At 45.9% G+C, this 70247-nt stretch overlaps 7 protein-coding genes across 7 annotated transcripts in view; 3 read left to right on the top strand and 4 right to left on the bottom strand.

Annotated features, from left to right (window-relative positions):
• The window catches only part of LOC124668317 (60S ribosomal protein L18a-like protein), a 3577-nt gene extending 3085 nt beyond the window's left edge, over window positions 1-492 (bottom strand). The window contains exon 1 of the mRNA XM_047205483.1: window positions 363-492. Coding sequence (XP_047061439.1) covers window positions 363-477 — 115 coding nt within the window. The 5' untranslated portion in view covers window positions 478-492. The remainder of the gene's footprint in view (window positions 1-362) is intronic.
• Window positions 493-14750: 14258 nt separating this feature from the next.
• Window positions 14751-20507, top strand: LOC124659083 (C2 domain-containing protein At1g53590-like). Its single transcript, XM_047197034.1, has 12 exons — window positions 14751-14912; window positions 16125-16199; window positions 16326-16466; window positions 16634-16729; window positions 16825-16956; window positions 17577-17729; window positions 17829-17870; window positions 17974-18022; window positions 18387-18482; window positions 18596-18779; window positions 19070-19190; window positions 19424-20507. The coding sequence occupies exons 1-12, from the start codon at window positions 14787-14789 to the stop codon at window positions 20204-20206; spliced, it is 1998 nt and encodes a 665-aa protein (XP_047052990.1). The 5' UTR covers window positions 14751-14786; the 3' UTR covers window positions 20207-20507.
• Window positions 20508-20757: 250 nt separating this feature from the next.
• Window positions 20758-22858, top strand: LOC124665806 (D-aminoacyl-tRNA deacylase). Its single transcript, XM_047203180.1, has 8 exons — window positions 20758-20883; window positions 20979-21070; window positions 21412-21478; window positions 21594-21624; window positions 21735-21875; window positions 22276-22301; window positions 22377-22450; window positions 22542-22858. Exons 1-8 carry the CDS (start codon window positions 20842-20844, stop codon window positions 22564-22566), a joined length of 498 nt encoding a protein of 165 aa, XP_047059136.1. The 5' UTR covers window positions 20758-20841; the 3' UTR covers window positions 22567-22858.
• Window positions 22859-23521: 663 nt separating this feature from the next.
• Window positions 23522-24320, bottom strand: LOC124663840 (LOB domain-containing protein 7-like). Its single transcript, XM_047201493.1, has 2 exons — window positions 23617-24320; window positions 23522-23525 (listed from the first exon to the last, which is right to left on the bottom strand). The coding sequence occupies exons 1-2, from the start codon at window positions 24318-24320 to the stop codon at window positions 23522-23524; spliced, it is 708 nt and encodes a 235-aa protein (XP_047057449.1).
• A 595-nt stretch (window positions 24321-24915) lies between these two features.
• On the bottom strand, window positions 24916-28878 carry LOC124665807 (OPA3-like protein). The gene is made up of 4 exons (XM_047203181.1): window positions 28575-28878; window positions 27594-27728; window positions 27404-27490; window positions 24916-25475 (listed from the first exon to the last, which is right to left on the bottom strand). Exons 1-4 carry the CDS (start codon window positions 28701-28703, stop codon window positions 25314-25316), a joined length of 513 nt encoding a protein of 170 aa, XP_047059137.1. The 5' UTR covers window positions 28704-28878; the 3' UTR covers window positions 24916-25313.
• A 10025-nt stretch (window positions 28879-38903) lies between these two features.
• Window positions 38904-47428, top strand: LOC124663841. Its single transcript, XM_047201494.1, has 3 exons — window positions 38904-39069; window positions 45011-45234; window positions 46760-47428. Exons 1-3 carry the CDS (start codon window positions 38904-38906, stop codon window positions 47426-47428), a joined length of 1059 nt encoding a protein of 352 aa, XP_047057450.1.
• A 3635-nt stretch (window positions 47429-51063) lies between these two features.
• On the bottom strand, window positions 51064-52649 carry LOC124663842 (zinc finger protein NUTCRACKER-like). The gene is made up of 2 exons (XM_047201495.1): window positions 52514-52649; window positions 51064-52400 (listed from the first exon to the last, which is right to left on the bottom strand). The coding sequence occupies exons 1-2, from the start codon at window positions 52647-52649 to the stop codon at window positions 51064-51066; spliced, it is 1473 nt and encodes a 490-aa protein (XP_047057451.1).
• Window positions 52650-70247: the final 17598 nt, after the last annotated feature.

The following is a 70247-nucleotide window of genomic DNA, read 5'->3' on the forward strand; positions in this document are numbered from 1 at the left end:
TTTTTTTCACAGATAACTACGTGCCTTTTCTCGGAGATTTTTTACACAATTGATTGTAAAATAAAATTAGATTGAGAAATTAGAGCTTTCCTTGACAAACTTGTAAAAGATTGAAACATACATTCAGAAAATTCTTACATGAAAGAAACATGACAACTTTCAGAGACTACACGAGAGAAGGGCTTTTAGAAAAAATTCCGATGAAATATATAGCTTTCAAAATTTACGAGTTAAACTTTTCAATGTTACAACATCATTACCTTTACCTAATAATAGACTTTCGGAAGTTCCATAGTAGTATGAATTTTGCAATTATTAACAAGAACAGTAGTATCATAAAATCAAATTGGCCCTTCCCGTACCTTGTCCTGGATACGGATACGGATACGCCTTGGCAGGCTCGAACGGGGGGGCGCTACCTTGCCCTGGCACCGGCTTGCCCATCTCCATCTGGGGCGCGGTCGGTGGGGCGGCCATGAAACCGTGGAGCAGAGACCCTACGACGGCGGCCGCAACCTCAGGCGGCGGAAGAGAGCTCGACGGCGAACCGCGGCAGAGGGTCCCTCTCTCTCTCTCTCTCCTCAGTCTCTTGGTGGAGCTCTGGAGCTTGATGGAAGCGTGTTCTCGCGGGAAGAGATAATGCTTGAGCTGGATGCGTGAAGGCTTGGCTAGAAGATATAGCAAGGCAGGTGCGCGCGGTCGACATGAATTTGCTGTCACGCGCACAGCCGCGCGCGCGCGCACCGCGCCAGACGCCACCGCGTCCTGCTTTTGGGACTAGGCACATCATGCTACGTCTCACTGACTCATTCGCCATCGCCATCCGACAAAACAATGTCACTCGTCACATCAGGGTCCTTCTTCTTCGGGGTAGTGGCATCCGTCTCGAAGATGACCTCGACACGTATCGGCCATCAGCCGCGAATCGCGCGAATTAGGACGCTGAATGCACGCCATGGCTCTAACCTTTGTGTGACATCAGCTAGCCTAGATTTGGGACTCTCCGCGTGGCTGCCGCGTGCACGATGCCTTGATCATCTCCCACCCGGAAGCCTCCAGTCTCTGCCCACGCGCGCGGTCACGAGCATCTCCACTCGTCCCCCCGAACAGGCCCCCGGCGAGCGTTTTTTCCATCCGGACAGCGTAATTCGACCCAGTTGCGCCCTCGGTTCCTCGTTTTCGTCCGGATTTGGGCCTAAATTCATCCGGCGATTCCACGCCATCCCCGGCCCCCCGGGGAGCGCTCGGGGACTCCGGACGAAACGAAAGCGCGCGAAACGGCGAGGAAACTTCCCGCGTGTCTGGTGGTCCCAACTTGTCGGCGAGAGAAACCGATCGTCGTCCTCATCGCATCGTCTTCCGCGCGCTGTAAAAGCCTGCCGCCGGTCTGCATTCGCCGGCCACGCGGCGAGTTAATGTTGTCGTCTTCCGCGCACGCATCGTCTTCCGCGCGCACTAAAGGCTGCCGCCGATCAGCTCGCCGCGGACGCGTCGCAATCCACGCGGCATTTAATCCCCGCGCTAGCCACGCCTATATACGCCGGTCCGCTCGCCGCGAGGCGTACCCTGTGCTCCACTCTCCCTCCACTCTCCCTCTACTCTCAAGATGGCGTTCTACGACGACGACGGCGCAGCCCAACAACGGCTTCCCCGCCGGTCGCTCCACGCGTGGGAGGGCACCTCCTCCACCGAGCGGGGTACCCCCGCCCGCCGGACACGAGGCCTCCCGGAGGCGGCCGGCGGCTAAGTGCTGGCGGCGTTCCAATCCCGCCGCCGCCGCGGGGCCATGCCCTCGACGTCGCCATCGAGGAGGCGAGGATGACGATGATCGACGAGGAGCGCGCCGACCCGCGCCACCACCCCGAGAACTACACGCGGTGGAACTCCTACTTCCTCCGGCGGCGGGAGCGGGAGCCGGCGGCCTACGACGGCCCGCCGCCTCCGCTCGCGCGCAACAACGCCGCGGGCCGCCGACGGTGGTGGAGCGCGCCGAAAGGACGTTGGCGAACGTCCTCGCGCACATCGAGGGCGGCAACTTCCCGGTGCTCACGATGCCCCTCCATCGGCATCGAGGGCATCGGCGAGCCGCCGTCGGGGAAGCGTCCGGCAGCCCACGGCGCATGGCTGCCAGCTCGTCGTCTTCCGGATCGGCGTCAAGGTCATCCTTGGCGCCGGTGAAGAGGAGGAGGCGACGCCGCCTTCGACGCCGGTGCGCGTCAAGAAGGAGCCGGCGTCTCCGCCGGCGACCGTAGGGCGCAGCAGCCGGCGCCCTCGTCATCCGAGAACAGCCTTCCGCGCCGCAGCAGCGGCCGGAAGAAGACGAAGAAAGAGGCCGCCGCAAGCCGGCTCGCCGAGGAGGAGGCGAAGCGCGCGGAGGACGCCGCGATGGCGGAGGCGATCGCCGTGTCGCCGCACGACATGGAGGAGGAGAAGCGCGCGGACGACGCCGCACCGGATCGGGCCAGGCGCGACCGGGAGCGCGAGGAGGCGGAGCGGCAGCGGCGGCCGCCGGACCTGGCCGCCGCACGCCAACTCGCCGCCCGCGCCGCTCCAACCGCCAACGACGATGTCGCGCGGTACCGCCGTCCTGCGACACCTCCATCCGGCGTCGCTGTCCCCGTCGTCGACCTCGAGTCCTCCGACGACGACTGGTACAAGCCATCCCCGGGGTGGGGAGACGCCGGCCAGGGCAGCAGCAGACAGGCCGCGCAGCCGAAGGCCAACGTCAAAAGGGACTATGTTGTGCTCTACAGAGTTGGCACTTTCTTCGTGTATGTAGAGCCACCTTTTGCGCCATCCTTGGAAAGAATCAGGAAATTTGACGTCGAAGTAATCAACGTCAGTTCGGACACAGATAACAACACGACCTATGTTATAGGTGGCGTTGTGAGCGCCATTGCGGCGAAGGCAGAAAATGCGTTTCCAAAGAACCCAATTAGGAGGGATTCCAAGGAAGCATTCGCACAGTGTGATGAAAATAGAAATATGAAGGATGGAATTGGGGGTCAGCTGGTGCAGCTAAATCCCATAGAAAAAGAGAAGGCCGCGGAGTAAATCGTGAATTGGGGTAGAAAGGCCGCGGATGAGATGATCAACGAAACTAACCCGGTACTCCATTGGAGGGTTGGGGTAGCTTTCTTCGCTGGGAAAGCGGACGGCGTCTTCTTTCTTCATCAAGCCAAGCCTCTTCAGCATGTTGACGTCTTGGTTGGAGATTTTAGATCTCTCCCACTCAAGATCTTCAGTGGCCATCTTGGATTCTGGAGTACTGTGGCGAGTGAGTCGCGTGCGCGGTGGCATCAACGGCACTGCAAAAAGCAATGCTTGTGCGTGCGGAAGATCAAACAGAGTTGGGCGCAAGGGAAGTTTTTGCAGAGGGGAACAGATGTGCGGCGCAAGCGAAGGAGTGGACCGAGGTTGAAGAAAGGTTTATATAGGATTCGGGCGAAGCAATGCACCGTTGGATGAAGAAATCGTGTGGTGAAAAAAGGATCTTGTAGATACAAGGGTAAAAAGGTATTTTTACTGAGATGGAATGGAACAGGCGTTACCGTACGTGCGCCAGGAAAAGCGGAGGACGTGTGTCCCCCACTTGCACGACGTGTCAACGAGGTGGAAATAATGGACCCACAAGGCAGCAAAATCCTGACTATTAATAGAGATGAAGTGAATTTGACAAAGGAAAGTATGTCGACAAGAAAAAATAAAAGAAGAATGGCGACATGAGAAGTTATTTGAATACTTGGGAGCCTTTGGTCAAATACAAGTTTTTGCCCAAATGCTCGGGGGCTACTTCGATAAAAGTAAAATTTCGACTATGGCAATATAGAAATTGCGGGAGCCTACAACCAAGCACAAGTTTGTGGCTGTATCCTCGGGGGCTACTCCCATCGGGAGCGCTGTTCGCGCACCCGAGAGATAAAAAAAAGAGAGAGAGAATATCGGGAAATAATGACAATATAGCGACAAGGTGGATTAAAATGTTGAGCCTACAACCAAGCACAAGTTCTTGGCTGTAGCCTCGGGGGCTACTCCCATCGGAACGCTGTTCGCGTGCCCGATGAAATTAAAAAAGAAAAAGGAAGAAAGATAGAAAAGCAAGAGAGTATATTTCGAGTTATAATTAACTCTAAATATACTCCCATCGGGAGATTAATATAAGTCATATTTGACTCGATAAAATGTGCCATTCCAACAGCCGGAAAAGCACTCGACAATATATTCTCGTAACGCCAAAGTTGCGATCAATTTCTCGAATGCCGCAAATTTGCGAAGGTAAGACCCCAGATCCGTTCCGCTGGGCGTGGCATCGCCTAAGACTGCGCTCTGCTACTTTTATCCGTATCAACAGATACGAAGAAAAATCCTAACGGACGCGTTAGGTACTCGATAAATTTGACTGGGACTCGACAGAATGGTAAGACCTTAAGCGGCACCTATCGGAGTTTGCACCAGTATCCCGAGATCATGTCCAGGGACGTGATCTTGAAGTAGATTTTTGCGGATTGCCACTAGAGCAGTTAACTAGTACCTGATCCGTCAGAAGAACTAGCCCCAACTACCAGTATCCCTGTACAATATAGAAATTTATATGAAGAAATATAGAAAAGTTTAAATTGTCAAATAAAAATAAACAGTGGAGATTTTCCCTGACTCTACGATTCAAGCAAAATCTCGGGGGCTACTGACATAGGCATCCCAAATGGGCTTGCCAAAGATAGTACCCGGGGTTTGATGAAGGCCCACTACCCGGAGAATAAGAAGATTCGGGAGCCCAAGATATATTAAAGGAAAGTAGAGTTGTAATAGGAAGTGTTGTTTGTAATCTGGTGGGATGAGTTAGAAACCGTCCCGGACTTTGTAACTTGTACAAAACGTAACCCTCGGCTCCACCTCTTATATAAAGGGGGAGTCGAGGGACGAAGAGATCATCGAATCATTGTTCACAAACCCTAGTTTTCATAATCGTCGAGTACTTTTCGGCTGAAACCTTCGAGATCTACTTGCCCTCTACTTCTAACTAAACCCTAGCCTATAACCCGTAGGCATTGACAAGTTGATACCTTGTCAACGACAGCTCCGACGATGACGGCGGCGACTACACGGTGTTCTACCGCCATTTCGGCATGTAGAGCGCCGTGTTTTAAAATTAGCGTTTGAATTCCCGTAGCCGAATTCGAAATATAGTCGAATTCGGCCTCTATGTATGAACTCCTCCCGTAATGTAATAAATATCATTAAATTTAGTCTATATTCACCCGTTTTTAGCCGTAGTTTGTCAAGTTTCCGTTTTTTAAATTCGCATCGTCGACTTCGCCTGGGCACGCGGCTGGGAAACTACTACTCCCCACGCCAAATCTTCCTCCAATCCGGACGAAAATTTCCCCGGATTTGAGCGTGGGGAGCGCCAACGAGTGGGGATGCTCTAACACACGGAACCGTCAGGATTTATTTGGAGAGTGCGGCTTGTTAAGTTATTGGAGCATCTCCACGTCCCCATCCCAAAGGAATTGGATCTGGGGCACATTAGATTAAAAAAAAGTTCCTAGTCTTGTGCTCCAAAACTTTTTTTTTTGTCCGACGCGACTCAATACGGTGTCCGACGCCTCGAGCCTGTCCCTGGTATACAGGGGACGCTCGGGCATGCCAAACACACCGAAAAGCGAGACGAGGTGTGGCGGGACCGACGCGTCAGCGGCGCGAAGCCTAAAACCACGTCGCCTACCTCTGGTCAAGCGACGTTAATGGCGCCCCAGCTTTTTCCAGGCGACGCAGGGATGCGTCTCGTCGTGCATGGCCGCGTGGCCATTCATGGCGGTGTTTATTGCGTCCAATGCCCCGCTGCCGCTACGCCTGCCGCCGCTAAGAGCGCCCATGCTTCCTTCCCTATCCCAATCTCTCGCCGCTCCCAAATCTCCTCTCCCTAGCCAATGTCGTCGTCCTCCCGCAAGATCGCCGCGGTGAACGGCTTCGGCCGCGGCAGCCTCACCGTGGCGCAGTCGTGGGCGCTGTACCGCGCGGGATATCCCGTCCCGCCGGACATGCGCCTGCCAAGCAGCGGCGGGTGGAGGATGGCCGTCAACAGCATAGGCATCCCGCCACCGCCGTCGCCGGGCATGGAGCGCTGGAGGGACGCGATCAGGACCCGACGGTCTCGCCTCACCGCCAAGGAGCGGGCGGATCCAACGTGGGCGGCCACCGGCAACGACGGCTGGTGGATCGCCTACTTCCAGGCGCAGTACGACATGGAGATGAACAGCACCACCGGGTTAGTCGGCCGGCGGAACAGCTGGAACAAGGATAGGCGCGCCCTCTTTCGGGCCGAACCCTAGACAACGTCATCGACGGCATCCTCAACGGCGCTCCAAGGTTGGACACGCCGTCGTCGCCGCCACCTTCTCCCGCAACGCGCTAGCAGCCAAGGCGGACGTACTCGTCCTCCTCGAACTCTTCCTCGTCAGGGCCGGCGCGATCGATGCCGTCCTCGTCGCACCGGGCCGCGCTCTACACCATCCCCAAGCGTGAGGTGCAGGAGGAGCAAGAGTTCGCGACGCCGCCTGTACATCCGAGGTACGGCGGCAGAGGCAGCCGGCATCAGCATAGGCGCGGTGGCGGCGCCCTCCTCATTCCGAAGCCGGAGGTGAAGGAGGAGCAGGACGACGAGGCAGTCTGGAAGGCGACGCAGCTGGCGGAGTAGGAGTGGAAGCAGCGACTCATCGCGAGCAGCGACGACCCCGAGGACTGCCCAGGGCTACAGAACGTTCGCGGCGTCGCTGAATGACAAGGACGCCCGAAGGGGCGACCTTGCGGCGGCGATCGTCATGTCCATCCGCGGCACCGGCAAGCCATTCGTGGACCTCACCGACAACGGCGAGGCTGGGCCAAGCAGCCTGGTGAAGGACGAGCCCGTCGACGAGCCCGACGAGCACGTCAAGCAGCAGGTCGTCACCGACGACATGTACAACTTCCACCAGTACTACGATGCCTCTGGCCGCCGCAAGTACTTCTAGATTAGGGTTCAGTTTAAATTTCATCGAATTTCGTTCGAATCTATGTAATATATAGCAAGTTTGAATGAATTCGCTCAAGTTTTATATATCTGAAATTTTGTTTGGGGGACGCGGCTGGGAGCGACGTCTCCCAAACGCGGCAAGAACAAAACACGTCGCCCAAACGCTCGATCCGGCGCTGTTTGGGGACGCCTTCGGGACGCGGCTGGAGATACTCTTAAATTTTAGTTATAACTCATGTTATAGTTGATGAAAGCATTAATTATAATGCAAATCTAATGATTCGAAGCATTTTTTTACTAGTTACATTCTCACTTGCAATTAAAAATAAACTCGGTTGCAACTTTATTGGTAACTAAAAAAATAAGCGCATTGCAATCCAACTTGTAGCTCATTTATGCACGGGTTCTAAGTTGTCCTGTGGAAACCTCGATTTCACCTCCATTGATATGTGGTCAGTCCAATGGAAACTTGGACGCTTGCGAGCGATGACGAGGAAATTTTCACGATTAAATGAGGTTCCTATAATGCAGTGAATAAAGCAAAAAAAAAAAGGAAACATGGTATTTCCAGTTCACTATAGGAATGGGCCGATATGCCGAGGGCCGGGTACCCTCGGCGTAGCCTGATTTGGCCGTCGGCGTAGGCTACGCCAAGGGCAGCCCTCGGCATAGCTCCTCGGCAACCACCTCCCTCGGCATAGTCACTATTGCCGTCGGCATAGCCCGGCCCTCGGCGTTGCACGCCGGCATACAAATTTAAAAAATTCAAATTTCTTTTTTCCAAAAAAAATTCAAAAAAAAAATTTCGAAAAAAAATCTTTTTTTTGATATGCCGATGGAGTTTCAAAAAATTTCAAATTTTAATTTATTTTACACCATTTTTTCTTTTTTTTCTTGTTTATCTTTCACCCAATGCACTTAATCTTAGGTCAAATTACAACCATGGTTAAACTTCCCGATCGGTCACCCATCTTCATACTACTCCAACCTCAGCACGCTTAACTTCTTAGTTCCATTCGGATGAGCCTCCATTAAAGAGTTGACACCTTACTAATAATAATAGCATATCAATCCTATTAACCCTTGGACCGTAATGTCACACCACTTTATTTTTGAGTTCCAAACAATTACTTAAGTAAACAACAATAAATATATAAGTAATAATAATATTGAATTCAAATAATAATAAAATGATTTTTTGTCTTTTTTCTATTTAATATGGAATAATTAATATCTTTAAATCAGAAAATCGAAATTCCACAAATAATATGTCTAAATCGATCAGAAAAATGAGAGGAATCTAAATATAAAATTCATATCATCATTTGAACCCAAAATTAGAGGAATCCAAATATGACGTCCAGTTTGCCATCTGGCCAAAACGGCCCCCTTTGGACATGCGAAATGGTCGTACCGGGCGCGCTGGTGCACCATTCGCCAACAAGCTAAACGAAAAATTAGCACATAAAGTGATGTGTTATAGACCTAAAAACATTTTTCGCGTAATTTATTAAGCGATGGAAAGTGTACCTCTAGTTCAAATCCGGTCAGTTTCCAGCGGATTCGGTAGGACACCGGAGGAAGCTACATGGATTTCCAGATATCTAGCACACATATCCTAATTCCGACTTTTGGAGTGGTTACTAGGACACATAAAATAACGCCATGCGGCTCCGCGGGATTTTTTAACCTCGTTTAAGTTACCATCTGGCCAAAACGAGCCCGCACGGAGATACGGTATGGCCGTACCGGGCGCGCTGGTGCACCCGTTCACCATCACGCTAAACGGAAAAAATTTAGCACATAAAGTGATGTGTCGTACATCTAAAAACATTTTTCCCGAAATTTATTAAGAGACGGAAAGTGTATCCCTAGTTCAAATCCGGTCACATTCCAGCGGATTCGGCGGGACACAGCAGGAAGCCGCATGGATTTCCAGATAGCTAGCACACACATATGGCATGTGATATGTGGTGCGAAGGCGGTGTCCTACCACTACGCGGAGGTCTCGCGCAATACTAAAATGCGCCCCAAGTAGCTGCTTCACAAAAAAACCGTTTTGGCACCCCGAAAATGAAAAAACCATCGCCCATGGGTCGGATTGGAAATCCGCTCCTGGGGCCTTACTTCCCATCCCAGAGTCCACGCACGTGCAAAATATGGCCTCGTTCCGACAAACTATACGGTGTCACGGGGTGTTTACTACTCATTTCCCCTAAAAGTCATAGAACTCCGGACTTGATAGCCCTGTTCGTGAAGGGTTTTCCAAAATAATTATCGTATCCTAATTCCGTCGATTGGAGTGGTTATTAGGACACATAAAATGACGCCATGCGGCTCAGCGGGATTTTCCGACTTCGTTTAAATTGCCATCTGGCCAAAACGAGCCCCCACGGAGATACGGTATGGCCGTACCGGGCGCGCTGGTGCACCCGTTCACTATCGCGCTAAACGGGAAAAATTTAGCACATAAAGTGATGTGTCGTAGATCTAAAAACATTTTTCCCGGAATTTATTGAGTGACGGAAAGTGTAGCCTAGTTCAAATCCGGACACTTTCCAGCGGATTCGGCGGGACACCGCAGGAAGCCGCATGGATTCCCAGATAGCTAGCACGCACATATGACATGTGATATGTGGTGCGAAGGCAGTGTCCTACCACTACGCGGAGGTCTCGCACAATACTAAAATACGCTTCATGTAGCTGCTTCACCAAAAAAAAACCGTTTTGGTACCCCGAAAATGAAAAAACCATCGCTCATGGGTTGGATTGGAAATCCGCTCCTGGGGCCTTGCTTCCCATCCCAGGGACCATGCACGTGCAAAATATGGCCTCGTTCCGACAAACTATGCGGTGTCACGGGGCGTTTCCTACTCATTTCCCCTAAAAGCCATAGAACTCCGGACTTGATAGCCCTGTTCGTGAAGGGTTTTCTAAAATAATTGCCGTATTCCAATTCCGTCTTTTGGAGTGGTTACTAGGACACATAAAATAACGCCATGCGGCTCCGCGGGATTTTCTGACTTCGTTTAAATTGCCATCTGGCCAAAACGGGAACCCGAGGACATATAAGAAAGTGTTTGAATTGTTACTATGTTAATATGGTACTATACATGATTCTAATATGCATGATTTTGACATAAACGGATAGAGAATGTTTTTATGAACATTTTGATACCTTATACGCATTTTTCTGACATCATATGAATTAGTTATGATTTTTACAAAATTAGACAAATTTGAAAAATAGTCTACGCCGAGGGTGGCCGTCGGCGTAGCCTGTCTACGCCTAGGGCCAAAGATATGCCGAGGGCTGCCCACGGCGTAGACCTAGCTACGCCGACGGCAACGCTACGGTGAGGATCGAATGGGGAGGCTGGTCATACGCCGAGGGCCCCGACTTTTGGCCGTCGGCGTATAAAAGGCCCTCGGCGTATCGCGCCATTCCTGTAGTGGTTTCATACGGACAGACAACAGTGTGTACAGTCCCAGAGGACGTGCTAGAGCATCCTATGATATTTCTTGTACTTCCTCCGTTTCAGTGAATGGATCCTACTTTAAAAAAAAGTTAAGTGAAGTAAAATTTAATCAAACTTTTAGAATTTTTGTATCAAGGACAACGATATCATATAGATATCATATGAAAATATATTTCATGATGTATCTAACTATGTTGATTTTAGTTTGTACATATTAATAATTATTCCTACAAACTTGGTTAAATTTTATGCACTTTGACTTTTTTAAAATATATGTGCATTATTCATCGGAAACGGAGATAGTACTACCATTAACTTTGGATCTACTTTGTGATAAAAAAAAACCATAAACTTTGAAGCTCAATAGCTAAATACATGGCAATTAAATCATGAGCCGGGATCATTAAGAGCATACTGCGAGTAGGAAGTGGAATTAATACAATGAATTCAGAAGCATCAAACCTCTCTTTTTCGAAAAAATCGAAACACATCGAAATGGTACTAATCAAATTAATGATAGAAGGATTTGTCAGAAATATGTAAATTGTCCCCCTACCAAAAATTATTCCAGAATAACTGCGGAATAGTTAGGAGAGGTGTGTCGATTTTGGTTCAGATCTGCGGCCAATTCGAAGTTTAACTATGGAATTAGAGTACAACGACTAACAAGGACGGTGGTATTTGACGACGCGACCACGCGAGGGGAGCAAGTTTGTTGTCGGAAGTATTGTTAGAAAGTTTGTGAGGTTTTGGTTTTTCAGCGATGACACTTTTGAACTTTGATTAAAAGAATTTCACATGTTTTTTTTGTTTAGAATTGAATCCTTGTAAAATTATATTTAGGTTCAGTTTGATTCATAATAATTTTTCTTTACTCTATTTTCTACTGCTTTTTATATTTTCTAGTGATATGTCCAACATTATTTGGTTATAATCACCCAAAGAATGTTTGAAATGCAGGGTTCTCATACGCATGATTGGGAAAACAAATAACTACAATGTGATGTCATTCAAATCTTACAAAATTCACATGACGAAAATGAAAGCATTAAGGATTGTTTTGAGAGGTTTAAATTGATGCAACAAGTCTATGAAGCGCATTGCAATGGAATATTTAGAAGAAAAAAATCCTACACTATTAGAACCTAGGAATCAAACAAAGTGACATATGAAAAAAATATAACCCTACAAAATTACTGCTAGATCCCTTAAATCCCTCGATATTGCATGGAAATTTGAATTATACCTTTTTTCTATTCCCGTGTTTTAAAATTCCTGTGAATCAAATATACTTTGGATATAGTAAATGATGTACTCCCTCCGATCCATATTAATTGACTTCAATATGGATGTATCTAGAACTAAAATGTGTCTAGATACATCCATATTAGAGTCAATTAGTATGAACCAGAGGGAGTATTACAATATCACGCCGCCTAGAGCCCACAATAGATTTTATATTCTTCAAAGGGGTTTCATAGTAATTATTGAGGATTGTGATCATATAGTTTGTAGATATATTATTTGATTTTATGATTGAATCGCACAAAATTTTCCCGGATTATTCCTTTGTACTAATATGTTTGTAGGTATCCACTCAAACATCTTGGCTATCTTTTTTTCACGGTGTTTAACCAAGTAACTCTGGTGCAACCACTATCGTATAGAATCAGGTGGACACATGCACTTTTACTATTCCTATGTTATTCGTGTGAGTCAAAGATGCATATTGCTTGCACCTAAAAAAAATACAAGATTTGATGGAAAATTCATACTGAAACATAGTGAAATCTAGAAGGAAAAAAAGTATGATTCAATCCTACAAATCAAACAACCCAAGTAAGTGAACCCTAATAATGTTCCACTCCTTTGAATTTGTATGAAGTTATTTTTGTTAAAGGGGTCCTGAAAGGCAGTAGGTAGGCCAAGTCTGGATGCAACCTATTTTTGTCTTGATTTTGTAAGCAGGAAAGATGTGAATAGGAATGTCCCATACCACATGGATCACATGCATCAATAGACCTACTATTTCACCCCTCCTAATTATGCATTGTCATGAATAAATAAATGAAGACTATGCCATGAATAATAATTAATATAAATAAAAGGGTTTGTAAGTGTTGGTGGTACATCTACAAATACCATCTTGCCCGAAAAAATCTACTAATAGTACCAGTTTGTTGTCATTGTTTCAAGCAGGTTTTTGTGTGTTGGAGGTCAAATATTTAAAACTAGATCTTCACATATTTCAAACCTTTGTTTTGCTTATTACATATTCATTTCATATGGGAGGTTACGGACATTTAATTTAAATTTCAATAATGTTGATAAATTTGCAAGGAGAATACACGCATAGCGTTCTAGAAAAGAAGGAGAATACACATAAATATCTTATGGAAGTCGATCATTATTAGCGCCGACTTGATAACAAAATAATTTCTTCAAAAAAATTGACACTTTCTCTGTTGGACTGGTCGGTGAGAAGTAGGAAAATAGATAGGAATTTTGCAACGACGTCCAAAGGCGTCGACGGAGTCCTCTGTTAGTAGGTCATCCATAAGAAAACAACTTTGCCCCTCCATATGGTTGGCACCCCATGGCATACGCATGTGGCTAACATGACGTCGCTTTCTGATTCTGGCAACATCTCCAGCTTGATTAAGTACTCGTCCGATCGAGAAGAAACTTCGTTGTTAATCCGAGTGAGTACCGTGGGTTTCGCAGAATCGCAGTGACTGAAAGAATTTCCTCACACTCGAGCAAGATGATTGTCTAGGTTTCTTGTAGCCAAAGCCACGGCCATTGACGAGGTGACTTGTTACTATGATCAACAAATTTAGTATCGGTAACCCTACGAGGTGCATCGTATCATTTCTCTGCTAGACTTGTTTATTCCGTCGTGAGCGACTTTTATATATAGCACGAAGTAGCAAAAGCGCTGCAACAGGTTCTACGCCAACGTGATTCCGTGATGTCAGATCTGGATCCGGGATGTCAGGTGGGTATATTGACCTTCCTAGTGTCGGCAGCTGAGGTGATGCCATCGTCGGGCCGCCCAGTGGCACCCCACTAGCGTCCAATCCGCGTCGGCTGGGTCACGGGGTGACCAAAGATCAATTTACAGGTGTTTTCAAGGTATCGCTGATTAGTTTGTACTATATAAATGTATCAACTAGCAATATATTTATGGATTCAAGAGAAATGTTCTAGCGCTTTTAGCATTAAAACCTCATTGGACTGGTGTGCCTCCGCGGGGGGTTTACGGGTTCACCTGGCTTGACCGGTTCCAACTTGAACTTGTGCGCCCGACGGCCGCATCTAGTCGGCTACCGCCGAGGTGGTGGAGGCAGCTCCCTCCCGCCCGGTCGTGGTACTGCAGATCTACTACTCGCATTCGTCTTGCATACCTCGTGATTGTAGCTTAGATGAGACGACAAATTGACAATGGTGTCTTCGTGATCGTAGTGGCGCATGTTGGTGGGTGGCGATGTAGGTGGTGTCGAGGCTCTTCTGCAATGGATGGCTCCGAGGTTGTGGATAGTGTTTATTTGTTTGGAAAATTCTTGTCGGCTCGCCTGACACTGACGTCTTCGGTTCACACCGTTCTTTCCTGGAGGGCATCACGGCTACCGATGTCTACTTCCCTATATGTTTCGGGGAAAACCCTAAGAAAAACTAGTCTGGGCAGCAGCGACCATTTTCCTTCTTCAAGGTGCTTGGTATTTGAAGATTCGACGAGAGGAGCGTGGTCGAACTTCTTCGGAGGACCCATGGGTTGCGAGTCACCTTCGCTTAGTCGATCCAGCTCTTCCTTTATTTTGTTTCTTCTTTTCTTTTGTGTTTTCTTTCTACCTCCCTAACATTGTCTTTCGTGTTGAGACTATGGTTGGTTGTACGTATGTATGTACGAAACTATACGATTTGTAGTGTGTTTCCAGAAAAATAAAAGACAAAACGCGTCTATTGCGACGGCGCTTGCGGCAGCTCCGAGAGCACCCCAACGAGGCCGGACCCGGACTCTGGGGCGCGTGCTCCGCACCTCTACCACGACGCCACTTGCCACTTTCTTATGTGTCGGCTCGGGCCACCGATTGACACCAATTTCTCGCTCACCCCCCTGTCACCCTCACAAATCACTTTCCCAGCACTCGCCTCGTCTCTCCCCCTCGTCCGGGCGTTCCACCCAGATTCACGCGCCCCGCCCCGCCCCGCCCCGCCACTTCCAACTCCTTTTCCGCGGCAAAGCCAGCGATCGCCGCCCGGCCGGCCAGCAGCCGGCAGCAGGCGGCGGAGCGATGGACGCCGCCGACCTCTCCATCATCCACCACATCGGCCTCGTGCTGCTCGCGCTCTGGGCCGCCGCCTCCCTCGGCTGCTGCCACTCCGTCCTCTTCATCCTCGCCTTCCTCTACCTATACATGGCAAGTACTGCATACTACTTCCATACTAGCTCTGCCATCTCCCGATAGATATTCGATCTCCTTCCCCGCAAGGCTGCTGCAACTGCCTACGCTCGACTTTGCACTCTCGCTCTGAAATTCCTCCTGCTACCTCTTTCCCCCGCTTCGACTTTTACCTCGAATTCGCCCGATGTAGCTGGCGCTGGCAGAGCTGGAGCAGCCACATGGTTCCCGCTGCGCTCCCTGATTCTATCTGTTCCGCTTGACTTGGTTTTCTCTACTTGAAATATTATTTTAATCTGGTCTGGTTCAGCGAAGCTGTTCTGACGAAAATTGACTTGATTGGGGTTTGGGCATGGCACAGATAATCCCCCCTCCCTGCACGTATCGCTTCGAATAAGTGACAGCCTGACAGACACAGTCCTTTACGTTCTCCCGAAGAAAGAAATTTCACAGGCACGAGGAGCAACCCACATTAACTATGTCTGTTTCGTTGCTTGGACATTTCCTGGGGATGCCGTGCTCAAGTCCAACTTCTGGAATAGAATTGCTTTATTATACATGCAATTTGATGGTTCTTTCTGTTATGATTGTGGGCACAATGCGACTTTGACTTTTTGTTTATTAAATACCTTTTTATTGATGTTGTATTAAGCATGTTACCTGAAACCATGGAGCTTATGTTGGCTTCAAGTGAAATACAAACACATTATTCGTAATGCACGGAAGATATGTATTCCGCACAAGCGAAGTTTGACAACTAACCCTTCACTCTGTCCATGTGTCCAAGCTACAACAAGATCATGTAGTGAGCTAGTGGACTTATCCTAATCAATACCAACAATCAATAGTTGCTTTGATTCTGTCTTTACTGCGCCCATTTCATGTTCCTATTTTACCACTCCTTTCATTTGAAACATGTTCTATATAATACTACCTCTGCCCATAGAAGGATGTCGCAAGTTTGTCAAAGTTTAGATGTATCTAGACACTTATTAGTGTATAGATACATCCAAATTTAGACAAATCTCCGACATCTTCTTATGGACGGAGGGAATATGATTTTTGTTACTAAAATCTAGCTTGAAAAGCACTATTGTTAACTTTCTAGATAGCAACTTACATATGCTTGCATAAACATTTCTAGATATCAGATAATCAGAACCAAATGAAATTACATGGATCTCTGGTTCCAAAACTAAAAAAATAAAATTATGCTTATTTCTATTACAGGTAAATGCCCGCTGTGCAATGAGAATGCAGAAGAGAATACAGCATGGGGAAATGAAATCTGCCTACCAACGAAGGGTGCGTACCTTTTTTGTAATCCTGATTGCTGTTTGTACTAAATCTTGCAAGGATGAACCTGATCGAGTGGGCTGGCGCACCATTGTTGATTTGTGGTCACACTAAGCTCGTGTTGTTCTGTATCAGATGCTTTCTGACGGAGAGTCTGTACGATGGTTAAATCATGCAATCAAAAAGATGTGGCCTATTTGTATGGAGAAGATTGTTTCGCAACTTTTGAAGCCCATCATACCGTGGTTCTTGGATAAGTTCAAACCTTGGACAGTTGTATGGTTTATATCTTTCTATATTGCCCTTTCTAGTTCATGATTTTATATTGCATCGCTTGTAACTTGAACTCCTACAACCCTTGCTTTCTTTTTTATATAGTTAGCCTCTAATTTCATTTTTAGTAGTTATTTCTCAGTAGCTCAATTCATGTAGTTGTTGTGCAGAGTAAAGCAAGTGTCCTGGAGCTTTACATGGGTAGGGATGCACCATTGTTTACCTCGATGAGAGTTCTACCTGAGTCATCAGATGATGACCATTTGGTGGGTATTACTATCTTTTGATCTGAATGTTTCCTATTTCTGCAATGGGTTATACATTAGTAATGATCTGTATGCCATCTGATTGATTGACTCAGGTTCTGGAGCTAGGCATGAACTTCCTATCTGCTGAAGATATGAGTGTTGTGCTTGCGATGCAGCTGCATAAGGGGGTGGGATTTGGCATGACCGCAAACATGCATTTGACTAGGATGCATGTCGAGGGAAAGGCAAGTCACCTTGTTAGTTTCATCATTCTGTCATTAGCTAAGTGGACTGGTAACTTGGTTCTGCAGATATTATGGGGAGAAAGTGTACAAGACTAAACAAATGCACATATAGCAGAATTCTTATGATAAAATAGAGACATTGGCTAAAACTTTATATTATGGTAACACAACATTGTTATTGTGCCTCTTGCTCAAAATTAGTTAAGGTTCTCTGTTATCCTTACTCAAAATAGTGACAATGCATAGACTCACTTCACTCAGTGGATGAAAGGAATGAGCATTTCTTACCTTAGTGGAGGCAACAGCTAACACTGTTTGGTGAACGGAGACAAACATTAATGTTGCTTCTTTAGATCCATTGCTAATATTCTTCTATATATCCTGGCTGTACAAGGGCCTACATGTATTCTTTTTCTTTTAGAAACAAAAACAAAGTGTACTGAAATATTTGTAAAACATACATAAAATCCTTCTTGATGATAAGCGAAAGACAGTGTTCAGTTTAAACCTTCAGTAAATCAGCATTCACTAGAGTCTAGATATACCAGGCAGTTTGTCCCCGTTCATATGGCATTACTTGGCCGTATAAGACTATGCTTAATTGTATGTTCATTATGCAGGTTTTACTTGGTGTGAAGTTTGTACGGAGTTGGCCATTTCTTGGCCGTATAAGACTATGCTTTGTGGAGCCTCCTTATTTTCAAATGACTGTAAAACCACTCGTTGGTCATGGACTTGATGTCACTGAATTTCCTGGAATTTCAGGATGGCTGGTTAGCTTCTAGCGTGTTGTACTTCTCCTTTTTAAAACCTTTTGGTATTTGACCATGCTTCTTAAGTGATCACTTGGCCTCATGTATTTTTTTGTCCAGGATAAGTTGATGGATACTGCATTTGGGCAGACATTGGTTGAGGTTAGATCACAACTATATTGTCTTCTCTTCTTCTCCAATTACTGTCTTGGGTTTACCTTTTATTATGATATTTTCATTGTTGGAGTAACTTTTCTTCTTCCAGCCCAATATGCTTGTTATCGATATGGAGAAGTTTATATCTACTCCTTCTGGTAAGAAGCAACCTTTCTTTTCTGTTTGTGCATCAGAAAACCTACTTTCTTCCTGCTGGTTTCAAAAATCTGTAACTATAGTTTCAAAAATTTGTTGCACTGAATGCTAGTATCAAGCAGTTCTGACAGGGTGGAGTCAATATGAATAACCTTTTTAGGTCATTTTCTTTATCTGAGTGTTCTGCCAAAACTAATATGATCATACTTCAGTACTTCTTTCCATTCCTTTTGGAAAGTTCTGCTTTGACTAACATCTCTGAGAAGAATGATTCTTCTCATTTTTATGCAGTTTGTGATGATAAATCTTAAATCCTGTTCCTTCTATTTATCTACTTTCTTTCCACTTATTTCTTACACACTGCAGAAAACAATTGGTTCGACATTGAGGAGAGGCCTCCTGTTGCGTATGTGAAACTTGAGATTTTGGAAGGAATTGACATGAAACCAGCTGATATAAATGGTGAGAATTACCAGCAGGCTGTGGCTGTGGCAATGTTTGCATTTCTCATCCTTTGTTTGATGCATTTTTCACTCATCTTTTGTTTAACGCATTTTTTATGTTCTATTATATAGGGCTCTCAGACCCTTATGTGAAAGGTCGTCTTGGCCCTTGTAAATTCCAAACACAAATACAGAAGAAAACATTATCCCCTAAATGGTTTGAGGAGTTCAAGATACCCATTACGTCATGGGAGGCATTAAATGAGCTTGTTATGGAAGTTTGTGACAAGGACCACCTTTATGATGACTCGCTTGGGTATGTTCTTTTCTCTGACCTCATATTTGTTAAATGACGCTTTGATCCGGAAATCTGTATGATAACTGTGTCTTGCATTTGAGACATGAATCGAATAGCGAATCCTCAGATTTTCCTGAAATTATATTTTCAATGAAAATGGTGTCACGATTCACTTGTGGTTTGTAAAAGATGACAATGGGGCATTTGTTTTATCTCGGCTTGAATGTTAGCACTTCTTGATGTTTCTTACTATCTATACTTCCCCTTAATTGAGAAACAAAAAATTGCTGATTCCAACTTGTTCACAGAGAATGTACCGTAGACATAAATGAGCTGAGAGGTGGACAAAGACATGACAAATGGATATCACTGAAGAATGTCAAGAAAGGAAGGATCCACGTGGCGATAACAGTTGAAGATATATCAGAGGTTGGTGATAACGTTCCCAACTTTTTGCCATATTTTTTCAAGTCCTTGTTGGTGTCACTTGACGAAGGTAGCACGTCAGTGATTATTAGCACTATACACTCTTCACCGGGAAATTATTTAGTAAATTATTGATGAGCTAGTTTAACTCGAGCCTTCTTTTTGTAATGGAAATGTGTGCATAGGTTGAAACTGTAGAATTTCATGCCTGAACTGTATGCCAATTTTTTTTGAAGGAGAAGGATGCAACAACAGGTTTGGAAGAATCAACAACGAATGCTGATGCCAAACTGCCAGTTTCAACCCCTGTTTATAGCAAGTCGGATGCTGCTAAACTGCCTGAAGAAAACGAAGTCATATTGGATGAAGTGGAGCACATCGACATCGATGGACAAGAACAAGCTGGAGGGGTATATGTACATCGCCCTGGCACTGGAGTGCCCAAGACATGGGAACCCCGTAAAGGACGAGCACGTGCTCCAGACACTGAGATCCAGCAGGAGGTTGACCCATCAAAGGAAGATCCTCCTACCCCAAAGAGTAGCGGACGTGGCGGTATGTTCAGTTTTCTCCGGAGGAGCTCGAAGAAGGAGAGCTTCCGCGGCCTTGATCCTAATATCCCTACAAGTCCAGGCCCTCAGAGTGCAACAGAGGTTGATCCGAACCTCCCTCGAACCCCGCGTCCCAACCTGAGGGAGCTTGGTGAGAAGCGGACGTCGATAAAGATTGTCGTCGGCGAAGGTGCAAACAAAGGAGACGCAGAAAGCTTGACTGAAGATATAGCGAAGGTGGTGGAGAAAAACGTGGGCGAGCCAGGCAGATCAGTGACAAGCACGTTGAGCAGGAAGATCTCCATGAAGAGACAGGAGGACAAGCTGTCGGATATACCAGGGCAGGCTGAAGCTCGTGGACCTGAGTTGGTGGCCAATGAAGGGCCTGTCACAATCGAGGGTAAGCCGATGGATGGCCGCCCTAAAACAGAAGTACAGGATATTGCAGTGGAAGCAGAAACTTCATAAATCACATTAGATGCAAGAAGCAAGGTCAGAAATTGTTATTGTTTCTGCTGCTGGTGGTAGTACGTAGATTTGCTATGCGTGTCTCGCATTGCTTGTTGTCCATAGGTGTGAAGAAGAATAATGATTTTAGAGGTGGTTGTAAAATGGGACAGAGCAGTGGGCTGTACTATGCATCATGGGTGATCATGTTGTAAGATTTTTTTTTTTTTTGACAGAAAAGTTGTAAAGATATACAGTACCCAACAATCTGTATGTACACATACGCCAGTATGTAAAAGATATATCATTGTTTGTTTGTGCAGTTTTCTCAAATACTATGGTGGAAAAGTTCTACGAAGTATGTTTTTCTGATGGAAATTTCAAAAAAAATGTAAACCTCTTACATGTAAAACTTCTAGCTCAAAAAAAAAGGACGAGACTCCCTTTGGCCCAAAAATACGCACAAGCTGAAAAGCCCGGCCTGTTTCACCCAGTAAATTGAGAGCACTTTTACCGGCCCATCGTGACCCTCGCACAGGCGTCCGCCTCCGCTCCTCCTCACTCCGCCACCAGAGTCGCCGTCCGGTGTTCTCCGGCGACTCGCCCCCGTGCAGGAAGCTCGCAGGCTCTCTGCGGCGGAGAGCAGCAGGAACGGGATGAGGGCTGTGGTGCAGCGCGTCCTCTCTGCCAGCGTCGAGGTGATTCCTTCCTCTTCAACTCGCCACATCTACTGTATCCTGCGCGGAATTACTGGAAGAGATGGGCGCTGATTGGTCTTTGCTGGGGGTCGCAGGTGGAAGGCCGTGTGGTGTCGGCGATCGGCCCGGGCGTCCTCGTCCTCGTCGGCGTCCACGAGGCTGACACCGACTCTGACGCCGATTACATGTATGAACTCACCTCTCCCTCCTAACTTATGATGTGTTGTAGTGATTGGTTATCGTATTGGTAGATTGAGTGATTACGTTGCATAATGGATTGGGAAATGACAATTGGTAGCTGACCAATAAATAGTGCTAGTGACATGTCAAAATTCTGCTTATATTAGTGTGGAAAATTCTGCTTATATTATGTGCATTTCAAGTAGTGCAAAAAAATTCACTTGCCATCTTTGCTTTTCTGATATTTTGCACCATCTATTCTATGAGAATTTGTATATACTGAGAATTTCAGTAAATATATCTTGCTGCCATGCTGTCAGTTTCCGTGCTAACACTTCCCTTCTGTAGCTGCCGGAAGGTCCTGAATATGAGGCTGTTTCCTAACGAGAAGACTGAAAAATCATGGGATCAGAGCGTAAGTCTAAGAATCATTTATCTATCATAGCAATTCAGCTTCGGGGGGATCATTCAGATGTGGATTATCGCCTGAATATCGTATTTGTTGTAAACACTTTTCCCAATTTGTGCAGGTTGTGCAGCGCAACTTCGAAGTTTTATTAGGTAATAGGTTTACAGCTTGCTATCTCTAGTTCTGAGTCTGTAACGGCATAAGCTTTAGTAATTGACTCTTTTGTTAACTACTCTTTTTCTAAGCTGTTATCAATGTTCAGTGAGTCAATTTACCTTATATGGAATCCTGAAGGGTAACAAGCCAGATTTCCATGTGGCTATGCCACCTGCAAAAGCAAAACCATTCTACGCTTCTTTGGTTGAGAAGTTCCAGAAGTCTTACAAAACTGATTTGGTCAAAGGTAAATGTGATATTGCTTCTTTTATTATTGCATCATGCATTTACAAAGTTGGCCGTCTTGAATGCTTGATCTTCGAATTCATGTTCTCATAAAAAAACTTGTGCCTCTGCCTTTATTGAGATTTTGCATGTTGTAAATGACCCGTGGATACTTTCCAATGTTTCTCATTGTTCCTGCACTGACAGTTCCCATATAAAGTACATAGTCAGTTTGCAACCAGTTATGTTGTAGTAATAAGTTGGCAACTTTTTGTTAATACTTCCCTTATGCCTTGCCATGAGTATATTATTTTTCAGACATTTCAATCTTCATGCCGCCTCTATTGTTCTTGCAATCAGTTCCATGTACATGTGAATGGTTTCTGAACTTGTTTCTAAAGTTGTCCTCTAACTCTTGACAGATGGCATTTTTGGAGCAATGATGAAGGTGCCTCCGAGTAATTTGCATGTTACAACTGATTTTACACTTTCCAGAATATGTGTTAATTTGAAACTTCTGCAGGTTTCTTTAGTAAATGATGGCCCTGTAACAATGCAAGTTGATTCACCATCATTGCAGACCTCTGCCCAGTCAAGGTGATTCTCCTATGTGTGCATACGATGCTAGATAGAATACCATGCTTGTGTGAATTTGGCTGATCTATGTATCTTTCTTTGTCTTGATTAGCAATGGTGGTGCTGGCGTGTGTTAGAGATGGTGAAGTATGTGTGGCTTTTCCTACAGTCCAGCTTTCTCCTTCACCTGAGTTGGTTCTGAAGAACATTCAAATTATATTGCTTCAGTGCAGAATTTCGAGTTGCTTTTTGAGTATGGAGCAGAAGCAAATCTCTTCATGTCCTGTTCCTATTAGAAGTTCCAAATATGACTTGTTTCTCCATCACATTTGAGCAACTTCAAAATATTGGATACAGTCATTGTAATATGAATCAATACCGAGCATGTCACTCATTCCCAATGACTCAATGTGGCTTGTTTTACCATTATTTGTCATCTCCTGTTTTACCATTGTTTGTCAACTCCAGTTTGAGCTAATGTAGAATTTGCATTTGTACTGGATATATTTTTGCCAGTCACAGTTGGCTGAGTAGATTTTATGAGCTACTGGAGTTTAGATGATCTTATGCATTTACTTTCAGAGATGGTAGGGTTATTCATCTGGGGAGCATACATCAAGGGCTCATTTGGAGCAAAGAAAAGTTGGATGATGCTGTAGGAATTTTATTTCCTACGACGAACATTGGAACAAAGTAATGTCTCAATAAATTTCCATATAGGAATCTCCTCTTTTATACACTTGAAACAATCAATATTTTATTTAACATCCTGGAATTTTTTCCTTTGAGAAGCTAAGACAATTTCAATCGTCTCTGGAATGTATTCTCTTCTGATCTCTAGCTACCAGTCATACAAAGCTGAGTTTTATACACTTTGGACTTTGTGTATCCTGCTCAAGCAGAAGAAAAGCAAGAAAAAAGAGCAATATGAAACCCATCTCCTTCTTATTCCAAAACCGATACTTAGGGCTTGTTTGGAACGCGTGAATTCCATGGGAAACAACCAGCAGTTGAGTTTCTGCAGGCATCCTAGAGTTTGTGGCCTTCGTCTTCTCTCTTAAATCTTTAACCCACTGCTAGCTCTGCTCTGCGTCACCTGCAGTCGCAAAACACAAGGAAGAGAAGCCCATATATCCTCCATGCAAACCTCCACCTCAACTGAAGGAATGAGAGCATCCTCATCTTACCTCGCGCTGCTCTTCTCCCTGGACTCCACCTGACCAGCTGCGCCCGGCCTCGGCGCGCCGGCGCCGTTTGCTCCGTTCGACGCGGCGTGGTAGCGATCACCCTGCGCGTATCCGGTCATCGTCGTCTGCGCTACTGGAGCTGACGCGTGAGGCCGCACGGACATCGTCCCGTTGCCATTGGCGCCACGGACGGCACCGGCATTGCCGTTGTAGAAGCCGACGCCGGTAGTGTTGGCGCCGTGCAGCACGCTGCCGGGAGGCCGTGCGCCGTTGTAAGCCGAGACTAGCAGCATTTGTTGTTGCTGCTGCTGTTGCAGGGCGCCGGCGCAGCAGCCCGCGCACTGGTCTGCCCGGCGCCGGAGCGCGGCGTTCTCGGCGCGGAGCACGGCGTTCTCGCGGCGGAGGCAGGAGACCTCGCGGTAGCACCCCTCGGAGGGGTCGCGCTCCCGCCACCGCGCCTCCCACGTCAGCGTCTCGGCGGCGCGGCGGCGGGCCGCCTCGGTGGCGTTGGCCTTGATGAGCTTGGTGAGGTTGGCAACCCCGAAGACGAGGTGCAGCGCGCGGAAGTCGTTCATCCTGTTGGCCGGGAAGTAGGCGGCCAGCTCGCAGTTGGGCTCGCACTTGCGCCGCTGGTGCTTGCACACCGCGCACGCTCCGCCGCCGCCAACGCCCACGCCGCCGTTGCCGTTCACGCCGCCGGTCATGTCGGTCGGCACGGTGCGCAGAGCAGAGAGGATAGATGGATGCGCACGTACACGTATATATGCCGCTCGAGTAAAGACAGTAAGGTGGAAGTAGGGTTTACGGTTTTCTAGGTTGCTCACAGGAAGATTTCACCGAAGAAACAGGGGCGTGGAAACTTCTAATACATTGTACAAACATACAACATGCAAAGCTATATAGTATATAATCAGTACAAGTACTACAAGGGCAAGCTGTTTCATTTCACTAATCATGCACATTATGTCATGTGACGCATGCATGCTGCATCTCATGTACCGCGTGTATTTGTTTTCTATGCAGTAGAGAAAAAAAAAATGCATCTTTGATTCCACGCAACAATGCAAGATGAGAATTGTGTGATTCACTAAAGCATTGGCATCTTATACCTGAACAGACAATGGATACGTCGTAGGGAATGTCTTATTCAGAAAACAAAGATGCCAGGTTCTTCACTTGTATAGCAGAATACTCTGATAGTCGTTTACTAATTCACAGTTCACAGACGTGTTCACCAAAAAAATGAATCAGGTGAACGCATTTAATTGTGATTTAATATCAAACTCTCACAAGTCACAATGGATGACCAGACAGTGTTGAGGAGAAAATTCAGATCATAGTCTGTCAGAGCCCACAACATATAATCAAACATTTAGACTTGCCTACCTGATGTGCTAGCGGAGCCGAAGGCCCAAAAGTAAGAATACACTCATCTTTACATCTCTTTCTGTGATTACTTCTTGGTACAAGAAGTAACCGGGCCTTTTCCTTACACAGTTACACTGTATTATTTCGTGATGTCTAATGGATCGACCACCATAAAATTTGATCCATTCACCAAAAGAATGGGTGCTGCAATAAAATCATAGAAGTGTGGCAGAAGAATTAGGAAACCAGTTAGCTAATTTCAAGTTGTTGTGTGCATAACCTAGACAACACAACATCCTTGTTTTCGTGATCAAACTTGCATCCATAAATCAAGCAGGTGTTGCTGCCTTGCCACCATCCGATCGACTGACACCTTTGAAGTTCAATATTCCAGAAAGGCCCCGTCCTCTGGCGAGGCGCTCAAGTTCATCCAGCTTCCGTTTAAGATCTTCTAAATCTTTAGCTAAACTATCTTCCCTTTGTTTCAATTCCTGGAGATCAATTAAAAACATTCAGCTAAATTTATTATAAACTGGGAAGGAAAACAAATACACCCCCTTTGTGTTCCAGAACCTATCTAATACAGTTAAACTGACATGAAGGATTATCCTAATAAACAGATCTACTCCCTCTGATCCATAATAAGTGTCATGAGTTTAGTTCACATTTGGACAAATGTGAACTAAAACCACGAAACTTGTTATGGATCAGAGGGAGTACTAATTATCCAAAATGATTATTATTCTCTTAAAACATATTTCTAACTTGAAAAATATGAGAGACAAAATATGTAAATCCCATTCTTAAAAAGCATAATTATAATTATTAACGTGCTCAGTTTTGCTCAGCTTCAGCAACACAGGATATTTGGATTATCTTAACAATGTTCAGCTTGTAATATTCCACCCACTACAAATATATTCGTGAACAATGCAAATGTTAGAAGCCTGAGAAATTTTGTCTCATGGAGGAAAAAAGCTGAGTATTTCTGTGTTGTAGATATTAACACATTTTTCTATCGACTTGGTCAAGCTTAAAGAAGTTTAACTTAGGATAAAGCTAGATCTTCAATTAATCTGGAACAGATGGAGTATGTATACAGTTTGCCATATTAAAGTTTCTAGGCCAGGCTGCTTCTCTACTCTATCCTGTTGCAACTTCACTTGGAGCACAGCATTCTCTATAGTTATAACCATGCACTATTCAGTTGGAAATGGAATGAATGCCCTGTGGTCCTCATTAGTACTTTAGTACGAGTATGTTTATTGGGTTAATACCTACCCTCCTACTCCTAGGTCAAGAAAATTCTCTCCCAACATACAAAGTGTTAACGAAAAAGAAGTATTTACATACTATTGCACGATTGCGAAAAGGAGGCATTTAAAATGGGTGGCCATGTGGTTGCATAAAAATATAAAATTCTCTGCTTTATTCCTATAGTTCCTACATGTCTACTCCATATGCAAACTTTTGACATAAACCAGGACAATGTGCTCATAGTAACAAAACACGTACAAACTCTCCCCTGATATAATACATTAGGAATGGATCATATGATCAATTCGCAGTGTCAAACTAAATTTGGGTGTTTGAACGATGAGGTTTGTTTGATTTAAGACATTGGAGATGCCATAATATATCTGAATGTATCAAGTTGTGCAGTTAATGAACTTTCTAACACAAAGTTGGCAAGGGCAAGAGATTTCTGTGAAGAATTTAAGTAAAGATTTTCTGTTTCTATGTCTAAACAATGCAGACGTGTAGATACCATTTCTGGTGTCGAGTGTTTTCAAAAGAAAATTTTGGGGTTTGTTTGATTTAAGACACTGAAGATGCCCTAATATATCTGAATGTATCAAGTTATGCAGTTAATGAACTTTCTAACACAAAGTTAGCAAGGGCAAGAGATTCATGTGAAGAATTCAAGTACAAACTTTCGGTTTCTATGTCTAAACAATACAGACTCGTAGATACCATTTCCTGGTGTCAAGTGCTTTTCAAAAGAAAAATTAATATTTATAGGATTGGATAGCCAACATATACATGGACATGTTGGCATAATATATTTTGGGGTTTGTTTGATTTAAGACACTGAAGATGCCCTAATATATCTGAATGTATCAAGTTATGCAGTTAATGAACTTTCTAACACAAAGTTGGCAAGGGCAAGAGATTTCTGTGAAGAATTTAAGTTAAGATTTACAGTTTCTATGTCTGAACAATACTTGTGGATACTATTTCCTGATGTCAAGTGCTTTTCAAAAGAAAATTTAATCGTTAGAGGATTGGATAGCCGACATATACATGGACATGTGTTGGCATAATACAATCATCTGATTTCAGGAAGCAAAGGAAAATATTGGAAAGTACGACAATCTAGAGAGCAATGGCATCAAGTGATGAAATTATGCAGTGCTACCTCAAGTTCCTGTTTGCGAGCTTCCTCCTTTCTAGCCTCTGACCTAGCACTTCTTTGCACCTCGAAAATCAAAGCAGCGACAGCAACCTACAGCCAAAAACATAATGCTATTATTCCGTGAATTTCAATTGATTTTACTTTCACGGAACATGGCAGGGTACATATAGTTAACCTACGGTTTAGATTTTACCGAAAAGATGAAGCCTTCTCCGATGAGATCTGTGGCAGCTTGTACTGCCTTCTGCTCATCTAAAGGTCTGATCTCCACATTTGTTGCATGGCCGTAAATGCGCCTTTGTATCCTTGTGGTGATACGATGGTTCATCTGCAATATTTGTTAGAGGATTATCAGTTCACTTTGTTTGGACAGCTAAAAGAGAAGAAAAGGATCTGCCTATCAAGCGGCCACGTGGAAATAGATATGAGGGCCTAGAGTGTAACTAGCTCCAGATCATTTGCTCTAACAATCAAGGAACATCCATTTGTTGACAGCTACCAAAACACATCATCCTAAGGCAGATAATCTCAAATAGAGGTTCGCACTCACATTTTTTATAATTCATTCAAACAATATCTGACATGACTTATCCTCTAAGTCGGCTGGGCAGTCATCAAACTTATCATAAAGCAATCTCCATCTTAACGGAAATAAAGCACTAATTAGTTCCAATGAAATTCTGAATGAACTAGTCAAGTGAGCCTGATCCATCTTTAGGAAATAAGCACTAATCAGTTCCATGAAATTCTGATGACTAATCAAGTGAGCCTGATCCATATATACGTACAGCCAAGTTTCTCCCTGACCCTAACAGAGCTGTGCTTTCCTAAGGTTTAACTCACAAAACACACATTGGCATGGAACTAGCAGGCAGTTAACAACCCAACTAGTCCATCACCGTTTTTTCTAATCTCCGACAAGCCAGGGCGAGTTAATCACTGCACAATGCTTGCCCCCAGATGGGTACTGCACTAAAGCGTATTTTTTTTCAGGCCGTAGAAGAACTACAGAGTGCCGATTCATTCGATTCCAAACCGTTAAGCCCAAGAACCCTAATCAGATCAGATCCCCTACCCGCTGAACAGTTATTAGGGGTTATTCCGGCCGCTTTCCTTCCCAACAGCTTGGCCCTGCGGCGCCCTTGCCCTGGAAAGGAGATGGCAGAAAGCGAACCTGGGCGATGCTGATGATGAAGTCGCGGAACTTGGGGTGGACGGCGGCCTGGCTCTTGAGGCGGCTGGCGATGGGCTTGGACAGCGTCCGCAGCAGCAGAGTCCCCAGCTTCGCCACCGGCAGCGCCATTGTCCGCGGCCTCCTCCTCCTCCGCCTCCGCTCTCCCTCCTCCTCGAATGGTGGGCGGGGGCGATCGATGGGACGGGACGGGAGGGGAGAGTTGGTCCCGGATGGGATTCGATTCGGTTCGATGGAGGAACACAACACAACCCCTGTGAAACGGAACGGAACGGAACGGGAGTGGACTTTGCTGAATGGATTTTCACGTTTCGACCAACCGGCCCCTTTAAAATGTGTCGTAGTTCAAAGTCGTGTTCCTTGTCAAACAAGCCTACACAACATCCGATAAAATTAATGGAATTCGGTTGAAACAATGCCGTAGTATTTTATTGGCTGGTGATACATGAAGTTTCCAAGTCTACTTGATGCCGTGCATAGTTTCTCCGTGTGGAACATTCTCAATGGAGTCTAAGAGCATCTCTACCAGAGTCCGTAAAAGGCCCAAAACAGAAAAATAACCGCCGTTTTACGGGTTCGGGACGAAAAACGGCGCCGATCAGTGACCGAAAACGGTCCGAAACCGAAAGTCGATTTGCACAAAAATAACCCAAAAGTGAAAGAAAAGCACAGACTGACCCTCCGGCGAAACTATTTCACCCATCTAACCCTTTTGTGTGGCGCCCCACACATCGGCGCCACACATGCCAGTGTGGCGCCCCTCCTGCCGGCGCCACACACCCAGCCGACGTGGCGCCCTCGACGCTGAGCTGGTGCGCCCATCCGACGTGGCAGCATGTGTGGCGCCCCCTTACAATTGCCCAAAACATAATGTGAGACAATTCGTCTGGGACTTAGCCGTTTTGTGAGCCTCTACGTGTGGCGCCGATGCCACGGGCGCTACAGTAGCATGTGTGGCGCCGATGCCACGGGCGCCACACATCCACTTAAGTGTGGTGCCCGCGCCCGCCCCAGCCCGACCAGACCTCATCTTCTCTTCTTTCTTCTCTGCTCCCACGAAACCGCCGCCGCCGCCCGCCTCCTCGCCCCCCCCCCCACCAAATCGACCAAGGAATCGTCAGATCTATCCGGCCAACTCCTTCCTCCTCCATTCCTCAAGGTATTCCCCTTCGATTCCCTCCGATTCATCCACTAGTATTGGTGGATTTGGTAGATTTGGGTATGAACCCTAGACATGGAAATTTATGTTGGTGGATTTGGATATGAACCATTGATATGGAAATCAATGTTGGTGGAATCTACATTTTAGTATATGTGTTTGAACCAAAGATTTGTTGGAACCCTAGATATGAAATTTTACATGTATGTGTTGAAATCCTATGTATGTATGTGTTGAAATGTCTAATATTTGCCTAGCAAATGCATTCAAATTTGTTACATATGCCTAGCAAATGCCTATTCAAATTTGTTGCATTCAAATGTGTGTATGTATGGGTGATTCGAAAGTTAGATATATTGTCTTACATATGTATGTATGTGGTGAAAGGCAAAATTGGAGCTTAGCAAATGCATTCTATTGTCTTACATATGTCTATTATGTGCCTAGGAATGGTATGTCTTACGAAATTCATATGTGTGATGTATTTGGATATGAACTCTCATGTATGTGTGATGTATAGGTGATTCGAAAGTTAGATATATTCTCATGTATGTGTTGCTCATTTTTGTTAGTGGAATGACTCATAACATGGTTGTGTAAACATGTAGGATGGTGTGGCTTCCGGATGAAGAGTACGACAGGGAGCACCGGGCTGTTCATATGACGGAGAGGGGAACGGATCTTCACCCTTTGAAGATTCGTTACCATGGCACAGTGGATATACCGTATGACGAGAGGTACACGGAGTTCATCCAGCCTACCGGTCTTATGCCGTTCATATCCCTTGTAAGCCGTGGGGGGCCGAACATGAACCCCTCTGCACTCACCGCCCTTGTCGACCGGTGGAGGCCGGAGACTCACACTTTCCACTTGAGGGCTGGCGAGATGGCCCCTACTCTCCAAGATGTTTCCATGATCCTTGGACTACCTATTCAGGGCGAGCCACTGTGTATGAACACATCTTCTGATGGGTGGCGCGGACAGATGGAGGACCTTATTGGCAGGGCTCCTCCGCCGCCAGCAAATCCAAAGGAGAGAGTTCCCGCCGGCGCGTCTTTCTCTTGGATCAGGACTAACTTTGCACAATGCCCGGAAGGGGCCGACGAGGACACTCGGAGGACGTACGCCCGCGTGTACTTATGGTACATGATTTCGAGGACTCTCTTTCCTGACAGTGGGGGAAAGCTGGCCCATTGGTGTTGGCTGAAGGCGCTTACTGTGTTGGACAACCGGTGGAGTTGGGGAACAACGACACTTGCCTACCTCTACCGGCAGGTGATGACTTGTTCTATGTACTATTTTCCTATAGTAGTGTGCTAGACAAAGTAGTAACCAAATGTCTTATGTACGCAGCTTGGACGAAGCTTGTCGCAGGACCGGGAGCAGGACCGGGAGCGGCGGTATTGGTGGATGCTTGCTCCTACTTTCCGTATGGAGCTGGGACCGCATATCGGTTGGGCGGCCTAGGGTACTCAACGAGAGGCCATGGCCTCATCACCATGAGAACCCTGATCGGGAGCCCACTTGGGCATACCTTTGGGACAATGTCTCGGAGATGACAAGCGATCCAATGGTCATGTACAGGCAGTACACTGCGGAGTTGGACACTCTTACCGCTGAGCAGGTAACCGATCACTCTCTTGCAATCCTAGTTTTCATTGATTCTACTGGCATGTTCTAAATTCTGAAATATTTGTATGGTGCAGGTGGAATGGGAGCCATATGGTACCTACTACCGTATTGGCGCGGGGATGGCTGACCTCAACCGCAAGTGCACGGAGGAGGCGCTGTTCCGGCGGATGCGCTGCCCACTCATATGCATGTGGCTTGTTGAACACCACCAGCCGCACAGAGTGATGAGACAGCTTTGGGCTGTATCGGGAGTGCCCACCTCGGTGGCAAGACACGGACAAGGCGCTTCATAGGTAAACTTCCGGAATCATGCGACGGAAGATTCCTGATAGAAGACGTAGAATCTAACTTCTTGATTCTTGCAGGCTTGATAGGCAGCGCGAGAGGAAGATCACAAATTGGCCAGTCCACCATAGCGGCCACATCGCAGACGTTCCAACACCGTTTGGAAGCGACACGGACCGCCGGCCCTCTGGAGATTGTGCCTCACGACTTGGCCGCTTTCAACAACTACCTCCAATGGTTCCATGAAAACACGCGTATCGAGTTAGTGAAGCGCGCGTATGCTGACTACATCTTGGACGACCCCATCGAGTTCGATGAGGTTGCGCAAAGCCATCACGACACCTATGCTCGCAGAGGGAGATCGACTTCTATTGCTTCCGAGCTGAACTTCGTGGTAATGGATTCTCTCACTAAATAGTACATCATCTAGATTGCCATGTGCTCGCTTAAATTGTGTATGCTATGTTTGTCACAGCGGTCGGAGATCCAAAAACAGCTGACGAGTGCGAGATTATATGGGACCAGAGCGGGAGAGAAGAAAAGCCTGTCGGACCGTTGCGGCATTTCATTAAGGTATGATCACCAACTTTGAATGTACGCTATTATGTTCTGGTGGCTTTGTAACCGTGAGTTCCATGACGCTGAACACTGCACGAAAGATGCGGCGGTTAGCGAACTTGCTAGGTTGCCGCGAAGGCGAAATCCCTACGTCCTCCTCTTCTGAAGAACCGCAGGTATGGACTATTTTGTTGCTGTCAAACATGTTCTTACTAATTTCAACTTTTGTAATCTCATGTGTTCATGTTTGTGAAGATTCCTCCCGACGACGACTTGATTCTCGAGTCAAAGCATACCTCCAAGCAAGCCCCACGGTCAGCTTACCGACTTGAAGCCAAGGGGCAATGCTCCAAAACGGTACACTCCGGAAGATTATGTCAACCGAGGAAAGAAGGTTGTCATTGAGGAGGATGAGGGGCCAGTGCGGAGATCATCTTTGTCGAGGATGAGGAACGACGAGCCGTTCTCTGCAGATGAGGAGGAGCAGGAGGAGCAGGAGGAGCAGCAGGAGCAGCAGCAACAAGAGCCACGGCAGCGGACGAAGAGGATGGCCGTTCGGAAGCAGCCAGTGAGGACGACACGTCGAGGACGACACTAGGATGTGCTCCGTGTTGTTGTGAACTATATCTTCATAAGTATCGAATTGTGAACCCTATGTCATTTCGAACAATGTTTGTAATGCTACTTGTTGTTTGAATTTAGTTGCTACGATGTAGACTACATCTTCTGAGATTGCTACTTGTTGTGTATGTTCTGAGATTGGTACTTGCTGTGTACAATGAAAACTGTTGGAGTTTGGTAGGATTTTTCAGGTTTCTAACACAAGTCAGTGTGTGGCGCCCTTCACAGTGGCGCCACACTGCACTGTGTGGCGCCCACGGCATCGGCGCCACACATGCCAACCTATATCAACTATTGGGTCGAAAACATCCAGGGGCTCCGGACGATAAGTCCTTAGCCGTTTTGGCGATGCTCTTTGTGTGGCGCCCGTGGCATCGGCGCCACACATGCTACTGTGGCGCCCGTTGCATCGGCGCCACACAGAGGCTCGCAAAACGGCTAAGTCCCAGACGAATTGTCTCACAGTATGTTTTGGGCAATTGTAAGGGCATGTGTGGCGCCGATGGGAGGGGCGCCACACATGCTGCCACGTCGGATGGGCGCACCAGCTGAGCGTCGAGGGCGCCACATCGGCTGGGTGTGTGGCGCCGACAGGAGGGGCGCCACACTGGCATCTGTGGCGCCGATGTGTGGGGCGCCACACAAAAGGGTTAGATGGGTGAAATAGTTTCGCCGGAAGGTCAGTCTGTGATTTTCTTTCACTTTTGGGTTATTTTTGTGCAAATCGCCAAACCGAAAATATTTTTTCAGGCTGCATTCGGTTCGCTCCGTCGGCCTGTATTTGTAGGGGCTGACGGAGCGAACCGAACGCAGCACGAACACAATCTCTAATTTGCGCGCGAGGGAACCTTCAGCTCGTCCCAACCGCCGCCGCCCCAGCCGATCTGTGCGCCGTCGCATCCTCTGCGCCGCCAACCCCCGATTTGTCCCCGATGAGTCTCGAATCGACCCCGCCGGCCGCCGTTGATACCCCGCCGGCCACCGTTGCTACCCCGCCGGCCGCCGTTGCTACCCTGCCGGCGCCGGCACCGTCTCCCGTGGTCGCCGCCTCTTCCGCCGCTCCACCAACAATCCCGGCCACCGCTCCGAGCCCTGTGACCCCCGCGGTCTCGTCGACGACTGCGGCGAAGAGGCGGCGCGCGGGAACGCATCTGCTCCCTCAAGCCGATGCAGGGGCGGTCCCCGGTGGTGGGTCGGCGGTGAAGCCGAAGGCCGTCCGTGCGAGACCGAAGAGTTCAAGTCCGAAAAGGACCAAAGTGAAGGCGGCGACTGGCCGTGGCCCCGCGCCTCCCTGCCCATCTCCGCCTACGCCGCCGCAGCCACCTCCGGAAGCCACCGCGGCCGCCGCCCATCCCGTCAATCGGCAACTGCTGCTGCCGATGTGCCTCGAGGAGGTGGTGCCGATGTGACTCCAGGAGGTACTGCCGATGGTGCTGATGGCGGTATTGCCTATGTTTGATGCCGGCGGTTTAGATCTGATGGTGAACTATGAACTGTGTCATTTCGTTGTGTCATTTGATGTCTGCACTATGAACTATGCATGATTTGTTTGTGTTTTAAACGTTCAACTTTGATCGATCATATGCAAATCAATTTCATAAACCTTGTTTTTACGGGTTCGGAAGCCCCAAGCGCAGAACAGAGCCCGTAAACCCAAACTGAAAAATAGAATATTCTGTTATTCGGTTTTCGTTACCGGGCTCTGTTCTGCGCCTGCCATTTTCCGGCCCGTAAACACGAGTTCGGTGCCGAACTCGTGTTTTTCAGTTCCACTTTTTACGGGCTCTGTTTGAGATGCTCTTGAAAGGACACGGATGTCGCCTAGAGGAGGGGGGGGGGTGAATAGGCGATTTAAAACTTTTACGAGATGGGCTTAACAAATGCGGAATAAAACTAGCGTTTACTTTATCAAGCCCAAAGCCTATATACTATGGTTCACCTATGTGCACCAACAACTTATTCTAAGCAAGAGTTCACCTATGTGCACCAACAACTTATGCTAAGCAATACAAGCAAGTATGTGATAGCAAGATATATATAACTTCAAGCACGATGGCTATCACAAGGTAAAGTGCATAAGTAAAGAGCTCGGGTATAGAGATAACCGAGGCACGCGGGAGACGATGATTTATCCCGGAGTTCACACTCTTGCGAGTGCTAATCTCCGGTGGAGAGGTGCGGTTGCTTAGTGCTCCCGAACGCCACAAGAGGCTCACCTTGAGGTGTGGTTGCTCGATGCACACCAACGCCACAAAGGCCTCACCCCAAGATGCGGTACTCACACCACACACCGAACGCCACGAAGGCGCCTCACCTAGATCTCCGGTGACCCTCGCCACAAAGGCCTAGGTCACGGTTCCACTAAGGGATTTCCTTCGAGGCGGAAACCGGGCCTTACACAAAGATTGGGGCACACATCCACAACTTAATTGGAGGCTCCCAACAAATCGCCACAAAGGCCTAGAATCCGTCTAGGGTTCCAAGAACCCAAGAGTAACAACCTTCTTGCTTTCACCTCCACGAATCACCGTGGAGAACTCAAACCGATGCACCAAATGCAATGGCAAGAACACCACAAAGATGCTCAAGTCCTTCTCTCTCAAATTCCAACAAAGCTACAAAAGCTATTGGGGGAATAAGAGAGGAAGAACAAAGAGGAGAACACAAAATTCTCCAAGATCTAGATCCCAAAGATTCACTCACAAAGAGATGATTTGGTTTGGTCAAAGTGTGGATCTAGATCTCCTCTCTCTTTTCCCTCAAAATGGGGCAAGAATCATGGAGGGATAGAGAGATAGGGCAAGCTTCTCAAGAACAACAATGGAGGAGTGAGAGAGTGGAAGAAGCAACAACCCAAGGAGGAAGAAGGGGGTATTTATACCCCCCAAGAAAATCGAGCCGTTGCAGACTTTCGAGGGCCGGATAATCCGGCCTAAGTTGGGGCCGGATAATCCGCCCCCCGGATAATCCGGCCTCAGGGACAAAACCTGGTCAAAATCCGGCCAAAAGTCCGGCCCCTATACTGAGCAGCAATTCCCCAGGTCCTTAGCCGATTTCGAGGGGGCCGGATATTTCCGAAATATCCGGCCCGGATAATCCGGCCCGGATATTTCCGAAATATCCGGCCCAAGTAAACTGCAGAAACACCAAAACTAAAACGGGCATAACTTTAGCATCCGGACTCCGATTTTGATGATCTTGGGCTTGTTTTGAAGCTAGGAACAAGCTCTACAATATCATGCAGGAAACCATCATAGTCCAACAAGGGAGGATAGAAACAAATGATGAAAGGTTTGACCTATCTAAAAAAGACATACCGGTAAAACCTCCAATCTCGAAAATGCAACAAGTTGCCCGTGCAAAAACCATTCTTGATGAACTAGAGCTTGTCATGAGAATAAGCACAAGCTCTAAATCATCACATGGATAAGATCCAAATGACAACCAAGAAAGATGATGAACCAAACTCGAAAACGCAACAAGTGATCTATGCGAAATCCGTTTTCGATGAACTAGAGCTTGTCATGAGAATAAGCACAAGCTCTAAAACATCACATGGATAAGGTCCAAATAACAACCAAGAAAGATGATGCAAGGATGCAAAGGTTTGAGCTCTCTCCGAACGATACGATCGAGTTACTCACTCGAGAGCCCTCTTGATAGTACGGCAACTAAACTATAAACCGGTCTCCAACAACACTATGAGACCGGTGAGAAAGAAACCCTATCAAGAGCAAACCTTATACTTGCGCATTCCACTTGAGCTTGATGACGACGATCTTGACCTCAACAAGATGGAGAGCCTTTCTTGCTTGTGCTTGCTTGACGAAGTCTTGTAGATTGCTCCCCCATAAACCACCATGGGAGAGCTTCTTCTTCGGCGCATCTTCGCATAACCATGACCACCATGTGGATTGCTCCCCCATAATCCACCATGGGAGAGCTTCTTCTTCGGCGCATCTTCACATATCCATGATCACCATATGGATGGCAAGACTCAAGCAAAGGATCTCTTCGAGATGGCTCATCTTGAACTTGCACATCATTTCTCCATGGCAAGCTTCAAGCTTATGAACTCTTCGAGTTGGCTCATCTTGAACTTGCACTACATTTCTTCATTCTTCATCATGTTGATGTCTTGAAGTAACTTGAGGGCTCACTACATCTTCATCTTCAAGACATACTTGACACTTGATATCCTTCATCAATTTCTTCTTATTGCAACCTTGAAGCCAACATATGGTTCAAGAATTGCCTATGGACAACTCCTACAAATATAACTCAATGCAAACATTAGTCCATAGGGATTGTCATTAATTACCAAAACCACACATGGGGGCTCCATGCACTTTCAGCTCTAACTCCACCAGCGTCCTAAATGGTTACTAGAGTTTGAACTTCAGGTTTGACACTTTGATGTAATGTTTTTTTGGTGGGAGGTGACGTTTTCGTGAACAGCGGGCGTCCGTGGTGAGTTACTCAATCTCAAGATCCGTTGGATCAGTTTCTCGGATTTAGTCTCTCGGAGATGCTTATAGGGGTAGAATGTATGTATGAGCGTCTACGTTTGTACTATGTTTCGCAAAAAAAGAACAGAGGCTCGGTGCTACTCTTTGTTGTCCACATGGTCTAACGGCAAACCTCAAACGGAGTGCGTTCCGCGGACTATCTGTTTCGATGTATTCCGATCTCAATTTTAGGCTGCCTTTGTAGTCTAGCGGATAGCCCGACTATTTGTCTGCTTCGGGACCTTCACCCAGCCACACTTCCCACTCCACTCTCATCCAGTCGATGTCCTTGTAGCCGTCGTGCCCTAGGTCGATCCATGGAGGTTGCAACGGCAACTGCATTGACTAACACCATGCCTACAACTCCCGCCGTCGTGGCCACATACACCCCCCCGGTGGTTCCGACTCGCGCCCGTGGTCACCCAAAAAAGGATGTTGTGTTCGGTGCGGTCAAGCGGGTAGTAGAGAGCATAGCAGAGTTAAGAAAAACAAGTTGGCCGCAGAGACAACGGTTAGTAATTAACAAGCAAGTTGGTGCCTCTACGACCCAAGAAAGGGCCACTACCTTGGCATACGCCGCCCAAGATAAGGTCCGCGCTAGCTCGGAGCCCATCACCGCCCAAGCTGCCCTCATAATTAACGGGCAGACGCTAACCAACCCCCTAGCGATGAGCCCTGGATCATCTGCAAACAAGTCGCCACGCTTTCCAAAACACGAAATGATGTCGTCCCCGTTGTCGAGGTACACATCACCGGAGGTCGGCGAGTCTTTCCTGGTTGTGGCGGCTGTTTCAAACATCAACATCAACGTTCAGTGGCTCGTTAGGGGGCGTGCAAAAGAAGCCCGCAAAGCCTGATGTCGTACATGTTCGAAGATATGACGACCCGGCCCGGTTCATCCTCCGACCCGGTATGGATCTCGTTTTTTTCCATATTTGCATCCATAGATTAAGCATAATTTGTGTCTAACCCGGCGACATGTGTACCAACCCTTTTTCGAGGATGGGGACGTGAGCATGGAGAACATGATCAACAAAGGGGCCGGCAGAGACCCAACATGCCATTGTTTGACTACTCAAATAACCACGATCTCTATCGATGACGAACAATTTTTTGACGGCGAGTTCACTCGCCAAGCCGAAGGAGGATCCAAAAGAACCGGAGGATGTGGTGCTTTGCGAGGTTTAGATGGAAATTGGACAAGATCCAATTTGTCGTGGCCAACAAAAAGGAGGCACATTTTGGAAGAAGATTTTTAACTACTTCCACGAGCACAAACACTTTTCAAAGTGGTCGCAACGAGGCCTCTCTCACAAAGAGGTGGGCATTGATCCAAGATCAATGCACGAAGTTCAATGCTTCATATACCACAATGAAGAACCGAAAAACTAGTGAAATTGGTGTTGTGGAGACTTGGTGTTTGAGGCTTTGGGCCACTTAAAGGTTTCCAACCAAATGAAGAAGTTCACATTGGTTCACTGTTCAACGACAATCAAGGATTGTCCCAATTGGCATGATCTCTATGCATCTTGGTCCACCAACGGCGGGATGGAACCCAATGTCATTGATCTCGATGGTATCACCCCAAGTCTACCCAATGCATCAAGGAGGGTGCGGGGAAGGACCAACTCCAAGGCGGATGCAAAGCGCAAGGCTTCCTCGCAAGAGGTTGTGCAGATGATCAACACATTTGTAGCCGACAAGGAGGTGTCAAGTTAGAAGAGGGACAAGAGAAAGTGGGAGAAAAAGAGGAGGCCATGAAAAGTACTACGTTGTGCAACATAAGAAGCTCCAAATTCAAGAGATCAATTCCCATAACAGGCAAAAGGAATTGGAGCTAGCCCTACTCGCCGAGGAGGTCAAGATCATGCCAACCCCCGGTGCATTCTCAGTGAAGGGCGGCTCAGGTGGGTGCGGTGTGGTCATGCGTGATCACGATGGTGTGTTCCTGGCGGGAGCTAGTCATTTTTTCCACCTTGTCTCGGACCTGGAAAGAACTGAGCTCCTGGCATGCAAGCAAGCGCTGGCGATGGCAAGGACGAAGGGGTTTGACGAAGATTGTGTTGGAACCTGATTGCCTTGGTGCGGTGACAAAGATCAGAAGCAATGACGTAGACAGGTCTATCCATGGACCGTTAGTCGAGGAAATAAATTCGATGCTGAAGGACTTCGCCGAACACTCTGTTAGGCACGTGCGTCATACTGGGAACAAAGTCGCGCATTTTTTTAGCTCGGTTTGACTGCGAGAATAAGTGTTGTGAAGTGTGGGAGGATGATCCTCCAGACTTTCTTGTAACTGTAGCACCTGAGTGTGCCGTTTAATAGATCGCAGCAGATTTATCTCAAAAAAAAACTACCAACTTGAATATGTAATGTCAGTGCAAATCAACCGTATGGGGCAACAATGATTTTTTTCTGTTTATGTATGTCATCGTAGAGGAGAATTTGTTCTTATTCAGAAAGACTAAGGAGGTCAATCTCTTCATCAGTATCCTCCCAACACAAACTTCTACATACATCTAAACTCGTGTGTATTTGGAAAAAAAATACACAACTAAAAATGATGGTCTGAATATGGAATCTATCATTAAGAAAAGTAAATGGGCATACAGGGAAAGATGGTATCAAAAGACATGACATAAACCGCCTCTTGCCTCTTTGATTAATAAATCCACAACACATGGAATTATGAGTTAATCATTTTAGAATAGTTCTTCCCACAGAACTTCCAATTAATAAACCCATTTTTTTGCTGAGAGCGTAAATATCCAGGTCAAAAAATAAGAAATGTGCGATTGATTTTCTCACTATGTTTGCACTTCTGACCAGAGCCTAACCATGTAACAGAAATATTTATGCTTCCATATAATGGCAACGCAAATCAAATATGATACTTTTCATTAGAAAAAGTTCCGATGCTAAAGTAACAAGGTACAGGTATAAAGAGCCTTCTAAAATTTCCGTTTCTCTGCAGCACGAACATGATCATGCAACAATCCCTCTTGTTTTCATGCCGTGAGAGCACCAAGTGTGTTGAAGAGACACAAAACTCTCTCCAAACACCATCTCAGGTAAATGAGTTGTTTGGAGCTTATCTTCATCTCTCTATATAACCATTTCTTTCTTTACAGATCAACGATCTATGAATAGTGGACATATACAATATTTAAAGATTCAAATAACAGTATGACTAAACAGGAAATATACAAGCAACCTGAATCCTTGATCAAGTAACAAATCAGGAATCTAATTGACAAGTTGCCAGATCAGAATTCCGATCGATTTCTTGAGGTTGGGGTGTCTTGGCATCCGACGTGTTGAAGATGCGAGTGCATCCAATATCGAGAGATTGTGAGATTAAATTGAGATACCATGAATTTCCCCTATTGTTGTAGTGTCATTTTCCAAATAGCTATATGAATAATTAGTTAAAATAAACCTAAAACATATGGGGCAAACGTGCCCAGGTGGCTCTTCTCCGCGATGCTCCCTTGGCCGTCAGTTCTTAGACGCGGACGGTGATGCGGATCAGAAAAAAAATCATGGAACTTGCAGGGCGCACATGCAACCTTCCCTGGCAATTTTCAAAAGTAATTTGGGTCTTTAAATTGGCATGTTTGCACGCTGTAAGGGTCCAAAATAAAATAGGGGAGCAATACGTAATACTTAAGTGATTGTTTGGTTACTAAACATAGTGCCGGGCCGATGCATAGTGCCACAATCTAGATCAAAAGTTTGAGACATGTGAAGTTACTTAACATAGTAGTCATAGAGGCAGAGACGAAGCCCATGAGGAGTGAAAGAGAAAACAAATACACCCTTCTCTTTAACACCCATATATATGCCCGATTAATATTTTATTACATAATTTTTTTTATAGATGTAGTTGAAAGCGAAACTTAAAGAGGAAAAGAAAAAAATGAGAGAATTGCCACAACGCGTGGGCACTTGGCTAGTTAATACATAACTGATTCAACTTTTATTGCTGAAGAAAGTAAGTACATAACACATAAGTGGTTATGAAATCCATGAGTGACCACTAACAAAGCAAATCATACATGAGTTTCGAGCATGACTAAACAGGAAATCTAGAAGCTAACTTGATATATGACCCTATAGTAATTAATATTTTTCTGCAAAACTGTGTTGAACTTCTAAAATTAATATTTTAATTTGATATATGACCCTATAGTAATTATTATCTGCTGCCAATTCAAGAACTCACTCATGAAGATACCACAAATTGTATCAACCGAACAAACAAAGGATTACCATTTAAGTTTTTGCAACACCAACAATGCCATTAAGATCCAAGTTTCCATATTTGGTAGTTCATCTACGGACAGTTCCATGTGACAAATGAAGCAAGCAAAAATTTAAGGGTTGGGACATACTCAGTGATAATTGGCAATTATCAAGTTGTAGAGTGGTATGAAATTCATCATGCTGCAATCATAGTGACTATTCTGAAGTGGACTAAATGGTATAGACCATCTCATATCCTGTAACAGCAGAAAAATTGCATAAAAATATGTTGTTTGTTCTAGCTAGCGATCCAAATTTAGTCTCAGTTGCAACCAAACCAAAGTAGTAAATCCAGTAGATATATACTACTATATCTCAGTGTTCTTGTTCTGCAAGGTGTATGCTAACTGATTTTACATATTAAAACTATCTAAATGCAAAATAAGCTTAAAAATAGATGGAATGATATTTCATCAAGCATGCCTAAGAAAACGTCACATGTATATGTGTTGTGAGATCGTAGCCTACATAAAAAATCTGAATAATTCGGTACTATATACTTCTTGTCAGTTGATAGATCTGGAGGCCACACTGGTAGGTTCCAAATCAACTATTGCATCCTAAAATTTGGCCTACTCTTGACCCGTCTGATCTGTTCGCTCAGCTCCTATCTTCAGAACGCATCATGAGCCATAGATCTGTCCCTGTACAAAATTTCAGCCAACAGAAAGCTTAATCTCCTCTATAAAACTGAGTACCAAAAAGTACCAGAGGAATTTGGACCAAAACATAGCAATAGCACGCCCAAACAACATAGGAGTAGCGCAGCCCCAATCTCTCACCATCTCTCTCTGTTCTCCCACAGTGGACTCTGCACGGAACGTCTGCTCGGGCCTCGGGGCAGTGTCGCCTCGCCACACAGGTCGGGGATGCCGTGCTCGTGGTGCTCGTCCACCGTCGGCTCGAGGCGGATCCACTCTTCCGTCGCCGCACTCGCTTTGCTCCCGACCGCACGGCGAGCAACCCCTAGCTCAGCCTCTGAGACGGCAGTTTCGGGGGCTGGGTTCCCGTTCCGTCTTGACGAGATTGTTGGGCTTGGTCCAGTTAAGCGCGTGCAGGAGACGACGGAAGCGCTTGACGAAGGAGCGACGTACCGTCTGACGACGGAACCTGTTTCCATTTTTTAAGTAGTAGAGATTTCCGGTTTTGTCTGGAGGAGGATGGCCCTCGTGCATGGACAGAGAAGAAGCTGCGGGAGTTCGTTGAGGAGTGGAAGATGTTGAAGCAGAGAGATGGGAAACAAGCGGATCTGCAGGACGCGAAGAAGATGCGGGTGGAGGCGAGGACGAAGCCTGCCGCATCGGAAGCGGAGTTAGCCTCGTACAGAGCGGAAGCGGAGGAGGCGCGCAGGAATCACGATCCGGTGGGAGAAGCGCTGGCACTGAAGAATCGGCGGACTACTATCTGCGGATGTGTGAGGAAGAATCCGCTGCCCGGGAACTGGAAGACGATCGCGAGGAAGAAGACTGGTCTGATCCGGAGGTCGTCTATGCTAATAGGTTTCGGGATTACTGGAACCACGTGTGGGCCGGCGCATTTGGTTCCTTCGAGGACACCACTAAGGGCATCTCCAACGGGGGCGACCCATCCCGCTCCCGCGCGTCCGGATGGGTCGAGCCGGACAAAAATGCGGCCCAACGCGGGGACGCACCGCAAAAGCGGATGGCCGCGGCGTCCGGAACGACGCAAACCCGGTCCAAATCTGGGCCGGGTTTGCGTGACCGCGGATGGCACGCGCCGTCCTCGCGTGTCCGCCCGAGTCCGCCCGACTAGCCCACATGTCGGTGCCCCGGTCCTATTAAATGTGGATCGGGGAGGGGACTGTCCCTATCCAGTCCCCACTATCCACTCCGGCCGCACGCGCGAGCTCGAAGCTTCCGCGCCGCCATGGCCCCGAAGCGTGAGTTCGCGCAGTCCGCCAACGACCACGAGGCCGGCAGCAGCCGGCCAGTCGCGCCGCCGGCGTTCGCCATGGGGCCGCCGGTGACGCCCAGACGCGACCGGATCTACGTCACCGTAGCGGTGGCGCAGATATTCTGGGACGCCGGCGTCCCAATGCCGTGGGGGACGTGCACCTCCCCACGGCCGGCACCGACCCCAGATCGGGTTCCGGTGCCGCCCATCCCGGCGTCAGGCCGCGCCCGTGTCGCGGAGATCCGGAGGCACCGCGCGCAGCTGCCGGCGGACCTCCAGGAGGACCCCGCGTACGGCGACGCAAGTCCCAACTGGGACTTGTGGTTCGAGGTGGAGCACGATGCGCGCCGGCACACGTGCTTCACGTCGGCGACGGCGCGGCCTCGCGCGCAGCCGCGCACACCTGCAAGGCGGGCAGGCCGCCGCCCCGGCGGCTCTGTCCATCGACGAGCCCCAGCTGCAGCCCCAGCAGGAGCCCCGCCGCAGCCCCGGCAGCGGGAGGACGAAGACGACCCGGAGGCTGCAGGCGGCGCTCGCGGCGTCCCGCGAGCAGTGCGACCTCGACGAGCTGGCCAAATGGCCGCACCTCGCCGAGACGCTGCGCGCCTCCGCCCTGGCGGAGAAGGCCAGGAAGGCCCAGGAGAACGCCCAGGCGGAGGCGTGGGCCTTCCTCGAGATGGCGCGCCGACAGGAGGAGGACACGCGCCAGGCGGCGCTCCGGGAGGAGGAGGAGCGTCGTGCCACGCTCCTGGCGGAGGAGGAGCGCCGGGCCGCGCTCCGGGCGGAGGAGGAGGAGCAGCTCCGCAAGGAGTCCGCGCGGAGGGCGCGACTGCGCAGGCCGGCGAGCCCGCCGAACCCGCACTCCGCCTGGGAAAGGGCGCAGTGGTCGCCCTGGCCGGAGTCCCCGCCGCCCTCCGGTGTTTCTAGCCGGAACAGCGCTCCGCCGCCGGGGGCGTCGTCGTCATCGACGCCGACGACGACGAGTACTACTGGGGGTAGTACTGCCGGCGGCCACCGCGTGCTCGCAAACCCTGGCTAGGGTTTTTTTTTTAGTTTAAAGCTCATATAGGGCTTTTTTTGTGTAAAAATTGCCCAAAATAGGGTTAAGTTTAATTACCAACTAGTTTAAATTTATGTTTTGTTGTTTTCCTTTTTCATTTTGATTTTTGTTTTATTTATTTCATATGCGACCCAAACGGACACGCGGACGCGGGCCGCTGTCCGCGTGTCCGCTCGGCCACCCAAACGGTCCAAAACGGACGGCCCAGCGCGTCCGTTTGGGTCGCGCGGTTGGAGATGCCCTAAGTGCTTCCTCCCAATAGCTTCCATGTAATTTGTTCGATTGATTGATTGCAACTTGATGATAATGGTTAGTACAACAATTTGTGCGTATGTCAACTGACATGTCTAACCTATAACTACCTACATGTATGCAGCGCTTATCCCCTCAATGCTTTACACCGACAAGCCCGCGCCTTGCACTTCTGCCGGTCTGAGGTCTACTCTGCAGATCTTTTCAGTCAAAGTGGTGGGAATAAAAGAAAGTTTACACTGGCCACTAGATGTGTATGGTATTGTTGCCGCGCGTGATTGTTTGGATCACAATCGCAATGTTATCTTCAGTCGGGAAAGGGATAATTGCCAAACCATCACCGAAGAGGTTTGTAAATCACCCACCACGAATTATTTGCTGCATATGTACTTCCATGGATACTATTTGGTCTGGTCTTCAGCTGAATTCAGTGCATTAGTTTCTCTTGGCCTTCATCACGATGAAATATAACAAATTCTTGGTGCCATTGAAGTTCTGTGATGCAGTTACTTCTACTGCTGTTGTGAGTACTAATTCATAAGTTATCTGTACGTCGATGAATAATACTCGGTATGGCAAGGGTTCTTCCTGTAAAGAGGCAATTTTAGTGAGGATTAATGATATATTTCTTTTAATGTTAATTATTGCAGACCAAAATCACATGTATGCATGCATAACAGTCAACCTTATTTTTCTAAAGTCACTTAGTTTATCATCTTGATAATCTCAGTGCAAACTGGACGTGCACTTAGCTCATGTTTTCAGGGTACATGGGAAGTACCTGCAACTTTTACCTTACTTTTGACCTCTTCATCAGAGTTCGCCTTTTATTTGTGCTTCCACAATTCATGGTCAGACATATGATTCAATTGTGTCCTCATCAGTAAACTGTACTCCCATGAATACTATTTGGTATGGCAAGGGTGCTTCTAGACAACTGTGATAAAACCTGATGGCCACTGTAAGTTAGCTTACCATGGACTGGCAATCCTTCTGTTCCTGTAAAGAGACAAGTTCAGCGAGGATTGGTGTTATATTTCTTTTAATGTTAGTTACTGCAGGCAAAAATCACATGTATGCATGCATGACAGCCAACCTTATTTTTCTAAAATGACTTAGTTTATCGTCTTGATAATCTCGGTGCAAACTGGATGTGCACTTAGCTCATGTTTTCAGGGGTACAGGGGATTCTGAAGTGCCTACAACTTTTACCTTTCTTTTGACCTCTTCATTAGAGTTCGCCTTTTATATATGCTTCCACAATTCATACTCAGACATATGATTCCATTGTTTCCTTGTCTTTGACACTAGCTATATATATAATTATTTTGTGCTTCGTTGTCTCTTCTTTTCTGCAAATTTGTCGTTTAATATTTTCTTAGTTGAATGGCATGGGCATATAAGTATTCTTAAGAAGACATATCCTTTCGAACGCATTTGAGTATGTGCACCACCTTTACGAATATCCTAATTTTGTAAAAAACATTGTGACTATCATTTGCATCAGGCTAGTAATTTCTCCTAGCATTGTACTATGCATCTCACATCGTTTATCCTATGGATTTTGCATTCAGTTATACTGTTTTGTAATATGTATCTTTGGTTTTGGTTTACTTATTTGTTTGTGTTGGTTCTTTAAATCTGAAGTTCTTGACAATAGAAACATGCTTGTTGACCAAAATCAATTTTGGCCGCTCTTGCCTCTTGGTAAATTCTCCTCATTGTACATCACCTTTTTTTTGGTTTACCATTGACAGATCAATATTCAGTTTACTATAATTAATTCCAGTTGGTAGACAGATGAAGTATAGATGGACACATTTTCTTTTGGGGTGAAAATTGAATATGGCTCAATTAAAATTGTTGCATGCAGGATCCCATTCTGGAACTGACAGGGCCTACCCGTGCTGTTGTGTTGTTGGATCCTGTGAACTTCGAGGTTAATCTGAAACTGAAAGGCACAAGTGAATCAGAGGATCAAGATTTAAGCTTTCTAGACGTGCCGTACAGGAACTGTGCGATTGGGAGTCGTTCGCGCCTGATTAGTCGTGTCCTCACTAGCAAGCTTTGCACAGTGGAGTTGACGTTAGGCCACATTGTTCGCTCTGTGGAGGCTACCATCAGTGTGAAAGTCTTAGGCGGTTCATGGCCAGATGGTTTTCAAGGCGTCTTTGCTGCCAATACCGCCAGTATAGATCACAAGGAAGTCATACTGCTCGCATTTGGAGATGGCGCATTGCCTGTTACCGCCGATGGCATGATCAAGCTTTCACGCCGTGTTGCTTCTGTTGATGTTGATGGAGAACTGAAAGTGTCTGCTGTGGCAGGATGTCAAAATGAGAAGCTGGCTGTTGAGAGTGATAAAATAGGTTTTGAACCTAAGGAAGCTGGTAGAAGCCGTGGTATCCTGAAGGTTGCCTTCTGCGAGATGGAAGTCATTGTCGCCTGGTCCCTTCTACCGTTTTCTCCATTTTTCCGTAAATTACCCTGCAACAATGATGCCAGCAGCAGCCCATTGGAGTTCGTGTCTGCTTTACTTTAGTTACTTAATGTACTGGTTATCGTATTTATGCTCTGCTATGCGACTGTAGCTGTGGTTTCCATGTAGTGTTCTTATGAGTTCAGTGTTTACTCTGTTATCATGGTTAAATTAGTTCGTGTTGGTGCTCTGCACTGACTATAGTTGATACTGCGGTATGTTGACGTACCGTTGCCTGTATGGGCAAAGCTATTGACCTATTGTCTTAGTCACCTCTTGTGCAGTCAAATTATCAGCATCGTCAGGTTCAGTAAGTATTTCATTGAGTGCATTCTTTCATAAGTGAAATACGAACAACCACGCCGGTTGTAATAGACTGACTTGAATTTTGTTTTCTTGGTCAGCATTGTCAAGGTATGATAATGTGTCATGATACTCTGTTCTCCTTTGGACCTTTGATCTCTGGTTTGATGATTGTACTTGTATGCCATGCCAAAATTTTATTGTCTCCTGTAAGATCTTGTGCAAAGTGGCAGTGATACAACTATTTTTCTGCATTAAAATAAATCTAAATAACTATTGGTTCTGTCGATCTGAGATTTACTTGAGTATTGCCAGGCTTGGGCGGTGCGTTAATTCACTGTGGATTGGTTTCGATTTTGGGACGTTTTCTATGGGGTTTTAGGCGTTTGGCGTTCGCTATTATGATTGTGATTCCTGGCGCGGTTCGCTGTCAGATTATGTAGTCAAGCTGCATGTTCACTGCTTCAGGCCCACAAATTTGAGTTGGTTTGTTCGAGAACACAAGCGTGTATGATGCTGAAACTTGCAAAAGACCACTAATGGTTGTAGACAATCACACAGACAGCATATCCGTCGAACACTAGAGTAGCACTCCGAGTTACAAATGGTTTGATCCCCTGACATCTGACAATTGACATCTACCGTACAAAAGGGTGCAACATTCTTGGATAAATGGCTCGGTCCTCATTTTTTTGCTTTTGGAAATGAACAAATTACTTGTGCTGAAGCGCTAGAATAGCTTTAGGATGCTTCATCAAACTAGTGGCAAGGAAAATAAAAACGAAATATCATTTGGTATTCACTCCCTAGCTTGCTCTTGACTAACTGTATTATCATCTCAACTCTCAAGTTGTCTATGCTTCCCCATGAACTTCAACGATTGCGACCTTTTTAAAACATACTCCATCCATTCTAAAAATAAGTGACTCAACATGTTCTAAATACGGAGGTATTTATAACTAAAATGCATCTAGATACATCCGTATCTAGATAAAGTTAAGTCACTTATTTATGGACGGTGATAGTAATATAGATGCAAATGCGATAGCCACAGTTTAAAGCACACCAATCATGTGGAAATCTCAATCAAAATTATCTAGGCGAGATCCTGAGAACTTCGCAACTCTCTTTTGTTGACGCGCCAAAAAAAAGAAACACACAAGGCCACATTATTCAGCTAGTCATGAAAAATGTTCATTAGCAACATAGATTGAGCTATATGTGTTGGTTGATCTGTCAATTTAACTGAAATAAAAGGTTAACTGAAAATAGACAGAGTCTAAACGGAACGTTAAAGAGGGGGGCCCACAAACAAACGTTTTGGACCTCTTCGTACGTAACTAATCACCCCGATCGGGTCCCCTATCCCATTGGCCATACAAGAGGGAGGAGAGCCAGGTAGGAACGATCTGATAGGTTCACCATCGGCTAGACCTGCTCCTCGATATTCCCACACCCTATCGATCTTGGGAGACCAGGAGTGACAGGAAGACCAATTCCACCGCCGGCCACCAGGAGGGTTGTGTTGGCGGAGCTCCTGCACCTCTACAACGACCTGTGGCTCATCTACCTCAGCTACATGATGGGCTACACCATGCCTGCATGGCTGCATCTAGCAGTCAAGGGATCTTCATCTACACGTAAGTTACCCTAATCAGGGGCGGAGCTAGGCCTGGTGCTACCGGTGTCGTAGCACCGGCCTGAACCTCAACGTGTATGTGCTAAATTGCAGTGCTAGAACTATGAAAAATTGAGGTGACTAGCACCACTAAGCTAGCACTAGCACCGGACTTGTAGTGTCTCTGGCTCTGCCCCAGAACCTAATCATGCTCGGTTAATGCTCATTAGGTGCACTATGGGGCGATCAACAAATGTTTATGTCTATCCTAATGGTGCATTAAACTCTAACAATATACTAGGCATAAATTTAACTGAGCAAGCAACACTGAAAGAAACAATTGGGTAATCATGTGCAACTAATTAGTATCTGGAGACAAGATATCCTGTTTTAGCACACCTTCCACGACAACCAGAATGCACTAAGTTAAGCACGAAGACAAATAAGCAATTAAGTTAAGCAGCACTAGCCAATTGTGGTGTGGATGTGCACCACTAGCTACTTATAAAATCAATGAAGATTTCTGGAAGGAAGGCATGCAAAACATATACTGCCGCTTCTCAATTGGATAACCACCTCCTCTAATTGTTGGTGGGTTATTGGGAACCCCATTGCTATGCTGAAAGTTCCCTTGGGCTTCCTTGAACCTTAGACTCTTTGACATTTGGACAAGCATAACAAGATATGAACTGAAATCTTGTTAATTATTAAGGGCTAAGATCCTCCTTTATGTAAATGTGCCACTATGGCTAGAAATAACAATGCACATATGTTAGAACAGGATCAAGCTACTATATGGATAGCTAGCTAGCTGCACCGAAAAGGGTAATTGGTTTGTGCAATAATAGGGTTGTAAAGTGGCTCGGCTACCTCTCTTTTCTTAAAAACAAAGTTAGTAAACTAAAGGGAGCTACTCCTTGATCAATGCTCTCTTTTTTCCTGAAAGAAGATGAGATGTTACTCCCTCGATCCATAATACTTGTCGCTGAATCAGATGTATCTAAACATATATATTTTAGTGTGACTGTTCACACGTTTTAGCGACACATATTATGGGTTGGAGGGAAAAAATTCTCAAAGAAGATCAATGGTTCTTGGCAATATGCATGCACGGATCTCCTTGCCATATTTTTTTTTGTTTCTTCCTATTGCTTGGTATTAATTGCAGCTATTGCTTGACATCTACCGGCTAAGCCTCAAGTAAGATTATGATCTCTTTTGATGTAGGTTCTGAAAATGTAGGAATGGAGAAAAACGCCGGCTCAAAATACCATGCTATGTTGAATAGTATGGTATTGAAATGATGTTTGACCGTGCAAAGAAAAACATAGGATTATTTTCAAGATTTTGGTCTAGATGTGGAAGTTTTCTATGAAATCTAGTGGAAATGAATGAATCGTAAAAAGTAAGACATCATATGGTTTGGAATTCGACCAACCAAACTACTCGCCTAAGAAAACTCTCCAAAATATTTTGAATCAAAGAAGCCCTAGGCTCCACTAATGAATTATTAATATATAGTAGTACTAATTATTAATGTAGGAGTTGAGTATAGCATTTAGCAGGGTCAAATTCCATTAAAGTGTGACTCACAGCTGACTGAAGGGCAACACAGGTCATGACATGCCGAGTACAAGAAATGACAGCTGACTAAACTGATCGGAATGCCATCTGCTTCTTCGTGAAGTTGCATGCATGCCGGGTTCATGCTTACATAGCTTCGGATGAACACTACTCATATCTCCATGGCATAATGCATGATTAACATGGCTTAAGTTTAAATCCACCCATGTATGGATGATGAGCAGAGTGCTTGCATGCCAACGCCCAAGAAATCCCTAGTTTCCTCCCTCCCGACGGCGTCCTTGAGGCCGGCATGGCGTGCCGCCGAGAAAAGGTCGTACGGCATGCTCCCGGTGGCCGCCGTGAGCTCGCTCATTGCGCCGGAGACGTTGGCATTGTGCTGGCTCGCGCCGAAAAAGAACTTGTTGCGCTCCTCGTCCCGCGCGGCTGACTTGGGCGCCGGCTCAAAGGCCCCCATGACCGGCATCGTGGCGTTGTTGGACGATGTCACGGAGCCGATCTGCGCCGCCCTTTGCAGCAGCGCCGTCGCGGACATGTCGGCAGGCGGCGCGGCAGGCTTGGCGTGCTGCTGGCCGCTGAACACGGACGGCGCGCTATCCGCCTCTCTGGAAGAGTTGGTCGTCAGCTCGCTGGCGTTCGACGACGAGAGCTTGCCGCTGCCACCGCTGTTCCCGTACATCCAGCTCAGCTGCGCCATGTCAAACTGCTGCGGCGCGCCGGCGGAGGTCGGCGCGAAGAGATCCGCGTACATCTGCGGCGGCATTGGTGCGCCCGCACCACCGGACGACAGTAGGCCACCAATGTGTTGCATGCCCATGGAGGACGGCAGCGTGTTTTCGCCGCCCCACAGAGAGAGCCCTCCGTGCCGGGCCGCGGCGCCTTCGCACAGCATGTCTCCGACGGCGCCCGCCGTGTGTCCCAGCATCTGTCCACCTGCAGGCCTGATCAGGTGCGCGGCGGCCGGCGGCGGGAGCATCATGCTGTGCGGCCTGACGGCCATCCCGGCCGGCGCCGAGCCGGCGAACAGGTATCCCTGCCCCGCCGCCGCCGCGCCCGAGTTAGCGGCGGTGATCCTCGCCGTCTCCTCGGCGAGCGCGTCGCAGAAGGCGCGGTGCGTGATGAAGCTGTCCCGCCTGGAGAAGAGCGTGCCGCAGTCGCAGCGGTACTCCCTGGTGCCGCAGGTCTTGGAGTGCGCCTTCCAGTCGGACTGCACGGCGTAGCGCTTGGCGCACTTGTCGCACTTCCACTTCTTCTCGCCGTGCTTGCGGCAGAAGTGCTTCTTGATCCCGGTGAGGTCGCCCAGCGCGCGGGCCGGGTTGTTGTGGACGCAGGTCTTCTCCGGGCACACGTACACGCGCTTCCGGGGCTCCTTGCCGCTCCGCTGCTTGAGCTTCCATGGCAGGTTGTGGCCGCGGCGGTGCAGCTGCAGGTTCTGGTCGCGCTGGAAGCCCTTGCCGCAGATCTCGCACACGAAGCGGTTCGTCGCCATCAGCGTCCGCGGCGACAGCGCGATCACCTCCGCCTCAGGGTCTGCAGGATACGATCGATCATCGATTAGAATTCGCTAGGAAATAAATAATGGCGAAGAAGAAGATGCATGCAGCTGATGGAAGAGGATTAATTCGCTAGGTAAACGAACTTGCCTGGTGTGCCGGGGAGGCTGCGCTTCTTCTTGGCGGGAGGAGGGGGAGGGTGCTCATGGTCATGCGACGACGGTTGCTGCAGCTGCTGCTGGTTGGTGAGGGGAGCGAAAGGGTTGGACATGGCTTCACTCGCCATTATTGTTTCTTGGTGTCTTGCTAGCTCGATCTTGGTGAGATTGATGTTGTGATGTACTACTACTGCTTGTGCTTAACTAGTCTTGATTTGGAGACAAAAGGGCAACTTTTGTTCTTAGGTCGGTGTGGGGCATTACTCAAGCAATGTAATGTAGCTAGTGGAAGCAACAATACCAGCAGATGGACTAATATAGGAGAGCTGCCGGACGGAACTAGTTAGTGAGACACAATCACACAAACAAGAGAGAGAAAGAGTAGTGTGTTAGAGGAGGACAGAGCTTAATTAAAATATTTGAAGTGGTAAAAAGGTGAAAGTTGAAAGGAGTGTGTGTTTGTGTGGCAGTGTGGGTGTACATACATACATGCAATGCATGATGACACCTATGATGAGGAGAAAGATATGGAAAAGGGTAATCATCAAAGGGCGGTAAAAAGCTGCGGCTTGGTGCCTTTGCATTTGGCATGATTAGCCCATAATGTGCTGCTCTTCCCTTTGCAAAAGAACCGTGCTGCCTCTCCGCTCCGGTCTACTCTGACCTGGACCCGCATGCATGCACACATACCTTGTTTTTCCTCCTTGGAGATGAAGATAGTCGTCGTGGTAGTGCTGTGCTGCAAAAGGACTTTTTGTTCCTTTTTTTGCAAGCGAAAAGGGCTTTTTGTACACCCCTCGTAGCGATCTTGAGCTGACTGTTCGAGACTTCGATCGCGATTAATTTGGCGCAAAACATGCGATATAGACGAGAGGTTGAAGCTTCATTGTTCAAGAGATTAGGTGGAAAATGTTTTTAGTATATTTATATATATGTAGCATGTTTGATCATATCCTTTGCAGAGATTGCTTTGCACCTGCACAACTCTAACAGGTTATTTTGCAGGTGTACATCTCCAACATGCTACACATCTACAAATATTTAATGCGCGATGCACAAATGTGACTCTGACATTGTAAATTGTAAGCAAGCATATATGATATGAGTAAAAATAATAATCTTCCACATATTAATTATTTAGCTATTTAAAATTGAGAAAATGAATCATTCAAAGAGGTACATAATTAAGGATTCAAATCAGTTACACAAGAAATTCTTGTGGATTCACTCTAAGATGTTACAACTCTTACAAAAAAAAAACGTGTGATTCAATGTCCTTAAAAATCCTACTAAATTCCTATGAATCAAAGAACTAATCTTTGCAAAAAAAAATTTGGTTTCCTATGATGCAACATATAAGACTTTTATTTTAAAATAATATTTGCATAATTTACCATGCCATGCCATGCCATGTTTCTCCTATGTTTTTTCATATTCCTACTTTTTTTCGTGATGCAAAGAGGCCCTTAGAGAGCAAACGAGCCACTATGGTGATGGTTGAAAAATGTTTAGAATACCTCCTCTCCTCTTCGATCAAATGGCAATGACCACTCTAACCTCAGATTTATCCTAGTCAGTGATGCCACACAAGCCTTTTCCACGTCATATCCCTTTCAATTCTTTTATTTGTCCTCACTCTGAAACTTAAATACCAGCTTTCTCTGAAATAATATGCCAATTTACGTTGAAATGCACCGTACATGGTAAGAGAACTAATTTCTAATTTACTAGCATTATTACAAATTTTCCGTGCAGTTTGAATTTCGAACACAAATTTCAAAGTTCAAAATTCACTAACACTTTTGTCTCAACAGTATGTCAATCTTACCGAAATCAAAACCAGATTAGTTACTTATCTACTATGATTGTTCAACTTTTATGTATACTTTGGATTTTCAACCCAAAAGTTTAGTTCTAGCTAAAGTTATAAACCAAAATCTAGCAAAACCTTTTCTAGTTATGAACTAAAATTTTAAATTATATCAATTTGTTCCATAATATAAGCCGTTTTAGCAAACTGAAATTCAGCTAAAAATTTACATGTATGATCTTTTTGCTCAAAATTTAGCTAAAATTCAGATTTTGGGTTAAAATCACAAGCCGCATTGAAACTTTTGGCAAAATTCAGGTAAATTAAAGCATTTTGTGACCTATCTTCTACATATTATCTAAATATGACATATGGTTTGATAAATTATTTTGGTCGAGTTTAAAGTTCAAAATTCTTGTTTAAAATTCAAACCTAAAATAAAAACAATAAAACAGTAAACTTGAAATACTCCGGCGGATAAACTTTAGAAGCAGCGAGAAAAATAGATGGGGTTGGCACGACTATTTTGAAAAATAGTGGGGTCAATATATATAGTGAAAATAAGACAATTCTAAACAGGCCATGGTTTTATAGTTCTGGGTAATTTGGATCAAATCAAAAGTCTAGGATTGTAATTTAAACTCTAGGATATGTTTAGGGGTAAAGTGGTCTTGTTGGATCGTAGCTAAAAGTTATCAGGTTAATCTTCTCTCGTAAGGGAAAATTCTTACAGCTCTATGAATGTACACACAAGCTAGTACTAGTAGAATTTACGAAAACTAAAAACCACTAGCTAGGATCCTAGTGATGGTGGCATCAACAGTGGCCAAGGTCAATCCAGGGGTAGCAAACATACCCATGGTGACAAGGCCTCTCTTTATCCCAAACCAGCTCCACGTTAGTTTTCGCTTCCCGAAGCCTATGAATCGACGCACACAGGGCAAGGGGGGCCGAGAAAAGTTGAAAATTTTCTGTGGACTTTGGAAAGGAATCTGGTGTCTCTTTAGAAATCCAGTGGAGCCCCTCTCTAGGAGAATAATCTAGGGCTTGCAAGAGTTCATACGCTAGAGTCCAAACTGTTAGCACTAAACTATCACCCAAAGGCCGAAAAGGGTACTCATTATCACCGTCGTGGGGGTCCAGTGTTAGGATCGGTCTGCTTGGACTAAAGTCAGCTCGCAAGCTGACGCCCTTCCCACACCTCCAAATATTCACCTGCCACGCCCTTGTTATATGATCCTGCTCCTGCAGCTTGATGCGATCTTGCCTGTGCTTTGCTGTGGTGGATCGATCGCTTTGGGGTTCGGAAGATTTGGGAACATTTTAATCCAACACGTTGCCACTGGATGATCACTGACTGAAAATGTGCCATGTTCATGACACTTTCAGTTGTAACAAATTACTATGTGAACCTTTCAAAAAATTTACTATATGAACCCATGCATCCATCTCAAAATCAACGTGGGATCGGTTGCCTTTTTTGACTGGATAGCTAAATCACAGCTCATCTTTCATGTTAAAAGGCCGTGTTTCTTTTGCAGAGGATCAATTTCGGAATGCATTTTTTAATATATGATGTGCTTTTGCATACTGCACATGAATCAACATGTCTTGAAAAAACAATGAGTTTGAAGTTTTAAAAACCCAGCTGCAAAAATATAGTGATTTGCTAGTTCTTAGCTAGTTGAGAATTAAGTCCATGCCCAGTTAAATTTTTACACCATTTGATTGCATCGTGATTTGTGCATATGAGTTACAAGTTATAGGTTGCAACTGAGAAAAATTATCCAAAATTGAGAACAAAGTTAGTTCTCAGTCGACTAAGAAATAGTCACACCCCAAAATATAACAAAAATAACTTTTAGGGTTCTATTCCATTTTAATTGCCGAGAAACCATTCTATAATCTGTTATACCTCTAATCCGTATTAATCGATGCGAGCACGAAGTTAATGTACGTACATGCAGTGAACTACTCAGCATTGACTAAAAACGACCGGAGAAAGTATAACTTAGCTTGCTAAAAGATCTTATATTAGTAATCGGAGGAAATATCATCTCACCATATCACGTGCGTGACAAGTGAGACACGACGCGACAGTGCATCTGTGCATGTGTACCTGGCCGGGGAACCTTGCGAAGTTGCGATTGATCAACCGTCACATTCTGTTATCTGTGGCCAAGCTAGCTACCAGCTATACTGCAGAGGACGGTTTTATATGCATTTTAGTCAGAGATTTTGAACATGCAGCGGGCTCGGAGCTAGCTAATCTCTGACAGGTCTCTCCTTCCATGGCAAGGAATCTGAAGTGGGACAAACCCTCGACTGGTGCATGTGACTAGCTGAAGAACGGTCCAGCATATCAATTATTTAAGTGTACACGGTGTACATGTTAGGTGTACGCATCAACAATTGCATGGTCTATCCTTAAACCATCCTTAGTAGTAGCACGGACCCGTTCATTCTAAATGGAGCATGTATGTTATCTAGCTAGTGTATTTATGCAATTGTGCAGGTGCATGTGTACAATACGTACGGGGAAATGCATCATGCGGACCTGACGCCGGTCCATAAGGACAACAACTACTCACCAGCGTACAAAGTTGCCTTGACAGTGACCCGATGAATGCATACGTCTCCATGTGATTAGTTTGTACTTATACTATACAACAGAAAGTTACGCAATGGACTGAATGACAACTACCGGTCGTCTTCGTATGCGCATATGTCCAACAATTTGGTCAAATGGCGATCGTGATCGACAAAAGATGTGGATGATTAGCACGCGTGCGCCGCTCTGTGCCCCTGCACGAGAACGGTTAATTAGCAAGTTATTGCCATCCGTCAGGATAATGCACAAGTCATGCATGTATGCATGCACTGATGCACATCCCGGCCGGATGCAACACGTCAAGATTACCTAATGAAGTTCCAAAAAGTCAGCTTAAAGAAGAGGTTTCGAAAAATTATCTGAACAACACGGTTCAAAATTTTCTTTTATCAAAAACAGTCGGCTCGGGTTGGCAAGAACCAGAAGAAGGATACGAATGGCACCCGTCGGAGAGAGAAAAAGTAATCTTGCTCTAGGGTTTCATCCTCGTCGGCGCCACCACCGGTCTGTCCCACCTCTTATGGCCCTTCGGGACTTGCGGGTTCCACGGAGCATGGCCCTCGCTGCCAGGAGGGTCTCCGTCCCTCTTTTAGAAAGTTTCAGTATTTTATTTGGGTGGTGAAATGGTGGCAACATCCTGAAGTTAGAATAATGTCATTCTCGTCATATCCTCGGGTATTTGAAGTTGTGTGTCCGGTGGATCTCCTAGGATCCAGAGATCCAGATGATTTTCGTTTTCATTGATGTGGTTGCAGGGCTATATATTTTTTATGTACGGTCTCATCATAGAAGATGGTTGTTGCTCTCTACTACGACAAGTTTTATCCGGCACTCTAGCGGGGGAAGGACGGTGACGTGTTTTTGGCTCGCTCGAGTACTCTTAGTGATCATTAGGTATTCCATTGACATATTTGTAATTTATTAATTTTAGAACTCGTTGTAGTTTAGATTTGTAGATTTTCTGAATAAGATTAAGGGCAATGAATAGTAAAACATTCGTTCTAAAAAATAAATATAATTTAGCCAAAACTTAAACTTTAGGTTTTTAGATTTTTTTCTACCCTTAATTTTAGGAATATTGGCTACATATATTACGCATTTGGCAAAAATTTATCACAATTGGGAAGCACAATTTTTTTGGAGGTGTGTCGGCCCTCTAATTGTTTCATGCATCCATAACGGGACCAAATTAACAGTATATAGAAAAAAGTATTAATAGTAACATTAAAGCATTACTTATGGTGAACCTATATATCTTCGCACAAAATTGTTACTGAGAGAGTAATAATTCCGGTGGATTGGACCAGTGAAGGAACCACCAGTTGGTTTTCTTCCAATTGCTTCGTACACTATAAGTAAAAACCTATAGCCGGCGCACCAAAAAATGCTACCGCCGGTGCACCAGCGCGCACTAGCATTAACACGCTGGTGGTAACGTGTTACCACCGACGCACCAGCCAGGTACGCTGGTGGTAGAAAAAATACCGCCGACGCACTAGCCGGAGATAAGTTATTTTGGAACAAAAAATGCCCTATTGGTTGGCTACTTTACAAAGAGCACCCTCAGTTTGAAATTAAAAAGCGATCAAGTCCATGGCTGATTCCACCCGCCGGCACCGATCCAGGGAGCGTACCTGTAGAGGTGGCCCTCGAGCGGAAAAGAGAGGAGGAGCTCAAGGCAGCAACGGAGAGGCCCCGAGGCAGCTGCTGCCACTGTGATGTCGTCGTCATCCCCCGCAAGGTGGATGAGGAGGGCTCAATGACGGGGAAGAGGGAAAGAGGAAGGGAAGGAAGAGGAACAGAAGGAAGAGGAGAAGAGGAAGAGAAGGTAAAGAAGGAAGAGGAAGAGGGATGAGGAAAATAATAAAGAGGGGATGAGGAAGACAGAGAAGCAGAGAAATAGGAGATTAGTGCTTCTTGGGTATACCTGAATTTTTTTCATCAAAATCTAAACATTTAAAAATTCTATTCTCCTTTTTTTTATTTTGAGGAATTTTAAAAAATCGATAAACGGCCGTAGGTAGTTGAATTTGGATGTAACTCTATAATGTTTCTTTTTCATCGGAAGTCGTTTGCAAAATCTATAAGAATTTTACTGAAACAATTTTCCTAACAACTAGAACACATGACATATGGACATCTCAAAAGCAAAATCTGAATCCTCTTACAGCGCGCACACCAATATAGTGAACTGCCGACGGTATTGCCCTGGCTCGGACATGCGCGAGGCTTACCCCTGACACGCCAAATTATTGGTACGCTGGTGGTATCCTCGTATCACATGCGTATCTATATTTGATGCGTCGACGGTAATATCGCACCGACGGATATCTTTTTAGCTTGTTGGCGGTACTTTGTCCTATAAAACTTTTCATAATAGTGGTACTCCCTCCGTCTCGGTTCAACATGCGTGCACGTAGTTTTAAAATTGCTTTGATCATTATTTTAGTTAATAAAATATGAAATACTACATGTTAAAATATTTATATCATTCAAAATATTTTTTAAATATGGTCTCGCATGCGCAGCCCCTATGGTCTCGGACCTCCTCGTTCTCTTTCGGTGGTCCTCCCTCCTTTCGGGCTTCCTCCCCCTAAAGGGCGAGCGGAGTTCCTCTGCAAGAGCGGCAACCATATAGCCACGGGCGGTTGGCTTGATGAAGACTAGAGGCTGCGAGCTTCCTCCCTGTCTGCACTCATCCGGCAAGCTTGGATCCGTGGTGGCGCACCTCAAATGGAGTTCTTGTAGGCTTGTTTCTATGGTTGAGTAGTTCTTCGCGCTAACTTGTTTGTTCTCTACTCCTATGTAAACCCCCGTGTATTCCTAATCTGTTGTAAGAATTTGAGCCTGCCAGGCTACTTTCGATGGAATGCAACAAATGGTGGGGATTTTTTCCCCCATCACCCTCGAAAAAAAAATATATTTTTTAAATACGAATCTTATAATATAAATATATAATTTATATTTTGTTAACCAAAATATTTTTTTTTCAAAATGGAGATTAAAGCCCCGACTTCTGCATCATGATGATGCACACGGCCTTATTAAGGGTCAATTTTATCTTAAACTATGTGCACCTCCTGAGACGGAAGGAGTATCTCGGATTCTCCCTAATCAACATCGATCTCTCTCCTCCTCGTTTTACTATACTACTACTGCCCTACTGGTACTAGTGTACTGTACGAGCATATCTATCGTCCGTCTTTGGAGGAGGCAGATACGAGCGGTATGCATGCACATCCACGGGCAGATATTCCATTTGGTGTCGTTTGCGCCGTCGCCTACCTCCTCGTCGGCTTCGCGCTCGCGCACCCATACACCGCGCACGTGCCCATCGGCGCCGCATCCCAATCCCAAACCAAATTAACCTAGCTAGCTAGCAACTCTACTCTACTTCGAAGGACGACGAGTCACACGACCTCAATTACAAGGAAGACTAATCAGTCTCACAATCACCTAGAAACTGAGCGTGTTCGTGCATGCGATCTTGTGAGGGGAGTTTGTGCTAATCTGGTGTATCTATAGCTCAGCTAGCTGATAAAAAGTGTTAGCGCACCATGTATAGCTAGCTACATCTACAATTCTACATGTATGTGCATTGTAATTTGGCCCCCCTAATCCACGCCTCGTACGTGCGCGTTGGGCTGGAGGACCGAAGGCATCCGAGGGCGGAAGCTCCGGAGTACTAGATTTTGAGATTTTGACCTATGAGGAAAGGGTACTAGCAGAGTTGCAGTCCTATAGGAAACGCCCTCGGATATGCAGTTATGCACCAACGAAATATAAACTAAACGTGTATGCTATTATTGGACGAAATAAAAATTGGAGTCTTGAAGTTTTTGGTCGACCCTCAAAAAAAGAAAAAATTTGTCGCCAAGGATGAGAATTTGTTTTGGGATACCTGTACTTCTTTTGGGCCAATAGCTCCTATGCGACACAGTTGAGTGAAATTCTCCACGGTGCGATGTTGTTGGCTCAAATAGCTACCATGCGTCGTTTTTTATGCTTCAAATAGCTCGCATGCGATAGGCAGCTGACGCGGGTTAAGAAACTTAGTTAGGATGCGATTAGGTTAGGACAGGTGAGGGTTATAACAAGTGGGGTCCACCTGGTCCATGTACGGCAGAGTCAACCGTTCACGAGTGAGGGTCCCGCATGTCTCAACGGTCCGCTCGACTCGCGCGTGGTGAACTGGGAACGGCGGCGAGCGGCGGCGCCCGGGCTTCTTCTCCGACAGCGGCCCTTTTTCATCTCGGCGGCGGCGGAGCGTCTATCTCGGCGGCGGCGGAGCTATTGCAGGTGAGTAATTGCAAAACCCAAGTCTCATACCCCTGGATCTTGGCCTGATTTTCTTTTTTGTTGCCGATTTAGAATCTGCGTATCTGGGCGGATCGAGAGGAGCGCGGGCTGAATCGGATGGAGGGACGAGACGGTGCTTCAAATCGGTAATGCGCCCCTTCTTTTAATGTTATCGTTATCGATTTGGGGCCGATTGGGGGATCAATTGCTTACGCCGCCGCTGCCCACCATTGACAGGGGAGATGCTTGCGCCCGATTCTGCCAAGCACATTCGCAATTAGAGTCGAATTTTTTCCATGTAAAGCCAAGTTGAGTGATGGAAGCGTCCAAGACATTGCAAATAGCACCGTGAGGTTGGCTCTTGATCTTGAAGATGTTGATCCGCAGGAATTGGAGGGAAAGGAGGAGGAGGCCGTGCGCAATCTGGTGGAGAAGATAGGGGAGAAGATTGTTTGGGGTCCGGAACAAGAGGTGTACTGTGCTACGGTTTGACAACTATAAGGGTGAATATGTGAGAATTGAAGATGGAGAATCTATGGTTGCTGAAATTGATCGTCAAGAAGGGTGGGAAAGCAATCAAGTAAGTTTTCATGCAGAGCTTATTGATCTACAAACAAATTCCAGAGTAGGTTATGTGCCATCAAAGATGGCTGCACAGATGCAAGATGATGAGTGGGCTTCACAAAGGAGGGGGCAGATGTTGGCATTGCTCACTGAACCGACAATAGTAGCTGAAGATATAGGGGCTGATGCAGATGCGAGAGGAGGGAAACCATGGTGCTCAAAAGATTGTTGTTGATTGGAATGTAGTAGAGTTAAATGAAAAAACAGATTTAGTCATTGCACCAATATCCGACATTGAAATGGCCAAAATGTTTGGCATTCCAGTTGATGATAGAGATGAAGGCCGTGCAACCGAGGATGACAGTTCTTTGCCTCGCAGATGGTAACACAAATGCAGGCCGTGGAAATGAGGATGAAGAAGACCCGATGAGACAGGCTGCAGATGATGTGGATGATGCAAATGACAATGAGCTGGTCTGTTTGTATGACAAAGAGAACCCAGTAGTTGAGGTTGGAAAGTTGTGGCCAAATATGAATGAGTTTAGGATGTCTTTTAGGACCTATGCAGTGAAAAAAGAGTTTGATGCCAAGACTATGTGGATCGATAGGAAGAAATTTTATGCTAGGTGCAAAGGCTATGATGGTGGTGGAAATCCATGCAAATGGTACATATCACGCGTACTACAACCCGATGGCAGATACAGTCGGGGTAAATCAAATACCAAACCAGCATACATGTATGACCACTTCACGAGAGTTTCAAATATGACAAACCAGCTTTGGATTACAGAGAAGATTACTCCTATTTTAGCAAAAACTCCAAACACTACTGCAAAAAGGCTTAAAGTGGACTTGGAGAAGCTATACCCCATCAAACTGAAATATACCACAGTTTGGAAGGCAAAACTGTAGGATAACGTTGCATAGAAAACAAAAAAATTTTCCTACCGCGAACACGCAATCCAAGCCAAGATGCAATCTAGAAGACGGTAGCAACGAGGGGGTATCGAGTCTCACCCTTGAAGAGATTCCAAAGCCTACAAGATGAGGCTCTTGTTGCTGCGGTAGACGTTCACTTGCCGCTTGCAAAAGCGCGTAGAAGATCTTGATCACGATCGGTTCCGGCGCCACGAACGGGCAGCACCTCCGTACTCGGTCACACGTTCGGTTGTTGATGAAGACGACGTCCACCTCCCGTTCCAGCGGGCAGCGGAAGTAGTAGCTCCTCTTGAATCCGACGAGCACGACGGCGTGGTGTCGGTGGCGGTGTAGAAGTCCGGCGGAGCTTCGCTAAGCAAACCGGGCAATATGAAGTGGAGGAGCAAAGCTAGGGTTTGGGAGGGGGTGGCCGGCCACTCAAGGGGGCGGCCAAGCTATGGTCTTTGGGGTGGCCGGCCCCTCCCTTGGCCCCTCATTATATAGGTGGATCCCAAGTGTTGGTGTCCAAGTCTTCGAATAAGACCCGAAACCAAAACCTTCCATAGGAGGGGCAAACCTAGCCCAACTAGGACTCCCACCCAAAGGTGGGATTCCCACCTCCCATGTGGGGGTGGCCGGCCCCCTATGGTGGAGTCCACTTGGGACTCCACCCCCACTAGGGCTGGCCGGCCATGGAGGTGGAGTCCCTTGTGGACTCCACCTTCCTTGGTGGTTTCTTCCGGACTTTTCTAGAACCTTCTAGAACCTTCCATAGAACCTTCCGCGACATTTTATTCACATAAAATGACATCCTATATATGAATCTTATTCTCCGGACCATTCCGGAACTCCTCGTGATGTCCGGGATCACATCCGGGACTCCGAACAAATATTCCAACTTCATTCCATATTCAAGAACTACCATTTCAACATCCAACTTTAAGTGTGTCACCCTACGGTTCGAGAACTATGCGGACATGGTTGAGTACTCACTCGACCAATAACCAATAGCGGGATCTCGGAGATCCATAATGGCTCCCACATATTCAACGATGACTTTAGTGATCGAATGAACCATTCACATACATTACCAATTCCCTTTGTCTCGCGATATTTTACTTGTCCGAGGTTTGATCTTCGGTATCACTCTATACCTTGTTCAACCTCGTCTCCCGACAAGTACTCTTTACTCGTACCGTGGTATGTGGTCTCTTATGAACTCATTCATATGCTTGCAAGACATTAGACGACATTCCACCGAGAGGGCCCGGAGTATATCTATCCGTCATCGGGATGGACAAATCCCACTATTGATCCATATGCCTCAACTCATACTTTCCGGATACTTAATCCCACCTTTATAGCCACCCATTTACGCAGTGGTGTTTGGTGTAATCAAAGTACCTTTCCGGTATAAGTGATTTACATGATCTCATGGTCATAAGGACTAGGTAACTATGAATCGAAAGCTTATAGCAAATAACTTAATGACGAGATCTTATGCTACGCTTAATTGGGTGTGTCCATTACATCATTCATATAATGATATAACCTTGTTATTAATAACATCCAATGTTCATGATTATGAAACTAATCATCCATTAATCAACAAGCTAGTTTAAGAGGCATACTAGGGACTTCTTGTTGTCTACATATCACACATGTACTAATGTTTCGGTTAATACAATTCTAGCATGATATATAAACATTTTATCATAAACATAAAGATATAAATAATAACCACTTTATTATTGCCTCTAGGGCATATCTCCTTCGAGTCTCCCACTTGCACTAGAGTCAATAATCTAGATTACATAGTAATATACCTAACACCCATGGCATTCTGGTGTTGGTCATGCTTTGCCCTAGGGAGAGCTTTAGTCAACGGATCTGCTACATTCAGATCGGTGTGTACTTTGCAAATCTTTACTTCTCCATCTTCGATGTACTCGCGAATCGAGTGGTAACGCAGCTTGATATGCTTCAGCCTCTTGTGTGACCTTGGTTCTTGTGCATTGGCGATGGCACCCATGTTATCACGAGTAAATGATTAATGGGTCCAATGCACTAGGAACCACACCGAGCTCTACAATGAACCTCTTCATCCATACCGCTTCGATGAAGCCTCCGAAGCCGCTATGTACTCGATTCCGTTGAAGACTTCGCCACCGTGCACTCGCTTCGAGCTTGCCCAGCTTCATCGCAAGCACCATTCAATATAAACACGTACCCGGATTGTGACTTAGAGTCATCGGGATCGGTGTTCCAACTTGCATCGGTGTAACCGTTTACAACGAGCTCTTGGTCACCTCCATAACAAAGAAACATATCCTTAGTTCTTTTCAAGTACTTCAGGATATTCTTGACCGCTGTCCAAAGTGTTCCATTCCTGGATCACTTTGATATCTCGCTAGTCAAACTAACGAGCATGTGCTATATCCGGTCTAGTACATAGCATGGCATACATGATAGATCCTATCGCCGAGGCATAGGGGATATTATTCATCCTTTCTCTTTCTTCTGCCGTAGCCGGTCCTTGAGTCTTACTCAATACCTTGCCGGGTAACATAGGTAAGAACCCTTTCTTACTTTCGTCCATTCTAAATTTCTTTAGAATCTTGTCCAGATATGTACTCTGTGATAGCCCTATTAGGCGTCTTGATCTATCTCTATAAATCTTGATGCCTAATATATATGATGCTTCACCAAGGTCTTTCATTGAAAAACTATTATTTAAATAACCCTTAACACTGCTTAATAGTTCTATATCATTCCCGATCAATAATATGTCATCTACATATAATATCAGGAATGCTACAGAGCTCCCACTCACTTTCTTGTAAATACAGGCCTCTCCATGACACTGTATAAACCCGAAGTCTTTGATCACCTTATCAAAGCGTCGGTTCCAACTTCTTGATGCTTGCTTCAGTCCATAGATTGAACGCTGAAGTTTGCATACTTTGTCGAGCATTTTTAGGATCGACAAAACCTTTGGGTTGTACCATATACAACTCTTCCTCAATGTCTCCATTAAGGAACGCCGTTTTGACATCCATCCGCCAAATCTCATAATCGAAAAATGCAGCTATTGCTAACAAAATCCTCACAGATTTTAGCTTCGCTACCGGTGAGAAAGTCTCATCGTAGTCAACTCCTTGAATTTGTCGGAAACCCTTTGCGACAAGTCGAGCTTTATAGACAGTAATATTACCATCAGCATCTGTTTTTCTCTTGAAGATCCATTTATTCTCGACAGCCTTTCGGCTCTCGGGTAAGTCTACCAAAGTCCATACTTTGTTATCATACATGGATCCCATTTCGGATTTCATGGCTTCTTGCCATTTGTTGGAATCTGGGCTCATCATCGCTTCTTCATACGTCGCAGGGTCCTCATCATTGTTATCCACAATCATGACATTTAGACAAGGATCAAACCAATCAGGAGTGGTACGTTCCCTTGTCGATCCGCGAGGTTCAGTAGTTTCCTCGTTCGAAGTTTCATGATCATTATCATTTGCTTCCTCTCGTTGCCGGTGTAGGCGGTACAGGTACAACTTCCGGTATCGCGCTACTCGATCAACGAGTATAGATTCATCAATCTCATCGAGTTCTACTTTTCTTCCAGTCACTTCTTTAGTGAGAAATTCTTTCTCAAGAAAGGTTCCGTTCTTAGCAACAAAGATTTTGCCTTCGGATCTGTGATAGAAAGTGTACCCTATAGTTTCTTTAGGGTATCCTATGAAGACGCATTTCTCCGCTTTGGGTTCTAGCTTGTCCGGTTGTAACTTTTTTACATAGGCTTCGCAACCCCAAACTTTAAGGAACGACAGACTTAGGTTTCTTATTAAACCATAATTCATACGGTGTCGTTTCTACGGATTTTGATGGTGCTCTATTTAAAGTGAATGCGGCTGTCTCTAATGCATAACTCCAAAAAGATAACGGCAAATCAGTAAGAGACATCATAGAACGAACCATATCTAAGAGAGTTCGATTACGACGTTCGGACACACCGTTTCGTTGTGGTGTTCCCGGCGGTGTCAATTGTGAAAGTATTCCGCATTTCTTTAAATGCATGCCAAACTCATAACTCAGATATTCACCTCCACGATCGGATCGTAGAAATTTAATCTTCTTGTTACGTTGATTTTCTACTTCACTTTGGAATTCCTTAAACTTCTCGAAAGTTTCGGATTTATGTTTCATGAAATAGATATACCCATATCTACTCAGATCATCTGTGAAGGTTAGAACATAACGATAACCACCGTGCGATGCTACGCTCATTGGTCCGCACACATCGGTATGTATGATTTCCAATAAGTCAGTCGCTCGCTCCATCATACCAGAAAATGGAGTCTTAGTCATTTTTCCCATCAGACATGCTTCGCATCTATCAAGTGACTCAAAGTCAAGTGATTCTAGTAATCCATCGAGTATGGAGTTTCTTCATGCGTTTCACTCCAATATGACCAAGACGACGAGTGCCACATATAAGTAGAATTATCATTCAATTTAATTCGCTTAGCATCAATGTTATGTATATGCGTATCACTACTATCGAGATCTAACGAGAAATAAGCCATTCTTTTGTGGTGCTCGACCATAAAAGATATTATTCATAAAAATAGAACAACCATTATTCTCGGACTTGAATGAATAACCGTCTTGCATTAAACAAGATCCGGATATAATGTTCATGCTCAACGCAGGTACATAATAACAATTATTTAGGCTTAAAACTAATCCCGAAGGTAGATGTAGAGGAAGTGTGCCGACTGCGATCACATTGACCTTGGATCCGTTTCCAACGCGCATCGTCACTTCATCCTTCGGCGGTTGTCGTTTATTCTTTAGTTCCTGTTTCGAGTTACAAATATGAGCAACCGAACCGAGTATCAAATACCCGGGTACTAGAACGAGAACCAGTGAAATGAACATCTATAACATGTATATCATATATACCTTCTTTCTTCTTCTTGACAAGGCCGCTCTTCAGATCAGCCAGATACTTGGAGCAATTACGCTTCCGGTGTCCCTTCTCCTTGCAGTAATAGCACTCAGCATCAGGCTTAGGGCCGTTCTTAGGTTTCACGGGAGGCGTGGCAGCTTTCTTGCCACCCTTCTTGAATTTTCCCTTAGACTTGCCCTGTTTCTTGAAACCGGTGGTCTTGTTGACCATCAACACTTGGTGCTCTTTCTTGATCTCAATCTCAGCAGCTTTTAGCATGCCAAAGAGTTCGAGTAACTCCTTGTTCATGTTCCGCATATTGTAGTTCATCACAAAGTTCTTGTAACTTGGTGGCAGTGATTGAAGGACACGATTAATCCCCGATCTGTTAGGAATCACTATTCCCAAGTCACCGAGTTTCTTCGCATGCCCGGTCATGGCGAGCATGTGCTCACTAACGGAGCTGCCTTCTTCCATCATACGAGCTGAAAAATTGTTTCGATGCTTCATAGCATTCCACGGCCGCATGAGTCTCAAAAATAGTCTTCAACTCTTTCATCAACTCATGAGGATCGTGGTGCTCAAAACGTTTTTGAAGATCGGATTCCAGATCGCATAAGATGGCACACTCGAACTTGAGAGTACCGAGTTTTCCGATTTGCGTAAACAGCTTTTACTTCATCGGTTTCAGTTTCGCAGGAGGGTCACCTAGCGGTGCATCAAGCACATATTGCAGATTTCCGCCGGAGAGGAAGATCCTCACATGACGGAACCAGTCGGTGAAGTTGCTACCGTTGCTCTTAAGCTTTTCTTTCTCTAGGAACTGGTTAAAATTGATTGGGGACGCCATCTCTTCAACATATATTTGCAATAGTTTAGACTAAGTTTATGACAAATTGAGTTCAAATTTTAATTCTACATAATTAAAAATCTAGATGAACTCCCACTCAAAACAATATCCCTTGCATTGTCTTAGTGATCACACGAACCAAAACCACCGCACCTAAACCCGATCATCACGAGAAAAGGTGTGATTTCTTTGGCGAACACTCAAAGTGTTCATCATATCAACCATATGATTCATGCTCTACCTTTCGGTATCATGTGTTCCGAGACCATGTCTGTACATGCTAGGCTCGTCAAGGCCACCTTAGTATCTCGCATGTGCAAAACTGTCTTGCACCCGTTGTATGTACTTATTGAATCTATCACACCCGATCATCACGAGATGCTTCGAAACGACAAGACTTGATAACGGTGCTACTAAGGATGAACACTTTATTATCTTGAGATTTTAGTGAGGGATCATCTTATAATGCTACCGTCGCGATCTAAGCAAAATAAGATGCATAAAAGGATTAACATCACATGCAGTTCATATGTGATATGATATGGCCCTTTTGTCTTTGCGCCTTTGATCTTCATCTCCAAAGCACGGACATGATCTCCATCATCTTCGGGCATGATCTCCATCATCGTTGGCGAAGCACCAAGGTCAATGGCGCCGTCTTCATGATTGTCCTCCATGTAGCAACTATTACAACTACTTTGAAATACTACTCAACATGAAATTTAAAGACAACCATAAGGCTCCTGCCGGTTGCCACAATACAATAATGATCATCTCATACATATTCATCATCACATTATGGCCATATCACATCACCAAACCCTGCAAAAACAAGTTAGACGCTCTCTAATTTGGTTTGCATATTTTACGTGGTTTAGGGTTTTTCGATATAGATCTAATCTACCTACGAACATGAACCACAACGTTGATACTAATGTTGTCAATAGAAGAGTAAATTGAATCTTTACTATAGTAGGAGAGACAGACACCCGCAAAGCCTCTTATGCAATACAAGTTGCATGTCGAACGAGGAACAAGTCTCATGAACGCGGTCATGTAAAGTTAGTCCGAGCCGCTTCATCCCACTATGCCATAAAGATGCAAAGTACTCAACTAAAGATAACAAGAGCATCAACGCCCACAAAACCATTGTGTTCTACTCGTGCAACCATCTATGCATAAACCTGGCTCTGATACCACTGTAGGATAACGTTGCATAGAAAACAAAAAAATTTTCCTACCGCGAACACGCAATCCAAGCCAAGATGCAATCTAGAAGACGGTAGCAACGAGGGGGTATCGAGTCTCACCCTTGAAGAGATTCCAAAGCCTACAAGATGAGGCTCTTGTTGCTGCGGTAGACGTTCACTTGCCGCTTGCAAAAGCGCGTAGAAGATCTTGATCACGATCGGTTCCGGCGCCACGAACGGGCAGCACCTCCGTACTCGGTCACACGTTCGGTTGTTGATGAAGACGACGTCCACCTCCCGTTCCAGCGGGCAGCGGAAGTAGTAGCTCCTCTTGAATCCGACAGCACGACGGCGTGGTGTCGGTGGCGGTGTAGAAGTCCGGCGGAGCTTCGCTAAGCAAACCGGGCAATATGAAGTGGAGGAGCAAAGCTAGGGTTTGGGAGGGGGTGGCCGGCCACTCAAGGGGGCGGCCAAGCTATGGTCTTTGGGGTGGCCGGCCCCCTCCCTTGGCCCCTCATTATATAGGTGGA

Source organism: Lolium rigidum, chromosome 6, assembly GCF_022539505.1.
Source record: "Lolium rigidum isolate FL_2022 chromosome 6, APGP_CSIRO_Lrig_0.1, whole genome shotgun sequence".
NCBI classification, from domain to species: Eukaryota; Viridiplantae; Streptophyta; class Magnoliopsida; order Poales; family Poaceae; genus Lolium; species Lolium rigidum.

Bases quoted from the DNA above. Each gene is read 5' to 3' on its own strand.
- LOC124659083 (XM_047197034.1), top strand. From the start codon at position 14,787: ATGGACGCCGCCGACCTCTCCATCATCCACCACATCGGCCTCGTGCTG. The intron at 16,467-16,633 runs GTATGGTTTATA...GTTGTTGTGCAG, and splicing joins AGTTCAAACCTTGGACAGTT to AGTAAAGCAAGTGTCCTGGA. The intron at 18,780-19,069 runs GTATGTTCTTTT...ACTTGTTCACAG, and splicing joins CTTTATGATGACTCGCTTGG to AGAATGTACCGTAGACATAA.
- LOC124665806 (XM_047203180.1), top strand. From the start codon at position 20,842: ATGAGGGCTGTGGTGCAGCGCGTCCTCTCTGCCAGCGTCGAG. The intron at 21,625-21,734 runs GTAATAGGTTTA...ATCAATGTTCAG, and splicing joins CAACTTCGAAGTTTTATTAG to TGAGTCAATTTACCTTATAT. The intron at 22,451-22,541 runs GTGATTCTCCTA...TGTCTTGATTAG, and splicing joins CAGACCTCTGCCCAGTCAAG to CAATGGTGGTGCTGGCGTGT.
- LOC124663840 (XM_047201493.1), bottom strand. From the start codon at position 24,320: ATGACCGGCGGCGTGAACGGCAACGGCGGCGTGGGCGTTGGCGGCGGC.
- LOC124665807 (XM_047203181.1), bottom strand. From the start codon at position 28,703: ATGGCGCTGCCGGTGGCGAAGCTGGGGACTCTGCTGCTGCGGACGCTG. The intron at 27,491-27,593 runs GTAAAATCTAAA...TTTTGGCTGTAG, and splicing joins GAGAAGGCTTCATCTTTTCG to GTTGCTGTCGCTGCTTTGAT. The intron at 25,476-27,403 runs GTAGCACTGCAT...ATTGATCTCCAG, and splicing joins CTCGCAAACAGGAACTTGAG to GAATTGAAACAAAGGGAAGA.
- LOC124663841 (XM_047201494.1), top strand. From the start codon at position 38,904: ATGGAACCCAATGTCATTGATCTCGATGGTATCACCCCAAGTCTACCC. The intron at 39,070-45,010 runs GTTAGAAGAGGG...ACATGTATGCAG, and splicing joins AGCCGACAAGGAGGTGTCAA to CGCTTATCCCCTCAATGCTT. The intron at 45,235-46,759 runs GTTTGTAAATCA...TGTTGCATGCAG, and splicing joins GCCAAACCATCACCGAAGAG to GATCCCATTCTGGAACTGAC.
- LOC124663842 (XM_047201495.1), bottom strand. From the start codon at position 52,649: ATGGCGAGTGAAGCCATGTCCAACCCTTTCGCTCCCCTCACCAACCAG. The intron at 52,401-52,513 runs GCAAGTTCGTTT...CGTATCCTGCAG, and splicing joins CAGCCTCCCCGGCACACCAG to ACCCTGAGGCGGAGGTGATC.